The following is a 72,089-nucleotide window of genomic DNA, read 5'->3' on the forward strand; positions in this document are numbered from 1 at the left end:
AGTGCTTAAATTTTTTATTTTAATTTCCATTAATATGATTTATATTAATTTATATTAAATATGAATAAAAATAGGTTTGAAAATAAGGGTAATACAATAATATTATAATGTTGGGGTTATTGGTCATTATGAAAACAATAAATGATAAGTGTATATATTAATTTCAGTAGAAGAAAATTTGATAATCTTCCAAAAAAGATTAGCAAAAAGATCAGTTTAGCACTGAATTTAAATCCATAACTCTTATATATTATATTTATAGTTTGGTTTGGAATTTATCATTGGGAATCATCAGGACATGTGTATAACGTAACTCACGCACACCCGCACGCATGTACACACATGCGCACACACAGACACAGAGAGATATATATTTTGGTTTGGAATTTATCTTATGTATTTGAGAAATCTTAGAGGGGAAAATTTGGGGACTGATTTATTTATTTTTTAAAAAATCTAATTGAATGAATTCTTCATATTTAGCAACGAACTTCTTCCGTAGCCTAGCTTCACATCAATGTCAGGGCAAAGTAACTGAAAATCTCGTCTGTACCAATAGTTCTATTCAATGTGGCTACTTTCTAAAGATATAATGGGAAATCATAATAACACCAGACCAAAAAGAATACTACAGAACTTTCTAAAGATATATTGCATTTCAATGCATTTACAGTACCGCTTCGTATTTCATCTGTCATATATGCAATTCTTTTGTTATCTTAAAACGAGTAAATATAAAATTTTCATTGTTAATGCGTAAAAAATTACGTGTCAAAGAGATTTTTTTTTTTTTATTGTGGCATGATTTGAGTAGTAAAAAGAAAAAAACCATTTTCATTAACATGATATTTGACTGTCTTTCATTTGAAATTTAAATAAATCAAATAAATTTGACATTTTTATAATAATATAGTAATTTCATTGGTAAGGAAAAATAAGCTTTTACATGGCTGAAGACGAAAACTGATTCAATTTCAATCATTCCGCTGTTTTACACGGGTTTATTTTTTAATTTCTTATTGAAAATTTATCAAATGTGCCTTAATAAAATTAAGTTAAAAAATGTAACTTAAAACTAAATTCTAAATGCTTAACGAATTATTTAACTCTCAAAACTCTCCTTTGCCAGTTTATATAGTTCATAATATGTAAGAGCATAATTAAATATTCTTTCTTTTACACAATCAATTAATAATGATAAATGTTTTTCATCACCAGCCATAACTCGATATAGAGACAGTTCCAAACCAAGAAAAACAAAAATTGATATGTTTCCCTAAATTTATAAAATTGCTACTCCGTATATAAAGCACGTTGTTCCAGTTTTTAATTAGTCACTTCGTCTTTTCCGAAAAAGATCGGAAGTTGCTCAATTTCACCGCTTTAATTGAAGGACATATATTTGGTCTCCGTAAACGTGAGAATTTATTTGAAAATAGAAAAGTTCCATCATTAATGAGATTGACAACGGGCCGGTCCGACGTGGCACGACCCGTTAAGATTCGACTAGTCATGCTTGTGAGGCGGCACATTTAGTCCCTATATTTTAAGATTAGTGTCTATTTATTCTTTATATTTTTAAAAATACCTCGAAACATTCTTATTGTTAAAGTATTAATACCCTTACCGTTATTTTTATTTCTTTTAACTTACTTTTATAATATTACCCTTTTATAATAATTTTTTGTTTCGACGTTAATAAAAAGAAAATGGTTGATGTGGGCATCAAAACCATAGATCATCCTCGCATGAACAATGCCGCATGCTAGAGCAACACTCTTGGGGCATTCCAATAATTCTTTTTCCTAATGTATGCACACTTGGTAGTTTGCATACAATTTTTGACAATTAAAAATTAATATAATTTTTTTTTTATTTTTTAAGGTTAAATTGGTAATTTAATTATTTTATTTGTATTAATGTCCAAACAAAAAAAATTATCATAAAAGTGTAATGTTGTAAAAGTAAGTCAAAATAAATAAAAAGTAACGGTAGGAGTATCAATATTTTAACAGCAGGGATGTTTCGAGATATTTTTAAAAATATAGAGATTAAATGAATATTAATATTAAAATATATGGACTAAATGAGTTTTTCCCCTTACATAATGCAATACAACTTCATAATTGTAAATAAATAGTTCACTAGGTGCCAAAGTAGAGGTAATGTGATATAAACTATAATAATGACCGTAAGCTCGTGATACCTGCGCATCCGGTTGACCATCTCTATTCAACAAAAGATTTGAATTTAGGGGTTTTCTACTAACTTGAGAAATTTCATGAAGATGAGATTTGAATTAATGGGGTAACTAACCAATAACTCGAAGTTCATATCGCTTTCTTGAAAAATCCATAAAATCCATGAATAAAAACGTTCCACTTAGCCCAATAACGTAGTTTTTGTTAGTCCACTCTTTGTTAGGTGAAAGATGGACTAAAAGATTTATACGAATATTAATGGAATTTCATGTTGAAAATTTTGGTTAGGAACCAAAATCTCCGACGGGAATATATCAAACAATTATATAAATAATATAAAAGTTGAGAATTACACCAGTGTAGTTGTTGTGAAAAATTTTAATATACTCGCAATCGCACGAATCTAAAAATAGAATAGTGGTAACGATGTTGAATCCACAGGGATTGCTATAAATTGAAAAGTCTAATTTAAATATAAAATTAATAGTAATCCTAACCTAGTTGAGCAAATTGAGTTTTTAAGAAAATTAAACTAATTAAACTAAGAAAACAATTAAAGTAAAGGAGAATTCAGTAAGACAAAAATTACCAAGGTTTCAAAATCCACCACTATTCAACTAGTAATTATCTAATTATTAATTAATCCTTAATTTTAGAGTGACAACTCGAAATCAATTTATGTCATCTCATGGATATAACAATTAGGCCCAAATAAAATTAATCTTGTGTAGATTTTTTTTTTCTGCTTAATAGTATGATATTTAAGTATCTCATGTAAACATATTGAATAACAAAAAGTCAAAGTTTTCCTAAGCACTTTGTGTAAACAATTTAATGAAAACCACATAATCAAAGATAATTATATGTAAACTTTATAGATCCAAGCATAGATTTAGTCATATATTAATCTTAATAATTAATAATGCATGACATAATTGGTACAAAAATTTAATAACATCCAACTAATCATGTGAAACGAGAACCATATACATTAAAGCACACATGTAGAGAATTAATTAAATAAAAAGATAATTATTTCATTAGATAAGGTTTCATCCTTAACCTCAGTATAAGAAAATTAGTTAAACATGCTTGAATTGAGAGCAACAAAATAAATAAAAGCAGCCATGGAAATTGAACTGCTGCAGCCGGTTTTCTTTCTGCCGAATGCACTCTTTTTTCTCCTCTGGTGGCTATCCTTGCAAAAGCCAAAGTTTGGCTTTTACATTGCTTGGCCACCGAAGCCTATTTTGATTCTAATAACTAAACCAACTCTTACAAGCCAAAGCCTTAAGCCTGCCACATATTTGAAAATAATAAAAGCCAAAAGCTATTGATTTCTTTCCTTTATTCTATTTTGACTTTCCATTCAAAGGCGTAATTATAAGCTTTGTTTAATATACTGCCCACTTTAGCTTTAAACTTCTTCTTTGTTTGCACGAGCATGGATGATTTAATTTATTGGCTTCGGTTTCTTTGGATTGAATTTGATGCACATCTGCTTAATTGCTTCCACAAATTGATTTGATCTTCAATGCTGTCGAATTGTTATTCCTTATTACTTTTCATCCATAATCTCCAATTAATTCTCTATTCAATAAAACAATTCAATTAATTAAAAATAACAAATAAAAATAATTAGCAATTAAATAATTAAGGGTAAAATATGTATATATTATATGCTCATCAGCAGTTAAAATGAAAAATATTTTTAACAGAGAAAAAGTATAACCGTCATGATTAACTAAATAAAATTCAATATTATTACACTTTATTTTTTAATAGGGCCGGCTCAACCAAAATCGAGGCCTTAGGCGAGTTGTTAAAATTAAGCCTCCTACAAAAAAATGAAGAAAAAATATATATGAATGAATTATACGAAAATAAAACTATTTAAAATCAATTTTTCTATCTTTCTGAGATGCAAATTTATTAATCAAATTTTTGTATTCTAATTTTGCTAATATATTTTTCTCAATAGACAAAGTAGCTAATCCATTTAATCTTTCTTGTGACATGGTTGATCTAAAATAATTTTTTATCAGTTTTAATTTTGAAAAACTTCTTTCTGCAGAAGCAACAGTTACCGGTATTGTTAATAATATTCTATAGGCAATGAGTGCATTTGGAAAAGAATCAACTCTTTTTAAATAATTAAGCACCTCAATTGGAGAATTATTTTCACCTTGAAAAATTTCTTTAAAAACTTTTAACTTAGAAAACAAATCTAAACCATCTACATTAGAAAACATACCATGTTTTAAAGCATTTTCAAGATTAACACAACAAGTTTTTAAAGCATCATCACTTAAATATTTTAATTTTTTGAAATTAAACAAAAATCCAAACATATTCGCATACATTTGAAATTGTTCAAATCTACTCCTAATTGATGAAATAGCTTGATCTACTATGTATATAAAATAATTAATTCTAAAAGAATTTTCAGGAGACAAACTTTGATCTTCAACAATTTTTTCATCAAAATTTCTTTTCCTACGGATCACTCTTTTCTCATTAAATTTAGGTTCAATTTCCATTGCTAAAGCAATTTCTTTAGCTGAAATCATAGCAGACACCAATCCATTTTCTCTATAGTTTTCAAAAAAAGAAATAAGTCCTTTAAGTTGATCTATGGCAATATCAATATGCATATCTTCTTTTTGCAAGTTCTTACTCACCGAATTAACAGAAAATAATATATCATACCAAATAACCATACCTAGCAAGAATTCAAAATTTTCTAATTCATATGTTGCTAGACACTTAGCTTCACTCTTTATTTTAGAATCTTTACTTATTTCTGCTAATTCAAGTAATGCATTTCTTATTTGTGGTGCTTGAAATCTAATTGCTTTTACACTTTCAATTCGACTATCCCAACGTGTTTGTGACAATGATTTAACAGTCAAATTGGGTACATGTTCTTGCAAAATTTTCCATCGCTTTGTTGAAGAAGAAAATAATGAATAAATACGTTGTACAACTCCAAAAAATGAACTAGCTCTAGAACAAGAATTAGCCATATCACAAAGCACTAAATTAAGACTATGACAACCACATAATGTATAAAATGCTCTATGATTAATTTCTAGTAATCTTTTTTGTACACCTTGATTTTTTCCTTTCATATTAGAACCATTATCATATTCTTGTCCTCTTACATCATCAATGTCAAGTTCAAGAGTTTTTATGGCATCTATGAGTTCAGTAAAATGGCCTTTTCCACTAAAGTCATCAACTTTTAAAAATCCTAAAAAAATTTCTTCTTTTTTCACTAGATCCATTGAAATATCTACACATCTCAATACAATAGACATTTGTTCTTCGTGGCTTGTATTTGGAGTACAATAAAGTATAACTGAGAAATATTTTACTTCTTTAATCTTCTTAATTATTGATTTTTTTACTTCCACTCCTAACATTTGTATCAATTCATTTTGTATGTTATGCCCAAGGTAGTGGTTATGAATTTCACCATTTTTAATACGATGTATATCTTCTTGCATTGTTGGATCAAATTCTGCAATCATTTCAATTAAACTTAAAAAGTTTCCATTACTCTCTTGGTCTATCTTCTCGTTCTTTCCACGAAATGCTAAATTATTCTTTGCAAGATTCTTTACAACAACAATAATTCTTATTAGTACTTTTTCCCAATGATCTCTTTCCTTATTGATTTTTTCTTAAATATCTTTGTCAATTCACTATTAGAAAAATGGTCTTTACTGACACTTGGTTTGTGATACTTTATTACAAAATATCAATATTTGTATACATATGGGCCATTTTCCGTGTTTAACACATATGTATCACAAATTAATGATACTATGGTGTCTGTAATTGTGACATCAGAAATCGTTGACACTAAAGTATTAGTAATAAAAATAAAATAATTCTAATCATGTAACAGATGGAATTCGAACCTGGGACCTCGAACATCGGAACATTTAAGTTTAAGAAGACACTAGGGTATCAGTAAAAGAAAAGAAAATATAAATTTCGTTCCAAACTGATTTTCGAACCTAGGACTTTCCAAAGCCAAAGCATTTAAGTTTAAAATTGAAACCGTTCTGACTTTTTGTTAGTTATGCAACTGAATTAGTAGAATATTATAATTTTAATATGAAGCACTTGAAATGTATTGAGCACGGCTCACTGAAAATTTTAGTGGGTTTTGGCTGAAAATTTATTAGTAAATAATATATTTTCAGTTAAAAACGGTATCGTTTCACTTAGGAAAAATAAAGATAAGTAAAACTCATCGTTTTATACAACCCTAAGACCAAAATCGAAGCTAATTTTTTTCCAAGTCATTCATTCATCAGTCTTTCACCACTTGGTTCTCCTTCGCTGTCAAAGCTAAGTAAACCAAACCCTAAAATCATATCCCTCACTGTAATCAAACTTCACGTCGATCCCAACCAAGCTCGAAGTAGAGGAATTCATTTCTATCACGATTCGGTTCTCTCTGTCTCTCTCTCTTCATTGTGATAAATTCGTTTCTGAAGGTGCCATTTATTCATTTTTATTTATTTTTAATTATTATGTTTCCAATTTATAGTGCCTATTTTCCTCATGCATGTTGTTTTGTTGCGGTTTAACTGTAGAATGAGTTTTAAAATTCTTAGTTTTTTTTTTGTAATCTTGATTGTTTATAATTTGGGACCTAGGAAAACCTAACAGAGAGGTAAAGGTAACTGAAGTTGAATTATTGTACTAGAGTCTTTAACTAAGAGTAGTTTTATAAGTGTCTGATTCAAATTCGTTTTCTTTCGTCTCTTTCTTTAGTTGCCTTGTCACTGGACTTTGAATTTCATGTACACTTTAACTGGAATTGATGGATACAATGTCAATGTAGATTTGAGTTTTTCTCATTTTCCCGATTTCTCGAAATTGCATTTTAAATTTTGCATGATGCTTTTAATTTTGGGCCTAACTTGTTCCATTTAATTAGCGCTTGATAAAGATACATATTAACAAAGGGTCAATTCATCAATCCTTTCCCTGTAATGCACTTGCTAGACTTAGTATAAATGCAATATCTCACATGCAAACCCTTCAACAACAACAAGTATTGTCCTTAATCTTTTTTTATGTGATTTCCCTTGTACAGCTCTCTGACATAGTAATTAACAATCTGTCGCTTTTGAAGAATCACAAAAGTTTATGGTGTAACAGCTGTCTTCATTTGGTAATTCTTATAAATCACTCACTTACTTTCAATTTATATTATCGTTGTGTTCTGAGTTTTACTTGTACTGAGATGTTTTAAATATTGACATGCATAGTTTTACTTTCGTTTTTGTTGCATAGACTGTTCTGGAATAAAATTTTTTATTCTAATATATACTTTTGTTTGTTCTAATATGAAAAAGAAATTTTGAAAAATGTGGATGTGCCATGTTTTGTTGGCTTGCTGAATGTGTACATGTAAGTTAGATTTGCTGGCTTGGTGAATGTGTACATGTATGCTCTGTTGGCTTGTTGAATGTGTACATGTATGCTCTGTTGGGTTGCTGAATACTTAGATATATGCTCTGTTGGGTTGCTGAATGCTTACATATATACTCTGTTGGGTTGCTGAATGCGTACATATATTTAAGTGACTCTAAACAAATAGAATTTAGATTTATTTTGCAATTTGTATTTTTTAATTTAAACCTAAAGTTTGGAGTTATTTGTGCAATTTAAGTAAACTTATTAAACTAACAACATCTAACAAATGAACAGGTGTCCTTGTACCACTTTTTTTAATTTAAACCTAAAACTTGGATATTATGTGATAGATTGTCTGATGAGTATAGTGATGGGGTTGATGATTTCTTAGAGTTTGCCATTCTTAATTCTGAAAATAGAATGTCAATTAGATGTCCTTGTACCACTTGTTGTAATATGGAGTTTTTGAGTTCTCAACAAGTGAGGCTACATCTATTTAAAAAAGATTTTCTAGAAAATTATTTAGTTTGGAATTGGCATGGTGAGGTGGACCGGAAACCTACCTCTGTAAAATGCCAAGACCAGCCACAAAATCAACGTTTTAGATGTCCGGATTATAGTTATGTAGATGACATGGTTCATGATGCTTTTGAGCATTGTGATAAAGATCCTAGTTCTTTTAAGAATGTGCTTGAAGATGCTGAAAAGCTCCTATATCCGGGTTCAAAGCATTCAAAGTTATTAAGTCTAATGAAATTGTACAATATAAAAGGACTTTATGGCTGGTCTGATAGTGGGTTTTCAGTTTTATTGGAAGTGCTTAATGAGATATTGCCAAATGATAATAGTTTGCCTAAGTCCATGTATGAGGCCAGAAAAATAATGAAGCTATTAGGCTTAGATTATGAGAAAATACATGCATGTCAAAATGATTGCATTCTTTATAGGAATGAGTTCGAGAATCTTAGTGAATGCCCAAGGTGTGGAGCATCTAGGTGGCAAATAAGAAAAGATGGATAAAAAAAAATTAGAAAAGGGGCCCCTAAAAAGGTGTTATGGTATTTTCCTATAATTCCTAGGTTGAAAAGAATGTTTCAATCACCACAAACTGCTGAGAACTTAACATGGCATAAAAATAAAAGAATTAGAGATGGCAAGCTTCGCCACCCAGCAGATTCACCAATTTGGCAGTTAATTGACAAGAAATGGCCTGATTTTGCCTAAGAGCCGAGAAATCTTCGGTTCGCTTTATCATCTGATGGGATTAACCCACATAGCACACGTAGCACTACTTATAGTTGTTGGCCTGTTACATTGATAACATATAACCTTCCTCCGTGGCTGTGTATGAAAAGAAAATTTATGATGTTGTCTCTACTGATATCTGGTCCTAAACAACCTGGAAATGACATAGATGTATATCTAGCACCATTGATTGAGGACTTAAAAACCCTATGGGATGTAGGCGTCGATGTGTTTGATGGTTATAGGAAACAAACTTTTAATTTATGAGTTGTGTTGATGTTGACAATTAGTGATTTTCCAGCTTATGGAAACTTGTCTGGGTGTACTGTTAAGGGGTATTATGGTTGTCCAGTTTGTGGGATAAACACATGTGCATGTTGGCTACCGCATAGTCGGAAAATGTCATATATGGGTCATAGGCTGGTTATTGAAAATTTTCCTAAGCCTTTGTCTGGTACAAATATCTTAAACTTGGTGGCTGACATTGATACCAAGTTTGGGAAAAAGGTCTAAAAAAGCGTAAACGGGGTGAGGTTGAGGGTCACAATAAGGGTAAAGGTGAGGGCAACAGTAAGGGTAACAGTAAGGGTAAAGGTGAGGGTTGTTGTGCAAATTTTAATGTACTCGCAAGCGCACGAATCTATTGTAGTATAGATCTATGGTGACGAGTGTCGATCCCACGAGGAGGTGGATTTTAATTGTGTAGAATTAATTTTGTAAATGGGTTGTTGGATTTATGGTGGAAATGATTTGGTATATGCTAAAACTTAAATTAAAATGGCGAGAATAAATTGAAGATAATTCTATTGAAATGACGTACTTGGGTATCTGGATCCGTATCAACATGCATCATGGGCTAAATAATCCGTATTAATGCCAATTAAATCATGAGGGGGGAATCCACACCTCATGAACCACGCTCTAATCAATATGGTGCTAAGGGCTTATCGTGCCAAATAATAATAACCTTATACTAGAGAGCCGGTGTAACCAAGGCAGTACTAGACAAGATTAGTATTATTTGTCGACGAGAAGTCAAAACATCCACAAAAACTAGAGGGGAAGAGAAAGTAAATTTACCAAATTAAGCCCATGACACATGTTGAGACTTCACCTTCAACCCAAGCTTGAAAGAAAATTAGCCACTCATAATTGAACTAGGGGCAAAATGGGAATTTATTAAAATACGAAGAAAATACAAGATGGAGAGGGAATTACAGAAAATGGATCCCAAAAATGGATTCAGAGATATCAAATTAGGGGGGGGAGGCCCCCTTTTTATAGATACATGGAGTAAATCATGGCCATCGGATTAAAAACAGTTTGGACGCTCAGGATTGCGCCACGTCATCAGTCAACAGTCCACGGTTTGACCACGCGGATGAACAGTAACACGGTTTGACCCGACTTTGAACAGTAACGCGGTTTGACCCGGATGAACAGTAACGCGGTTTGGTTGAAACTAATCCTGTGTGATGCATGCACTGTACGCGAGATTTTTCGTCCACTGATATACTGCCACGTCACCATCAACAGTACATAAGAATTTTAGCCCAACAGGATCGTGACACCTCATCAGTCAATGCCACGTCATCAATCCGTCTATGTGAACAGTGCCGTGAACAGTAACGTATACAGTACTGTGTACGTGAATAGTACCGTACATGTGAATAGTGTCATTTTTCCTTTTATGGTCCTCCTAAGGTTTTCGACCGTCCTGAGTTCAAAAGTGATGTCCGTTTTGCCGTCTGATCTCTCCTTTATTGTGAAATGACTATAATGCCCCTAGAATACATAAATTACTTAATTAAAATAAAACACACGTAATTAAATCATAAGAATGTTAAATACATAAAAGTAAGGGTTGTTAGTAAGACTTGAAATGTAAAATGACGGTTTTCTCCTTTATAAATATGCATTTTCTAACACTCAACACACCCCCCAACCAGCTTATTGCTAGTCCCTAGCAAATAAAGCGAAAACAAAATTCAAATTCGAAATGATTTTTTTTTTTTTTTTTAGAAACACTCGTGTTTATTCAATCAGATTAATGATAGCAATCAAATAAAAGTATAAGCATTATCTCTAGTCTAAAGTAACATCACTCCCACATCAACCATCCACATGAATTAGCCCAGTAGACTTTGTTATAGCTACTTTCAAGAATGACATGTCAAACCCCAAAATCTCACTGGAAGTAGTGACACTCTCACAAAGAAATTAAAACCCAATAAACATAGTCACTCCAATCAATGGTAATTGAGAGAGAAAATAATAAAGAAATGATATCACATGCTCTCACCAAGATGAAATAAATATGCCCTCAGCTTAGAAATAATATGATCTCAAGTCAAATAAAATGTTAGTTAACCCACTTTATTTATGTCTTTTTTTTTTTTTAAGCATCACTACATCTTTTTAGCCCATATAACTAGCTTCTACTTCAAACTATAGTTCCCTAAAATCAAGAAGGACTTTTATTAGGACGTAACGTAGGCTAGGGATATGGCTAACAAAGAAAGGAAATAAGGAAAACAAAGTATATGTTTGAGAAAAATGCAGAGAATTTTTTTTTTTTTTTTGAAGTTGCAAGGTGTATTTCACCTATTGTTGTTATTTTTATTCTTTTGAAACAACAACTTTTTTTTTTTTTTAGCTTTTATTTGTCATAACTTCACTGAACAACATAATTATTTACATTTTCTCAAACATAAATGGGTGATGGAACTTATAAGACATCGGGTAATACTCCAAATCGGAGTGGGTTAAGATGATAAGTTGACAAAGAAAAGGTTTTTTTTTTTTTTTTTAAAGGTTCAAAAAGGGTAACTATGGATATTTAATAAAAGGGATGGCTAGAAAGGCTCAAACGGATCAAAGATGGCCTTTCCATCGTCTTTTAGGGCTCTAAATAATTATCCATATCTACTAGTTAGATGGGCCTCCCAATGTAGCAACACACATTTTTTTTCTTTTTTTTCTTTTTTTTTACCATTTTTTTTAAAGAGTTAACTCAAAAGAAATGTAGAGATCGTGTATAAAATAATAAACTGCTAAGCTGTATAGAGAATGGGCAAAAGGGTTACTCTCCAAGAAAATGATAGGCTCAACAACTCACTTGGCACTTATTTATGACATGTTCATTCCTTCAAGCAACTCATATTTGTCTCCGACATCAACATGTAAAGTAGCAAACATAGCGTAACATCACTTAAGACCAAAGATAATACAAATAATAAAATTTGAAATTAATCATGTCATCCAATGTTAAAACAAATAACACAAATTTTTTTTTAACAACATTCTACCCCCCAACCTATTCTAAACATGAAAGAAAAATATGCATGCAGGAATGTGAAAATGATGTAGAAAAATTTATTAGAAAAAGAATTTTTTTTTTTTTTAACTAAGAAGATGCGTTTCTAGAGGCACGACACTCCATATTCAGCCATCTTCGACTCAAAAATTGGAAAATATATATTTATAAAGGAGAAAGAGGAAGAAAACAATTTTTTTTTTTTTTTTAAAACGATGAAGATGCGTTTCTAGAGTAACTACACTCCATATTCAGCCATCTTCAACACAAAACGTTAGCAACAGTTAGTTTCTACAACAAAAAAAAAATAGTAAAAACTTAACCAAGATTCCACAATTGTCGACTATTCCCTCCCCCCAACCAGAACGAAACATTGTCCTCAATGTTTTAAAGGAAAGAAGTAGAGTTTAGAAGACATCACCTGGGTGGTGCAACACAGAAGAAAATATTTGCAGGCGGAGAGTTAAATCTAATTTGTACTTCTTACTGCGGCTACTGTTACCATCATTATTTGGTCGCTCCAACACAAAGGTCCAGGGGTCTGGCTCCGGTTTATAAGCTTGTAACATATCAAGTAGCTCATTAGCAGTGTGAGCACAAATAAAAAGTTTTTTCACATTAGAAGGAATGAAGTAGTTTTTTATTGCATGGTTAAGAAATGCGATAAAGCCATCATAAAAGTTATTGACATTTAACAAACCGATGGGTTTCTGGTGGATGTGCAGATGGGCCCAAGATGCTAGTGTCATAAGTGCCTCTAGTGTTGCAAGATCTCCTGGAAGGAAAACAAAAGCATCAGCATGATTAAGCATTTCAGTTATTCTTTCTTGCATACCTGAGACGACTAACTCTTCTCCAGTTGATGAGTCAGACGAACTGCCCAATGGTTTTAAGACTCTTGGGATGATGCCTAACACTTGACTTCCTCTGATAAAAGCTGCTTCGGAGACCATTTTTGATAACCCTCGGTTACCTCCTCCATACACCAAATGTAAATTTCTCGCTGCTATGCTTCGACCAAGATCTATGGCTGCCTCATCGAACTCTTTATGTTTGCCATAGGTAAATCCAGAAAGCACACAAATGTTCTTGAATTGTCTATTGGGAGTAGCTGCCATTGGAATATTTCTCAAAAACAATTTGTGAGTGTTTGACAAAAGAAATCACATTTAAGAGTCTTGGTGATAGTGGGTCACAGCTGTGAATGAGGTAACATGTTAGTGTCAAATAACGCATGAAGCACATGGCTCGCGAGTCAAAAAGAAAACAGTAAAAAGGAAAAAGCAAACAGTAATAAAATTATTAAAGACAATAATGCAAACAATAAAACAACAGTGAAATGAAATAAAATAACAGTAAAGTAAAAGGATATTTACACGTAGTTGCGACTGTGGCTCACATCTTCCTCTGGTTTTACGTCCAGAAACGGCTTGAACGCCCTCTATGGGTCGAGGATAGGCTTCCCATCCAGTTTTCTTATAAACAGGCAAACAGGGTCGTTTATAGTCAGATTCCCGAGACTATATCGTGCATGCTCTTTCTGGAATAATGGCCATAACTGGAGAATCGCTCCTTGCACATATCCACTGGGATGCGTTTCAAGAGACAAAAGGATATCATCCAATGACTCCTTATTCAAGCCATCCCTAATGAATTGAATCTTATCTTCCCTGTTATCAGACATCATTCCTAAAGAACATGGGTTTTTATTGCAACTCATTCTGGCACACTTATGACAAGCAACAGAAATTCTTCGAGCTCGTCGTTTTCTTGCATAATTTCCTTTACCACAACCAGGCATGTATGCAATAAATTTAGGAGGTAACTCACCTGCTAATCGTACTTTAGCCTCGATTAACCAACGGATGTCTGCAGGTATGTTATTCCTCATGAGCAATCGCATGCGTTCAGATCGGGCTTTATAGATCGTAAGGAGGGCATTCTGAGGGAGTGAAGGGAATCGCTTGTGAAGCTTCGCTAGAATCTCGTTTCTGTCCATACCTTCGCCTCAGAATATCAGTTATTATGGGAAACTGAAGTAACCGACTTGATTGTCACGGAGTACCGTTATCCGCCACTTCACCGGGGTAACAAACTAAAGCACACAAACAGAAAAACAAATTAAAACACACAAAGAAAATCAAAATCGTCCTCGTATTGAATTTACCTCAAGCTCCAACTGGATGTCGTAAACACTTCTCTCAATATCTCTGAGTTGGCTTTCTAAACCCTCAACATAGGCTACTAACTCTGGTGGTTGTAGAGCCCAAATGCGATGTGTTTTACAAAATTGAATCTGCCTTTTGAGATGAGTTTTGACACGTTGAAGTGGTTTAAGAATGTTCAGGAGGAACGGTCTAAGTATGGTACTCATGATTAACAATGATAAAAAACTTAATGGAAAAACAAACACACTTATGCAAAAATAATTTCAATTAACAAATAAAAAGAAAGAAAGAAAAATCGAATCAACGAAAAGAAAAAAAAATCAATTCAAATTTGGTGGGTCACTCAAATTTATTTCGGTGTCTTCTTCATGTGGTTGGTACTCTAGATATGGCTTTAATCTTTGACCATTAACTTTAAACGTGACACCATTCTTTGGGCCTTTAATTTCAATTGCCCCATGTGGAAAAACAGTATGAACAATAAATGGGCCAGACCAACGAGAGCGTAACTTACCTGGGAATAGGTGCAAGTGAGAATTGAATAAAAGCACTTTCTGACCTGGAGTGAACGATTTTCTCATAATTTGCTTATCATGGAAGACTTTCATTCGTTGCTTGTAAATCTTGGCATTTTCGTACGCGTCATTGCGAATTTCTTCAAGTTCTGCCAGCTGTAATCTTCTTTCTGAGCTGGCTTGCTGCATGTCAAAATTGAATTTCTTGATGGCCCAATATGCACGATGCTCGAGTTCCACAGGTAGGTGGCAAGCTTTTCCATACACTAGCCTGTAGGGTGACATCCCAATCGGGGTCTTGAAAGCCGTTCTATATGCCCATAATGCATCATCAAGTCTTAATGACCAATCTTTCCTGTCTGGCCTCACCGTCTTTTCTAATATGTGCTTTATTTCTCGATTGGAGATCTCAACTTGGCCATTGGTTTGCGGATGATACGGGGTCGCCACTTTGTGTGTGATTGAATACTTTGTCAAAAGTGCTTTGAATGCTTTGTTACAAAAGTGGGCACCACCATCACTGATTATTGCTCGAGGGAATCCAAAGCGTGAAACAATGTTGCTTTTCAAAAATGCTATCACCACCTTGTGATCATTGGTCCTACATGGAATTGCTTCTACCCATTTTGATACGTAGTCAACAGCAACCAATATGTATTGATGGCCAAAAGAAGGGGGAAAGGGTCCCATGAAGTCGATACCCCATACGTCAAAAATCTCAACCACTAAAATTGGATTTAGTGGCATCATGTTCCTTCGTGTAATGCTTCCCATTCGTTGACACCTATCACATGAAGAACAGAAAGTGTAAGCGTCTCGAAATATAGATGGCCAATAGAAACCACATTGTAAAACTTTAGTCGCTGTCTTCTTAGCACTGAAATGGCCTCCACAAGCTTGTTCATGGCAGAATGAAAGGATATTCTGAATTTCACTTTCTGGGACACATCGTCTAACAATTTGATCCGCACAATACTTGAACAAATACGGGTCATCCCAAAAGAAATTCTTTATCTCTGCAAAGAATTTAGCCTTGTCTTGCTTGGTCCAATGCTCTGGAAGTTTACCTGTAACAAGATAATTAACTATATCAGCATACCAAGGTAATACTTCCACACTCATTAATTGTTCATCTGGAAATGACTCATTTAATGGTAATTGTTCTATAATTGTGTCAAAATGGAGACGAGAGAGGTGGTCCGCCACAACATTTTCTGTCCCTTTTTTATCTTTGAATTCCAAGTCAAATTCCTGCAAAAGTAACACCCAACGAATTAGTCTGGCTTTTGCATCTTTCTTTGTGAGAAGATATTTAAGAGCAGCATGATCTGTGAATATAATTATTTTACAACCAATGAGATATGATCGAAATTTTTCCAATGCAAACACTACTGCTAGCATTTCTTTTTCAGTAGTTGAATAGTTCAACTGTGCATCATTCAATGTCATACTAGCATAGTAAATAACATGGGGAATTCGATCAACTCTTTGTCCTAATACTGCTCCTACTGCATAATCAGATGCATCACACATGAGCTCAAATGGTAATTTCCAGTTCGGGGGCTGAATGATGGGTGATGATGTCAACAAATGCTTTAATTTTTCAAACGCAACAAGACATGAATCATCAAAGACAAAAGGTACATCCTTAGCAAGCAAATTGCATAAGGGTCTAGAAACTTTACTAAAATCTTTAATGAAACGTCTATAGAAACCAGCATGCCCAAGGAAAGATCTTACTTCTCTGACTGTTTTGGGTGGAGGAAGATTAGAAATGAGATCCACCTTGGCTTTGTCAACCTCAATACCTTTGCTCGAAATGATGTGACCGAGAACAATACCTTGTTTTACCATAAAATGACATTTCTCCCAATTTAAGATCAAGTTCTTCTCGATACATCTCTGCAGAACTAGTGTTAGATGATGTAAACATTGATCAAACGAGTTGCCAAAGACAGAAAAGTCATCCATAAAGACTTCAAGGAATCGTTCAACCATATCAGAAAAAATGCTTAGCATGCATCGTTGAAATGTAGCAGGTGCATTACATAATCCAAATGGCATTCTCCTATATGCAAATGTGCCAAAAGGGCAAGTGAAAGTAGTTTTCTCTTGATCTTTTGGTGCTATGGGAATCTGATTATATCCTGAGTAGCCATCTAGAAAGCAATAAAATTCATGGCCTGCTAATCTATCAAGCATTTGATCAATAAATGGTAAAGGAAAATGGTCTTTACGTGTGACAGAATTCAACTTTCTATAATCAATGCATACACGCCATCCTGTAGTTACTCTAGTGGGTATCAATTCATTATCAGCATTCGTAACTACTGTGACTCCTGACTTTTTGGGGACAACTTGTACAGGACTGACCCATGAACTATCAGAAATTGGATAAATGATACCTGCATCTAATAGCTTAAGGACTTCAGTTCTAACAACTTCTTTCATGTTAGGATTTAACCGACGTTGCATCTCCCTAGTAGTTTTAGCATTTTCATCAAGGTGAATGTAATGCATGCAGTCTACTGGGTTTATACCTTTAATGTCTGCTATGGTCCATCCTAATGCCCCTTTGTGCTCTTTCAAAACATCCAACAACTTACCTTTTTGTTCGTCATTGAGGGATGCTGAGATGATTACCGGTAGAGTACTTTCTTCTCCCAAAAACGCATATTCCAAAGTGTTGGGCAATGGTTTGAGCTCGAGTTTCGGTGGTGATTCTGATGATGGAATGAGTTGCTTCTCTAATGGTGCTAGTTGCTCAACTCTTGACTTCCATTTATTAGTGTCCATAGATGGTGTTGAGTCAAGCAGGGCATTGACCTCATCGACCTATCTGTCAATATCAAAATCCAAACCAAAGTGAGTTAAACATGTTTGTAAAGGATCACTAAGGTTTGAAACAAAAGTATCATCAACTAATGCTTCAATTAAATCCACATCAACAATTCCATCATCTACACTGTAAGGTTGTTTGGCAATGTTGAAAATGTTTAGCTCCATAGTCATGTTGCCGAAGGACAACTGCATATTTCCAGTCCTGCATTGAATGTGAGCATCCGCAGTTGCCAAGAAAGGTCGGCCTAGAATAATGGGGATGTGCTTCCTTGAATCCTGTATTGGTTGAGTGTCAATTACAATGAAATCAACAGGAAAATAAAACTTGTCTACCTGGATAAGCACGTCCTCCACAATACCACGAGGTATTTTCGTGGACCGATCTGCAAGCTGTAACACCACTGGAGTTGGGTGTAATTCTCCCAGTCCAAGTTTCACGAATACAGAGTAAGGCAAAAGATTTACACTAGCTCCTAAATCCAACAAAGCATTCTCAATTGTGTGGTTCCCTATACTACATGAGATAGTGGGGGAGCCTGGGTCTTTGCGTTTTAAAGGAATTTTATGTTGGAGTATAGAACTAACGTTTTCTGTTAAAAATGCCTTCTTTTGAACATGCATATTTCTCTTTTTAGTACAAAGGTCTTTAAGAAACTTGGCATAAGATGGAACTTGTTTAATAGCATCAAGCAAAGGGATGTTAACACTTACCTGTTTGAAGATTTCAAGAATCTCACCTGTGGATTTTCCCTTTTTTCCTTTAGCTAACCTCTGAGGAAATGGAGCTTTCGGAACATATTCTCGTGGGTTAGTTTCTTCTTTCTCCTCCGGTGATGAGTCCTCAACATTCACAGGTACAATTTGATTTTCTTTTGTCACCGGCATCTCCACTTTGTTGTCGACTTCCTTTCCTTTTCGCAAGGTCATTACTGCTTTGACCTCTCCATGCTGCTGTGGTGAACTGGTACTTGCTTTATGTACTCCTTTAGGGTTAGGCACTGGTTGACTTGGAAACTTACCTTTCTCAACGGTCATTGCCAAGGTCTGAACTGAAGAAGCAAGTTGTCCCACCATCTTCTCGAGGCTTGAAACTGATTGGGCTTGTGAATTGAAGCCTGCTCTCAACTCATTTCGTAGTCCATCAATGGTGCGATTCTGTTGCTCAATCGTGGAGTGAGTAAGATGAAATGCAAGTTATGCAACCCAAGAGGGGGGGTGAATTGGGATTTTAAATTTTATGCAATACAATTCGCACAACAATTTAATCTACCGCCTTAATCAAATAAAAAACAATAAATTCAATCAAGTACAATATTAAAAGAGTAAGGGAAGAGAAAACGAACACAAGGATTTTTACGTGGTTCGGCTATCCCCGCCTACGTCCACGCCTCCAAGCTCACCCGGCTTGAGGATTTCACTATCCAAGCCTCCCAAGGCTTCAAATGTTTACAATTGACTTCCAAGGTGTCAATGAACCTTTACAACAAGAGATTATATCCCCAATCTTTTCACCCCAAGTGTTTCCCACACTTGTACACTCACAAATTGATGAGAAATGAAATTCACAACAATAAAACTCTCTTTAAGAGTGAATAACAAATTATAGCTCAATGATGATTCAACAAATGATGATTTACGAAATGGAAGCTCAATATATGTTATATGATCTTATATTTGCTTGTGTTAGTTCTTAAAATGAAGTTTGAGTTGAGTTTTTATAGTGAAAGCCCAAAAACTAGCCGTTATAGGCAAATTCCAGCGCTCAAGCGGTTAGCCGCTTGATTATCCGGCTAGCCGCTCAGGAACAGTAATATTACCGTTATTTTTGAATTTTGCTACAGTACTACTGTTCACTAAAATTACACTTTAGCCCAAAACTTTCTATAATTATACTATGGCCCAAAACGTCAGAAAACTTTGCAAATAGGTCCAATTTCAGAACTTCATAAAAATAGATGTCTTTCTCAAACTTTCTGAAATTATGATATGGCCCCAAAGATTTTCTTGTTTCACACAAAGGTCCTTTTCAACATAATACCTATATTTTTCAAAGTTCTCAAAATCTTTCACTTTAGTCCAAAATATTCATAAATTATAGTATGGCCCAAAACATTTCAAATGTTTGTAAAAACGTCCAACTCCGAAATTTAATACTTATTAAAATCAAAGATTTCAAATCTTAGCATTTAAGTCCAAATTACTTAAATTCACAAAATACTTTTCTTTATAAAAACAAAAACTTTTAGTTTATGAAAATTATTTAATTAAATTAATTTCTTGAGCTTCTCAAATGCTAAATCAAACATCAATTAAATCATACCGGCTTTACAAGAATTTATTGCACTAATTTGTTCGTTGAGCTCTAAACTATTCTTGATGTCGCCATTGTCCGTTGAGTGTCTTCAATCTTGATTTCACTTGATTTACTTGTATAAATATTATCCTTCAAAAACTAGTAAAAATGTGAGATACAATATTTATTAAATCACTCAATACATATGTTTGTTATCATCAAAATTACATTATGTATAGCCCTTTAGGCTAACAATCTCCCCCTTTTTGATGATGACAAACATCTCATGTATTTTGACATTTATACTCCCCCTTAATACATGGCATATATAATTAAACATATAAATCAAATTCAAAACAAAAACTCCCCCTTAATATTTCAAAACCATTCATAAATACTTCAATATCAAAATACATATTATATGTCTCTATATTCAAAATACATGACTTCTCCCCCTTCATCATCAAAATTATTAGAAATTCATGCTAAGATCAATAATATGTCAATGGTTAATAAAAAATATATATATAATAACCAAACATCCAATTAACCATTAAATGATCATGAACCATCATGCCATCAAAAGAATGCTCAAAATGCATATTATCCAAAATCATATTATATGCTCCCCCTAAATATATGGCCAATTAAAAAATTTATCCAAAATGCATATTATCCAAAAACATATCATTTTTATCTCCCCCTTTATCATAAAAAAATAGATAGATACAATTGAAACAAAAGCATCAAAAATAATTCGATAAAGATATTACCAATTTTGTGCGAGAAAAAATTTCGTCAGAGTCTCCCCTTAAAATGGACAAATCCTCAAATACACAACATAGTTAAAAACACTTCCATATAAGGTTTAATAAGTATAACAAACCAACAACTCCACCAAGTTATCAAGCAACACATAAGACTTAAGCATAAAACATCATCCAAATATAACATATCCAAATATTAAACAACCATCATCCACAATCCATAATTATGCATATGAAAATGTAGGTGCATATACCCAAAATGCACAAATTCGGTTTTGTAAAATAATGAGTGAAATGAATGATTTTAAACCGATTATATTGATCCAAGAGATGATTTAAGATAATGGATGGTGATGATTGGATCAAAAGTGGATTAAAAAGAGCTTAAATATGCAATTTCGGGTTTAACAAAAATTGAGTGAAATGGATTTGTTTGAGCCAAGAAAATTGATCCTAGAGATGAATGAAGCTAACATATGAGTTAGATTGGATCAAAAATGGGCTAAAGGAAGCTTGAAAATGTAGAGAGAGAAACGGGTAGAGTTAGGTTTTTGATTTTGGGTTTAATGTGGAGAGTTGATGAAATGAAGTTTTGAGAACGAAAATTGAAGGAGTAATGGATGAATAATGATTTGGATGATTGATTTTAACAAGAAAATGAGTGAAAGATGAAGAATTTTGAGAGAGAAATGGTGAGGTACTGTTCACTCGTGAGAGATGATGATGAAATGGTGAAAAATAAGTGAAGAAATCATGATGGAGAAGTGTTTAATGAAGATGAAATGCATGGGTATTAGTTTGAATGGTTGATTTGGGCATGAAAATGGATGAAAAAGGAAGAAAATGGAGGTGAAAATGGAGAGGATGTTCACGGTTTTGGTGAGAGAAGAGAAACATGTGCAGAAAAATCACGAAGGAAGAAGAACAAGCAAAAAAAAATTTCCCAACCAGTGACCAAGCGGCTAGCCGCTTGGGGGCAAGCGGCTAGCCGCTTGCTCTCGGGTTTGGGACAGTTTTCCAAGCGGCTAGCCGCCTGGTTGCTGTCCACTTGCACTCTACTTGCTTTTCGGCTTGTTTCTATCAATTCCGTGATCATTTTGTGATCCCGAAACATCTCAAGAGCCAATTTAATGCACAATTCATGATTTTAAACATCCAAAAGATAATTAATTCAAACAAATAATCCATCCATCAAGCATACAATCATGAAGCATATAAGCATTCAAAACTTAAGAAAATGCAGAAAGGTCAACTTCGAAATAAAAACTGTATTGATTGAGCCAGAATTAACATGCAAGCTATATACCGTTGGAAAGATAATTAAGTTAGCTTTCCAATAAATTTTACAGAGATGGATTTGAAGTTCTCTAGAAGGAGTTATGACCAATTCATTACAGCTTGTGCAAACTTGGGATTTACACAATAATTAAACATATAAGCATTCAAAAGTTAATAAATCAAACACACCACTTAACTATCATGCTTAAACACTTCATAAACATTAACATCAAACAAATCCATCATGATGAGTTGATAAACTATCATCATTTATATATAACCTTGCATCATGATAAAACACTCAATGTTAAACACAATGATAATTCAATCATGTAAACATACAAGCATATTTTCGCAAATTCATTTATCATAATTCATTCAACAAAATTAATATGGCAAGAATTATTACCAAAACAATTAAATCATCTTGCCTCATCTTTTTCTCCTAGATCATGCTCAAATGATTATCCTCACAAGCTTTCATCAAGGAACTTCTCCACCATTCCTTGATTGTGGTACCTACAAAAAATTGTTCAAGTTGTGTATTTTGGTACCCAAATATTCTTGGGTCCTTGAGTGTTAGCAATGGTTCCTTTTGGAACCCAAATACATTTTGCTCCATAATATGCATTTCTTTTCACTGAACATCTAAAACTCATATGACCATTTTGATTGCAATAATGACAAACAATTTTATGATCACTTGTGGAGGTAGCCTTAACAAAATAATTCTTATAATATTTTTGTTTCAAATAAGGCTTATACCCAAGTCCTCCTTTATCAAACACACATTTTTGAGTGCTTAGTAATTTTTCTAAGTTCTTTTGACCATTTGTGAATTTTAATACAATTTCATTGAGCTCATTACTCTTTTTCTTAAGCACTTCATTTTCTTTTATCAACTTATCAACATGTGATTTTTCATGCTCATATGAAATACTTTGTTTACCTTTAAATGATGCAATTCTATCATGCAACATTTTATTATCTAATTCTAGTCCTTTAATCTTTTCATTTAATGAATCATTGCATTTTTGTAAAGCATCCTTTTCATTTTTCAAGTCATCTACATATGATTCTAGATGCTCATGTGAAGTGCTAGGTTTCTCATTCGATAATGCAACTTTATCATGCAATGTTTTATTCTCTAATTCTAAGCATGTAATCTTTGCACTTAGAGATTCATTCTCATTTGTGAGCTTTACCATTTTCTTTTTAAGACATGCATTCTTTCTACCAATTTTTATCCAATTATCATGCAATTCTTTAAAAGCATCATATAATTCATCATAAGTAGAAAGATCATTTACCTTATCAAGTTCATCATCCAATTCATCTCCAATTGCCATGAGAGCTAGATTTGTCATTTCTTGATGTTCTTCACTATCACTTGTTTCCTCATCGCTATCATCCCATGTGGCTACCATTGCTCTCTTCTTGAGCTTATTGAGAAGAGGGCATTCCGTTCTTATATGACCGGGCTTCTTGCACTCATAACATTTGATTACTTCCTTCTTCTCCTTTCGGTTCTTGAGGTCTCTAGATTTTCTTCGCTCACCGGATTTCTTAAAAAGTTTTCTAAGCCTCCTAGCCAGCATATCCATCTCTTCCTCATCCAGCTCGCTTTCCTCATCACTTTCATGTTTCATGGCTTTGAGAGCAATGCTTTTCTTTTTCTCCTCATTGCCTCTTTCGGCTGCCAAATCTTCCTCATAAGAAATAAGAGAACCAATTAAATCGTCAATAGATAAAATATTTAAATCTTTGGCTTCCTCAATGGCAGTCCTTTTTGGTCTCCATTCCTTAGGTAACGACCTAATGATTTTCTTAACTTTCTCACTATTTGAAAAGGTCTTTCCTAGGGCTCCTAGAGTGTTCACTATGTCCGTAAATCTAGTATACATAGAATACACACTCTCATTTTGTTCCATTTGAAACAATTCATATTGTCGAGTGTACCTACTAATTTTAGACTCTTTCACTTGATTCGTGCCTTCATAAACAACTTCAAGTTTGTGCCAAATTTCATTAGCACTTTCACAACTAGATACTCTATGAAACTCTTTCTTATCTAGTGCACAAAACAAGGCATTCATAGCTTTGGAGTTTAGAGAAGCTTTTCTCTTTTCCAATTCATTCCATTCCCTTGAAAGTTTTGGAATATCTTCCCCAACTTCGTTTTTAATCAAAGGCATAAATGGACCATCACAAACAATTTCCCAAATTTCATAATCTAAAGCTTGTAAATAAATTCTCATCCTAGTTTTCCAATATGGGTAGTCATTACCGTCAAAGAACGGTGGTCTAATTGTGGATTGTCCTTCCCTAAAGGTTGAGTCACTATGGGTTGCCATGGATCTTTAACTCTAGACGATTAAGTCTACACAAGAGCACCTTGCTCTGATACCAAATGAAATGTAAGTTATGCAACCCAAGAGGGGGGGTGAATTGGGATTTTAAATTTTATGCAATACAATTCGCACAACAATTTAATCTACCGCCTTAATCAAATAAAAAACAATAAATTCAATCAAGTACAATATTAAAAGAGTAAGGGAAGAGAAAACGAACACAAGGATTTTTACGTGGTTCGGCTATCCCCGCCTACGTCCACGCCTCCAAGCTCACCCGGCTTGAGGATTTCACTATCCAAGCCTCCCAAGGCTTCAAATGTTTACAATTGACTTCCAAGGTGTCAATGAACCTTTACAACAAGAGATTATATCCCCAATCTTTTCACCCCAAGTGTTTCCCACACTTGTACACTCACAAATTGATGAGAAATGAAATTCACAACAATAAAACTCTCTTTAAGAGTGAATAACAAATTATAGCTCAATGATGATTCAACAAATGATGATTTACGAAATGGAAGCTCAATATATGTTATATGATCTTATATTTGCTTGTGTTAGTTCTTAAAATGAAGTTTGAGTTGAGTTTTTATAGTGAAAGCCCAAAAACTAGCCGTTATAGGCAAATTCCAGCGCTCAAGCGGTTAGCCGCTTGATTATCCGGCTAGCCGCTCAGGAACAGTAATATTACCGTTATTTTTGAATTTTGCTACAGTACTACTGTTCACTAAAATTACACTTTAGCCCAAAACTTTCTATAATTATACTATGGCCCAAAACGTCAGAAAACTTTGCAAATAGGTCCAATTTCAGAACTTCATAAAAATAGATGTCTTTCTCAAACTTTCTGAAATTATGATATGGCCCCAAAGATTTTCTTGTTTCACACAAAGGTCCTTTTCAACATAATACCTATATTTTTCAAAGTTCTCAAAATCTTTCACTTTAGTCCAAAATATTCATAAATTATAGTATGGCCCAAAACATTTCAAATGTTTGTAAAAACGTCCAACTCCGAAATTTAATACTTATTAAAATCAAAGATTTCAAATCTTAGCATTTAAGTCCAAATTACTTAAATTCACAAAATACTTTTCTTTATAAAAACAAAAACTTTTAGTTTATGAAAATTATTTAATTAAATTAATTTCTTGAGCTTCTCAAATGCTAAATCAAACATCAATTAAATCATACCGGCTTTACAAGAATTTATTGCACTAATTTGTTCGTTGAGCTCTAAACTATTCTTGATGTCGCCATTGTCCGTTGAGTGTCTTCAATCTTGATTTCACTTGATTTACTTGTATAAATATTATCCTTCAAAAACTAGTAAAAATGTGAGATACAATATTTATTAAATCACTCAATACATATGTTTGTTATCATCAAAATTACATTATGTATAGCCCTTTAGGCTAACAATCTCCCCCTTTTTGATGATGACAAACATCTCATGTATTTTGACATTTATACTCCCCCTTAATACATGGCATATATAATTAAACATATAAATCAAATTCAAAACAAAAACTCCCCCTTAATATTTCAAAACCATTCATAAATACTTCAATATCAAAATACATATTATATGTCTCTATATTCAAAATACATGACTTCTCCCCCTTCATCATCAAAATTATTAGAAATTCATGCTAAGATCAATAATATGTCAATGGTTAATAAAAAATATATATATAATAACCAAACATCCAATTAACCATTAAATGATCATGAACCATCATGCCATCAAAAGAATGCTCAAAATGCATATTATCCAAAATCATATTATATGCTCCCCCTAAATATATGGCCAATTAAAAAATTTATCCAAAATGCATATTATCCAAAAACATATCATTTTTATCTCCCCCTTTATCATAAAAAAATAGATAGATACAATTGAAACAAAAGCATCAAAAATAATTCGATAAAGATATTACCAATTTTGTGCGAGAAAAAATTTCGTCAGAGTCTCCCCTTAAAATGGACAAATCCTCAAATACACAACATAGTTAAAAACACTTCCATATAAGGTTTAATAAGTATAACAAACCAACAACTCCACCAAGTTATCAAGCAACACATAAGACTTAAGCATAAAACATCATCCAAATATAACATATCCAAATATTAAACAACCATCATCCACAATCCATAATTATGCATATGAAAATGTAGGTGCATATACCCAAAATGCACAAATTCGGTTTTGTAAAATAATGAGTGAAATGAATGATTTTAAACCGATTATATTGATCCAAGAGATGATTTAAGATAATGGATGGTGATGATTGGATCAAAAGTGGATTAAAAAGAGCTTAAATATGCAATTTCGGGTTTAACAAAAATTGAGTGAAATGGATTTGTTTGAGCCAAGAAAATTGATCCTAGAGATGAATGAAGCTAACATATGAGTTAGATTGGATCAAAAATGGGCTAAAGGAAGCTTGAAAATGTAGAGAGAGAAACGGGTAGAGTTAGGTTTTTGATTTTGGGTTTAATGTGGAGAGTTGATGAAATGAAGTTTTGAGAACGAAAATTGAAGGAGTAATGGATGAATAATGATTTGGATGATTGATTTTAACAAGAAAATGAGTGAAAGATGAAGAATTTTGAGAGAGAAATGGTGAGGTACTGTTCACTCGTGAGAGATGATGATGAAATGGTGAAAAATAAGTGAAGAAATCATGATGGAGAAGTGTTTAATGAAGATGAAATGCATGGGTATTAGTTTGAATGGTTGATTTGGGCATGAAAATGGATGAAAAAGGAAGAAAATGGAGGTGAAAATGGAGAGGATGTTCACGGTTTTGGTGAGAGAAGAGAAACATGTGCAGAAAAATCACGAAGGAAGAAGAACAAGCAAAAAAAAATTTCCCAACCAGTGACCAAGCGGCTAGCCGCTTGGGGGCAAGCGGCTAGCCGCTTGGGGGCAAGCGGCTAGCCGCTTGCTCTCGGGTTTGGGACAGTTTTCCAAGCGGCTAGCCGCCTGGTTGCTGTCCACTTGCACTCTACTTGCTTTTCGGCTTGTTTCTATCAATTCCGTGATCATTTTGTGATCCCGAAACATCTCAAGAGCCAATTTAATGCACAATTCATGATTTTAAACATCCAAAAGATAATTAATTCAAACAAATAATCCATCCATCAAGCATACAATCATGAAGCATATAAGCATTCAAAACTTAAGAAAATGCAGAAAGGTCAACTTCGAAATAAAAACTGTATTGATTGAGCCAGAATTAACATGCAAGCTATATACCGTTGGAAAGATAATTAAGTTAGCTTTCCAATAAATTTTACAGAGATGGATTTGAAGTTCTCTAGAAGGAGTTATGACCAATTCATTACAGCTTGTGCAAACTTGGGATTTACACAATAATTAAACATATAAGCATTCAAAAGTTAATAAATCAAACACACCACTTAACTATCATGCTTAAACACTTCATAAACATTAACATCAAACAAATCCATCATGATGAGTTGATAAACTATCATCATTTATATATAACCTTGCATCATGATAAAACACTCAATGTTAAACACAATGATAATTCAATCATGTAAACATACAAGCATATTTTCGCAAATTCATTTATCATAATTCATTCAACAAAATTAATATGGCAAGAATTATTACCAAAACAATTAAATCATCTTGCCTCATCTTTTTCTCCTAGATCATGCTCAAATGATTATCCTCACAAGCTTTCATCAAGGAACTTCTCCATCATTCCTTGATTGTGGTACCTACAAAAAATTGTTCAAGTTGTGTATTTTGGTACCCAAATATTCTTGGGTCCTTGAGTGTTAGCAATGGTTCCTTTTGGAACCCAAATACATTTTGCTCCATAATATGCATTTCTTTTCACTGAACATCTAAAACTCATATGACCATTTTGATTGCAATAATGACAAACAATTTTATGATCACTTGTGGAGGTAGCCTTAACAAAATAATTCTTATAATATTTTTGTTTCAAATAAGGCTTATACCCAAGTCCTCCTTTATCAAACACACATTTTTGAGTGCTTAGTAATTTTTCTAAGTTCTTTTGACCATTTGTGAATTTTAATACAATTTCATTGAGCTCATTACTCTTTTTCTTAAGCACTTCATTTTCTTTTATCAACTTATCAACATGTGATTTTTCATGCTCATATGAAATACTTTGTTTACCTTTAAATGATGCAATTCTATCATGCAACATTTTATTATCTAATTCTAGTCCTTTAATCTTTTCATTTAATGAATCATTGCATTTTTGTAAAGCATCCTTTTCATTTTTCAAGTCATCTACATATGATTCTAGATGCTCATGTGAAGTGCTAGGTTTCTCATTCGATAATGCAACTTTATCATGCAATGTTTTATTCTCTAATTCTAAGCATGTAATCTTTGCACTTAGAGATTCATTCTCATTTGTGAGCTTTACCATTTTCTTTTTAAGACATGCATTCTTTCTACCAATTTTTATCCAATTATCATGCAATTCTTTAAAAGCATCATATAATTCATCATAAGTAGAAAGATCATTTACCTTATCAAGTTCATCATCCAATTCATCTCCAATTGCCATGAGAGCTAGATTTGTCATTTCTTGATGTTCTTCACTATCACTTGTTTCCTCATCGCTATCATCCCATGTGGCTACCATTGCTCTCTTCTTGAGCTTATTGAGAAGAGGGCATTCCGTTCTTATATGACCGGGCTTCTTGCACTCATAACATTTGATTACTTCCTTCTTCTCCTTTCGGTTCTTGAGGTCTCTAGATTTTCTTCGCTCACCGGATTTCTTAAAAAGTTTTCTAAGCCTCCTAGCCAGCATATCCATCTCTTCCTCATCCAGCTCGCTTTCCTCATCACTTTCATGTTTCATGGCTTTGAGAGCAATGCTTTTCTTTTTCTCCTCATTGCCTCTTTCGGCTGCCAAATCTTCCTCATAAGAAATAAGAGAACCAATTAAATCGTCAATAGATAAAATATTTAAATCTTTGGCTTCCTCAATGGCAGTCCTTTTTGGTCTCCATTCCTTAGGTAACGACCTAATGATTTTCTTAACTTTCTCACTATTTGAAAAGGTCTTTCCTAGGGCTCCTAGAGTGTTCACTATGTCCGTAAATCTAGTATACATAGAATACACACTCTCATTTTGTTCCATTTGAAACAATTCATATTGTCGAGTGTACCTACTAATTTTAGACTCTTTCACTTGATTCGTGCCTTCATAAACAACTTCAAGTTTGTGCCAAATTTCATTAGCACTTTCACAACTAGATACTCTATGAAACTCTTTCTTATCTAGTGCACAAAACAAGGCATTCATAGCTTTGGAGTTTAGAGAAGCTTTTCTCTTTTCCAATTCATTCCATTCCCTTGAAAGTTTTGGAATATCTTCCCCAACTTCGTTTTTAATCAAAGGCATAAATGGACCATCACAAACAATTTCCCAAATTTCATAATCTAAAGCTTGTAAATAAATTCTCATCCTAGTTTTCCAATATGGGTAGTCATTACCGTCAAAGAACGGTGGTCTAATTGTGGATTGTCCTTCCCTAAAGGTTGAGTCACTATGGGTTGCCATGGATCTTTAACTCTAGACGATTAAGTCTACACAAGAGCACCTTGCTCTGATACCAAATGAAATGTAAGTTATGCAACCCAAGAGGGGGGGTGAATTGGGATTTTAAATTTTATGCAATACAATTCGCACAACAATTTAATCTACCGCCTTAATCAAATAAAAAACAATAAATTCAATCAAGTACAATATTAAAAGAGTAAGGGAAGAGAAAACGAACACAAGGATTTTTACGTGGTTCGGCTATCCCCGCCTACGTCCACGCCTCCAAGCTCACCCGGCTTGAGGATTTCACTATCCAAGCCTCCCAAGGCTTCAAATGTTTACAATTGACTTCCAAGGTGTCAATGAACCTTTACAACAAGAGATTATATCCCCAATCTTTTCACCCCAAGTGTTTCCCACACTTGTACACTCACAAATTGATGAGAAATGAAATTCACAACAATAAAACTCTCTTTAAGAGTGAATAACAAATTATAGCTCAATGATGATTCAACAAATGATGATTTACGAAATGGAAGCTCAATATATGTTATATGATCTTATATTTGCTTGTGTTAGTTCTTAAAATGAAGTTTGAGTTGAGTTTTTATAGTGAAAGCCCAAAAACTAGCCGTTATAGGCAAATTCCAGCGCTCAAGCGGTTAGCCGCTTGATTATCCGGCTAGCCGCTCAGGAACAGTAATATTACCGTTATTTTTGAATTTTGCTACAGTACTACTGTTCACTAAAATTACACTTTAGCCCAAAACTTTCTATAATTATACTATGGCCCAAAACGTCAGAAAACTTTGCAAATAGGTCCAATTTCAGAACTTCATAAAAATAGATGTCTTTCTCAAACTTTCTGAAATTATGATATGGCCCCAAAGATTTTCTTGTTTCACACAAAGGTCCTTTTCAACATAATACCTATATTTTTCAAAGTTCTCAAAATCTTTCACTTTAGTCCAAAATATTCATAAATTATAGTATGGCCCAAAACATTTCAAATGTTTGTAAAAACGTCCAACTCCGAAATTTAATACTTATTAAAATCAAAGATTTCAAATCTTAGCATTTAAGTCCAAATTACTTAAATTCACAAAATACTTTTCTTTATAAAAACAAAAACTTTTAGTTTATGAAAATTATTTAATTAAATTAATTTCTTGAGCTTCTCAAATGCTAAATCAAACATCAATTAAATCATACCGGCTTTACAAGAATTTATTGCACTAATTTGTTCGTTGAGCTCTAAACTATTCTTGATGTCGCCATTGTCCGTTGAGTGTCTTCAATCTTGATTTCACTTGATTTACTTGTATAAATATTATCCTTAAAAAACTAGTAAAAATGTGAGATACAATATTTATTAAATCACTCAATACATATGTTTGTTATCATCAAAATTACATTATGTATAGCCCTTTAGGCTAACATAAGATTCTTAAGATTCTGGAATGAATCCTCCCATGGTCTGGGCTGAGAGTAATTCTGGTTCTGATTGTATGGTCTAAATGGTGGCTGAGAGGCTTGAGGAGTTTGAGAAATTTGTTGCATTGGTGGAGCTGGAGCTGCTGGTCCATTCTGTTGGAATCCTTGAGACCATGAAAAATTAGGGTGATCTCTCCATCCAGGGTTATATGTGTTGGAGTATGGGTTGTAATTTGATGGCTTTCTCATTACACCTATGGCATTGGCTTGATCTGAGTATGAGTCATGGTCATGTGGTTCTGTTGATTTAGCAGTCGATAATGATGCTATTTGTCGAGCAAGACCTTCAACCATCTCCTTGACTTCTTTGATTCCCGAAGTTGACTCGCCAATGTGAACCTCATTCACTCCTTTAGTCCTTCTAGTATTCCTGAGTGATCGACTCCGTTGTTGGGAATTGTCCGCTTGTCGCTGGAAGAATTCCCAAATTTCTGACGCACTTTTTGACATTAGCTCTCCTCCACTTGTTGCCATTAGCCATTCTTGCACATTTGGTAGTAATCCCTCCAAAAAGTATTGGCATTGGTGCCATTTCTCGTACCCATGATGTGGACACTTCAAGAGTAGCCCATTGAATCGCTCCCTTGTTTCGAAAAATTGCTCGTCATCTTTCTGGGTAAACTCTGAGATTTCCCTGCGAATAGCATTGGTTTTATGCACTGGGAAATATTTATTTAAAAATTTTGTAACCATTTGTTCCCATGATATAATGCTATTAGTAGGCAATGTATTAAGCCATGAACGAGCTCTATCCTTTAAAGAAAATAGGAATAGTCTAAGTTTAACATCATCGTCTGAAAAATTTTCATATTTAAAAGTTTGACAAATGGCATGAAAATCGTTCAGATGATTATATGGATCCTCATTTTCTAGGCCATAAAATGTGGGGAGACAATTTAGCACACTAGGTTTTAGTTCAAAGCTCCTAGCAGTTACATTAGGGTATCTTATGCATGATGTGCTCAAATTAGCTAAAGGACTGAAGTAGTCCTTAAATGGCCTCTCTTGTGGTTGCAAATCCATTTCAAATTTATTTTTAATGTGCTTTTGTGTGCGAAGTGTTTTTTCTAATTCAAGGTCTATAGGTTCAAGATTAGGTAATAATGACCTACGACCATGCATGCAAAATAAATAAAATAAAAATAAAGATGCAAACAAAACAAAAAACAAAGATGGGAACAAAACAAATAAAAATAAAGAAGAGTGAGAAATTACGATACTAACCTTATTGCGCTATTACAACCTTTCTATAAAAATACACAAAAATAAATACGTGAAAGAAATTAACTAAAAATTAAATTAATAAGATAAACAAAAAAAATTACAAAGAAAAATAAATGGAAAATTAAATTACAGAATTTTAAAGAAGAGAAAAAGAAAAGAAATACTAACCTTTAAATGTAGATTCACTTTTTTTTTCTTTTTTTTTAATAATAAAAAAATACAAGAAAACAAATAAAAGAAATTATTCACAAAAATTAATTCTATGAATTAAAATTACTTACCTCCCTGGCAACGGCGCCAAAAACTTGTTGTGCAAATTTTAATGTACTCGCAAGCGCACGAATCTATTGTAGTATAGATCTATGGTGACGAGTGTCGATCCCACGAGGAGGTGGATTTTAATTGTGTAGAATTAATTTTGTAAATGGGTTGTTGGATTTATGGTGGAAATGATTTGGTATATGCTAAAACTTAAATTAAAATGGCGAGAATAAATTGAAGATAATTCTATTGAAATGACGTACTTGGGTATCTGGATCCGTATCAACATGCATCATGGGCTAAATAATCCGTATTAATGCCAATTAAATCATGAGGGGGGAATCCACACCTCATGAACCACGCTCTAATCAATATGGTGCTAAGGGCTTATCGTGCCAAATAATAATAACCTTATACTAGAGAGCCGGTGTAACCAAGGCGGTACTAGACAAGATTAGTATTATTTGTCGACGAGAAGTCAAAACATCCACAAAAACTAGAGGGGAAGAGAAAGTAAATTTACCAAATTAAGCCCATGACACATGTTGAGACTTCACCTTCAACCCAAGCTTGAAAGAAAATTAGCCACTCATAATTGAACTAGGGGCAAAATGGGAATTTATTAAAATACGAAGAAAATACAAGATGGAGAGGGAATTACAGAAAATGGATCCCAAAAATGGATTCAGAGATATCAAATTAGGGGGGGGAGGCCCCCTTTTTATAGATACATGGAGTAAATCATGGCCATCGGATTAAAAACAGTTTGGACGCTCAGGATTGCGCCACGTCATCAGTCAACAGTCCACGGTTTGACCACGCGGATGAACAGTAACACGGTTTGACCCGACTTTGAACAGTAACGCGGTTTGACCCGGATGAACAGTAACGCGGTTTGGTTGAAACTAATCCTGTGTGATGCATGCACCGTACGCGAGATTTTTCGTCCACTGATATACTGCCACGTCACCATCAACAGTACATAAGAATTTTAGCCCAACAGGATCGTGACACCTCATCAGTCAATGCCACGTCATCAATCTGTCTATGTGAACAGTGCCGTGAACAGTAACGTATACAGTACTGTGTACGTGAATAGTACCGTACATGTGAATAGTGTCATTTTTCCTTTTATGGTCCTCCTAAGGTTTTCGACCGTCCTGAGTTCAAAAGTGATGTCCGTTTTGCCGTCTGATCTCTCCTTTATTGTGAAATGACTATAATGCCCCTAGAATACATAAATTACTTAATTAAAATAAAACACACGTAATTAAATCATAAGAATGTTAAATACATAAAAGTAAGGGTTGTTAGTAAGACTTGAAATGTAAAATGACGGTTTTCTCCTTTATAAATATGCATTTTCTAACACTCAACAAGGGTGAGGGTGATGTTGAGGGTGAGGGTGAGGGTGAGGGTGAGGTTGAGGGTGAGTGTGAGGGAGATAGTGAGATTGAATGTGAGGGTGATGGTAAAGGGAATGTAGCTCAGTTGCTGTACAAAAAGATATCAATCTTCTTTGATTTAGAATATTGGGAACATTTGTTAGTTCGCCATCAACTAGATGTGATGCATATTGAGAAAAATGTATGCGAGAGCATCTATGGCACATTACTCCATCAACCGCGGAAAACAAAAGATGAAATTAATGCTAGAAAAGATCTTATACATCCAGACCTTAGAGAAAAAATTAACAAAGCATTGATTGTATTAGCTCCTGATGAACAAAACAAAGTCTTGCCCCCTGCCCCGTACACTTTAAGTAAGAAGGAAAAAAAAATGATCTGTGAAACCTTGCAAAGTGTTAAAGTTCCTGATGGCTATTGTTCTAATTTTAGAAATATTGTTTCAATGGATGATTGTCGTCTTCACGGGCTTAAGTCTCATGATTGTCATACCTTGATGCAACAACTACTACCATTAGCAATTCGAAATTGTTTACCTCAAAATGTCAGATCTGTCATAATCAGGTTGTGCCTCTTCTTTAATTCTTTGTGTTCTAAGGTAGTAGAGCCCAATTCTCTAGACCAATTGCAAAAAGAACTTACAATCACCTTATACAATTTAGAACAATCTTTCCTACCTGCCTTCTTCGATATAATGGTCCATTTAACAGTCCATCTAGTTGAAGAAGTTAGATTATGTGGCCCGGTTTACCTTCGATGGATGTATCCATTTGAGAGAGAAATGAAACCTATAAAGGGCTATGTACGCAGCCGATACCATCCTGAAGGTTGCATTGCAGAGTGCTATATTGCTGAGGAAGCACTTGAATTTTGTGCTGAATACCTTTCCAATTGTAATTCAATCGGACTACTTACTAGTTGTCTAATTGATTTTACAGTCGAAAGGCCACTCGGAGGTGCAAATATTAAGATGGTTGATGGCCCTACATTGGCGCAAGTGCACCGATGTGTTTTAGATAACACCCCCGAGATTCAACCATACATAGAGTATATGACTGAAAATTTGAACCTCTTTTTCGTTAATTTTTTTTCAATTTTAATAATTCTGTTGGTATAATTTTAGGGAGCATTTAGCTTTATTGCAATCAACACACCCTCGTCAATTAAAAAAGCCTTTATGGTTGCCAACTGAGCACTCCCGTACGTTTGCTGAGCTGAAACAAAAGGTTAGATTAACTTCATTAGATCTAATAAAAGTATCCAAGTAAAAGCACACAAACTTTTCTCTTTCAACTAATTATTGTGATTTTATTAATTGAACAATAGGTAACAACTGATAAAGCAAATAATGTAGTGGTTGACGAAAACGTATGGTGGCTGGCAAACAAACCCTGCTCAAGCGTGGTTACATATGATGGCTACTGTATTAATGGTTTTAATTTTGCTACAAGAGATCGGGATAGCAACCGTATAACACAAAACAATGGCGTTTATGTAGTTGCTAAAACTTTACAGATTTCAAGTTCGCAAGACAAAAATCCTCATTCTAGGGATATGCCTTTTTATGGGGTTGTTAGTGAAATTTGGCAGCTTGATTATCTAGGGGTTAAGAACGTACTTTTCAAGTGCGATTGGGTAGATGATAGAGGGGTTAATGTTGATGAGTTAGGGTTCACTGTAGTCAATTTAGATTGAATAGGCTACAAATCTGACTGTTTCATTCTAGCTCGTCATGCAAAGCAAGTGTTTTATGTGAAAGATCAGTTAGATAATAGTAAATCAGTTGTTTGTTCAGTGAGCTCAAAATGTAATTATTCAAATGAGGACTTGTGTGATGGCATCGATGAGTATGTACCATTATCCAACAATTTTCTAGAATGTAAGTTAGGTTTGGGTGATGAGGAGTTTGTGTCAGAGTAGTTGTTGATGTTTTTCTTGTAAATATTGGTACGGAAAATGAATAATCCAACTACTATGCCTTATTACCACTATTTCCCGTAAGTCACCAACAAATTTGTTTTTTATTATTTTATTATTATATTAGGATATTAGATTGGTATGTGGTGCACTCATCCACTTTGATGTATTTGCAGGTTTGTTGGAGACATGGCAGAAAAAGAGGAGCCAACATTTGATCCAGATCTAGAAGGCAGACCAAGACGAAACCTTACAAAGAAGAAAGACCTGCAGAGAGGAGCTAGTGACGACACTGAGGTTATGTACAATTCTTTCGGAGTTCCAGTTGGCAAAAAGAGAAATGATATGAGGAACTACATTGGGGTGATTGTACGGGAAAGAGTTCCAATTATCTATGATGATTGGAGGAAAGTGCCACTAGACATCAAGGAGACATTATTGACTCATTTTTAGGAAAAGTTTAAGTTGAGTCTTAAGGCGAAAACCCAAGTGTTCAAGTGGATGGGAATTGCATTAAGGGGCTTTAGATGTAAGTTGGCCAATGAATATATTCTGCCCAATGCAAACAACTTGAGTTCACTGAAAAAGCCTCCTCTTGAGTATGAAAGCATTAGAAAAGAGGACTGGAAGAGCTTTGTTGATAAGATTTTATCTGAAGCCTTTCAGGTATGTTTAAAATTATGTTAGTTAAATAATATTATTGAGTTCATGTAACCATTTTAATCAATATCCGCTTTGTGCAGGAAAAAAGTAAGGCAGCAAAGGAAAAATTAGCAAAGAATATGTACAATCATCACTTGGGCAGCACAGGATATGCTGGGTTGTTGCATAAAAGAGTAAGTATAATAACCACTCTATACAAACTTATGACATTTTCAATACAAATAATAGGATGATTCATACCAGTTTTCAATTTAATTTTTGTTGAATTATTACAGCAGTTGGACCTCGGAGTTACTGAGTACGAGATTGACTGCAGTGAAGCCTGGTTATTGGCTCATAGGAGAAAAGATGGAACTTATACACTTGAAGTGCAGCAAGTGGCTGAGAGAATTGTAAGTTTCCACCACCACTGCCATTATTTAACTTATTTGTTTTTTTATTCCTAATTTTGATCAAATTATTTTTGTATTTATTTTGTAGAGTGAGCTAAGAAGTTAAGTTGAGCAGGGAACGTTCCAATCCCAAGGACCGAATGATATCCTAGGTGAAGCACTTCAAAAGAAGCCTAATGGAAGTCGGGTACAAGGATTGGGTCAATTCATCACCCCATCCATGTATTTCAATGTCCCTAACCCCACGGAGTTGGCACGAGAACGGAAAATGTATCAGGAGAGTTTTCAGTTTATGCAAGCTCAATTAGATCAAATGAATGCAAGGATCAACGCCTGCAACAACACTGAAGTTGGCAGTTCCAACTTTCCTAACTCCAAAGGTGGTTGCAGTGTTAAGATGGAGATAGATCGTCGATCACCCAACAAAGTTACTCCAAAGTCAGTGACTAACAACCCTAAAGCAACTCCAAAGTCAGTGACCAACAACCCCAAAGCTACCCCAAAATCAGTGACCAACAACAACCCCAAAGCTACCCCCAAGTCGGTGACCAAAGTTAGTCCAAAGTCAGTGACCAATGACCCCACTGTTTGTCCAAAACCTGACAAAAACATCAACACACCTCCCCTGCCATCCCCTCCCAGTAGTTTGTGAAGCCACTTCAAAAATCACCCCAAGAATATCTCCAAGATTAACTCCTTCAAAGAGAAAAGTGGATGGCCGAAGGTCTCCTACAAATGCCGTGGTATATCTGTATGAACAAAAACGAACAACAAAGGAACCCGTTGTTGTAAAACCAGTGACAGCAAGGAAACTGGTTCTGAGAAAGAATACCCGTGGAGCTGTAAAAGCAAGAAAAGAGAACAAAAGTTCACAAATAAACATCTTTTCTTTGATGATTGAGATCTCCCTGCCACGGACGATTATGATTGCCCATGATTTGAGGACTTTTGGTGTCTATTGGGAGAGCAGATTAGACGAGCAGATTTGCAATGAAGTCATTGAGTTTACAAAGCTCTCAAATTCTATTTTGGAGATATGGATCAAGTAAGAAATAAAAAACTTGATTTATGTTTTTACTATGTTTTCTGATTTTGCAAACTGTCATTTATTTATTTCTTATATTCATGCCATGAAAGTTTCTTTTTTTAATAGACACTTATATGAAGAGATGGATAATGGCAGTGGTGTTATTCCAATTCAATTTGGATGCATAGTTAAGTTACACCCAAGTCAAGCAAGCTACCCAAATAGGTGTTCCTATATTTCAGACCTTTTGGACAAGATTCAAATAGCCCAAATAATTGTCTTCCCATATAACCCAGGGTATAGTTTATTTATTTTTTGTCTATTTTATTTTTTAACATAAATTATTTAAATTTATCTTGTAATCTGTTTTTTTTTTTTTTACTTGTTTGTTTAGTGGCCACTGGGTGCTAGTAGCAATTGATATGGTGAGGCGAAAAATTTATTATCTTGATCCATTAGGTGATAATCCTGATGATGAGTTGAAACAAATGGTGAATGAGTAAGTTTAATTAGTTTACTTAATTCTTTATTAATTTTTTATGTTGTACATTAATTTGTTGCATCTGTTATTTATTATTTATAGTGGGATAACAATGCATCAAGTGAAGAGTAATAAAAAGAAGGCTGTGCAGTGGGTCTCTGTGAAGGTATTAATGAAACAAAGTTATGATTTCCATTGTTACTTCATCAGTATATTTGAAACTAAGTTTATTTATTTATTTTTTAGTGTCCGAAACAAGCTGGAACCTTTGAATGTGGTTACTATGTGATGAAGTATATCCAGGATATTGTTCGCGATTTGTGCATTCTTGAAAACAATGTGAGTTTCTCCAGAACTTGTTTAATATTTGTTCGAAGAATGCATTGTGAAATGGATTTTCTTAAGTGAATTGTGAAGATGGTTAATGGGTGAACAGTTTGCTGCTTTATGCTTGAAACTAGCAATATAATCATATCTTGTGCTAGGGATTAGAGGAAATCTTGTGTATGTTTAGGATAATCACATACACTTCATTTGCCATATTTATTATAGGTAAAAGCTATAACGCTATATACATTTTACTAAATGCATTCAACATGTTTGGAAAAATTAATGCCAATTTTTACTGTGTTCTATTATGTATTTAAGGCACTTTAGTGTAAACTAAAATGACTGGAGCTGTTGCATGTACAAATAGAATGCATATAAATCTCAGTGTTCAGTGTTAAAGTATTATTGAGCAATGATTGGAGCTACTGCATGTACAGATATAAAGCATATAAATCCCAGTGTTGAGTGTTAGAAGTAATATTGAGTAAAGCAAATAATATATTATAAATTATCAGCTTCTTAGACAGCTTTGGTAACCGTTGTTTGCTATGGTAATACAATTTATTTGCATGTTCTTCAGTTTTGATGTTAATCCTGGCAAACTTAAAAATATAAGTTTTTATTGTGCTATTCTATTTTAGGACAAATTCTATAATATATGAATATATTTTGTTACTTTATTTTTGAAGTTCAAGGGCTATAATGAGTACACTATGGACGATCTTTCGCAACTTCGCGATCAGTGGGCGATGTATGTTGCAAAGTTACTTGTAGCATACAATAATGAGGTAAATTATATTTTTGCTTGTAAATATCAAAGAATTGATTTTTGTAGCATAGTAGCTAATTGATTCTATATACTGCAATTATATGTGGCAAAGGTGAAGGGAAAGGCAAAGATCAAAGAGTAGATGTACTGATTGTTTCCTGCAAACTGTCATTATGTGTTCATATAAATATTTGACATGTTTTCAAACAATATTTTGGATATTTGTATTACTATTTTATTTGATACCTATTTAAATGTTGGTAGGAATATTATATACTTATATTTAATTATTCAAATTTGTACTTTAGTTTAATTTGAATAGATTTTCTTTGAATACCATTATTTGATTGGCAAAACTAAAAGAATAATGAAAATAATCGAGTAACAACAATAATTTCAGCACCATTTAATCGAAGCCATTAACGCTAAAAAATGATTCAGCATCATAATATTAGTGATGCTATAGTATTATAAATTGCTGACACTAAAGTATTAATATCCGTTTATTCTATCATGTCATATCCCAGTGTAAAACAAACTATTGACATGTAATAATTATTAGTAAATACTATTACTATAGTGTCATAATATTTTGTGATACTATGGTGAAAGTAACTTTTAACAAGTGATCATTATCAGTAATTACTAATACCATAGTGTCATAAATCTGGTAATACTATAGTAATAGTAATCACTAACACTAATTACAAGTGTCACTATTTTTCTGACTCCTAGATTACTGACACAATTAACAAGTGTCAGTAAAAGTAATTTCTGACACTATTCTAAAGTCAGTAAAGACTATTTTTCTAGTAGTGATTGTTCTTTTCTTCAATAATCTTTCTTCTAATTCAACCCACATATTCATATTACTGATATGTTCAGTGCTAGTTTCATGACTTTTAAGTTTAACACTAAGGTTTTTCCAATCATTAGTTCCTTCATTACTTAGTTGACTTTTATTAGAGTTTGCATTGAATAATTTGCAACAAAAACAATAAACTTTATCAAAATCTTTTGAATATACTAGCCATCTTCGATTATATTTTTCTCCATTGGGTAATTTTTTAATGTAATAAGTAGTAGAAAAATGCCTAGAAAATTCATCCTTTGGAAAAATTAAATTATTCTCTCTAATTGGACCTTTCTCTATAAGGAAATCTCTTAATTTTGTATCTATATTTTCCCATCTACCAGGATCATAAATATTATTTGAAAAATGGAACTCTCCTAGACCTTCAGTTTCATCTCTAATTTCACTTTCATTATGATTATTATTATTATCTTCGGTGTCATTTTTATCATTAGACACTTCATCATCTACTAATTCTTCACTCAAATTCACATTTTTTTTTTATCACTCCTAACAAACTTATCAAGGGCTCCTTTTTGTGATTGAACTAATTTTTCTATTCTTCTCTTTTTTTGTAGTTTTTGATATCCCGATTCATATTTTCTTGTAGACTATTTATTATTGAAATGGAATAATAATAAAGCATGCACACAATTATGCTAGACAAATTAAATCAAAACAAGTGAATACAAGAATATGTATAAGAAAAAATAGCACAAATAAATAATAGGGATTCAAGAGAATAGAAAGATAAAAGCTGGAACTTTGAACTTAAATCACAAATTAACTTTTATTTTGAGATTGTGGCAATGTGGCTTTCAACGGTAGTTGGGAGCAATGATCAATGACTAGAGAAAAAAGTTGCAGTAGAGAAAAAATATATTTTTTTTTCTTGTAGACACGTTTCTTTTGCTTTTAGAGTAATTCACTTTTTTTTAATGGGGAGTAATTCACTCAAGTATGAAAATTTAGGTGAATTCCAAATGCAATATATAACTATCAAATTTGAATGTTATTTCTTAAAAATATAATAATATTTATTAACTAGATTCTAAGTGCACTCAACTACCTAAGATGAACGTTTATTCTTTGAAAATGTAATAACATTTATTAGCCTAAATCTAAATGCAATCAAAAGCTTCCAATTTGAATTTTTTTAAGTCTTATCTATTATTTTTAGCTGGAATCTTTTAATTAATATTTAATATGGTTTACCTTATTTAAAGCAAATTAATTATTATCAATTAAATTTTAAAAAAAATTAAAAAATTAATATCCTAAATTTGGGACCTTCATCATGGCGGGGCCCTAGACAACCGCCTAAGTTGCCTAGGGCACAAGCCTCCTCTGAGTACTTTTGACTATTAAATACACCAGACAGTAAAGAGTGTCGTTTGGTTTAGTTGGTGGGTTAAATTGGATTGGAGTTGAGTTACCGTCGTTTCTGTTATCAGCGCACAAACTTTTAGCCACCAAATTTGTATGGTGTCTAAAAATCGTGCTGAAAACACAATTTATTATGTAGACTTGTATTAAACATTTAATGCCATCTGCAAACTTGCACATGAAACTAGATAAACTCCTTATAAAATGCATGCAAATTGTCTGCTCATTTCTCAACTTCACTGAAAATGAATTTCTCAACTTATGACACTATTATTGCCCAGTTAAAATATGAAATAAATCGTTGTAGACTTGCACTATTGTCCATAAAGGATATCTATATGTATATAGAAATGTTTCAAGATCCTAGATTTGTTAAAGTCAAAGAAAGTTATTAAACTTGGTAGTTTAATAGTGTAATGACCATGAAAGTTGTTAGACCATATTTTTCAATAGTATAATGATATTATACAATTAAATCGCGTGGTTTAATAGTTTTTTTATCTTTAATTAAATCCAGAATTCTAAGTCTGATCATTACTATATATGTAGAGAGAGAGAGAGAAAGTGCGGAAAAGCTATAAATTGTATGGTTTAATAATATAATGTCATTACTTTTGACTATTAAACCATATGGTTTAATAGCTTTCTCAAACTTTAACAAATCCAAAATCTTGGCTTTAAAATAGGCATATGGTACGGGACTAAATGGCAACATAGACAACAAGATTTTGACAATACTATTATCTACAGAGTGAAACAATTCCTTTGTCTTCTATTTATTTTCATTGGCTACTTTTGGCACATTGGTTCTTTTCAAGATTTCGCAAAGCAGTTCATATTCAATTGTTTTTTAGAACTTTTAGTCTATAGCATTAAATTGTTGGGATGTATATTTATTTATTTTTTCTTTACTTGACAAATATATATATATATATGAGATGAAAAATAGATTTTTTAGTTATGCAAACAAAGATATGAAGTCTTTAGTTGTCCATTTGAAATATTCTTGTTGACTTGTGTCTCACATTGACTAGTAAAGAGGAGTTACTTGTGATTATAAGTAGGATATGTAGATCTATCCAATAGGCTAATCTTTTAGATTGGATACCTAGAAATTCTAGGCCAACCCCCCCCCCCCCCCAACAAGTGGTATCGGAGCCAGATCCTCATAGCCAGAATATGGTAGTGGAACAATTCAAGTGTGTCAGATGAAATGACTGGGGTCCGATGGTAGTTTCGTCTAGAGGGGAGATTCTTGAGTTACGTTGCATATTGGCTAATAAAGGGGCGTTACTCGACTTTATAAGTAGAATATGTCAATTCACCAAATAGACTAGTCTTTTGGGTTAAATACTTAGAAATCCTAGGCCAAGGTACCACACCACCCTCCTTCCCTGCCCAACAATTCCAAGTTATGTATCATGAGTCCATTGTTCTTTGAATAATGTATTTTTCAAAATTTTTAAGGTAAATTAGATACTATGAAAACTTATAAGAGAATGGTTTGGAAATTAATGACTTATTTGCCGAAACTATAATCAATTAGTGATCACTTTTGTGAAATAATTGATGTCTTGCAACTTTTAGGTATTCTGTAATCAGGCTACTATTAGTCTTAAATTTGTCTTGCTGCTACATTATTAAGTTTTTATTTAGTGGTACATAAGGAGGAATGATTGATATATAAATGCTTCATTCACTATCCAGAGCATTATGAAATGATGGTATAAAGTCAAAAGAAAAGGCATGCAAGTTAATTTATTTCTATAACATTTTGAGATTACCAATTGGAATAAGTGGACTTATATTATGAAAAATTTGTTTGTTCTTGGTTATATTATCTAGGCATGCTTTCATATTTTAGGGTGGCCATAGGCCAGGAGCTGAGTGGCCTTACTTAGCTCGGCTTATAGGAAACATGGTTAGGTTTCTTTTACAAATAGAGTAAAAACAATTAATAGATCATAAACCATTTTTTGGCTAATACTAGAAATAATAAAGTGAAACTTAAATGTCATATTTTATAGTAAGAACTAGTAGTGGATGAGCCCGGTGTTAGAAAATAATTAATCTTTAGTGAAAACCATCACCTAAAATCTAAGATCCTCTTGTTGTATCAACAAGAATCAATTATTAAGTATGCGGAAGCGCACTTGAATCTATAATGCTTAATTACTCTTAAGATCTGTGCAATTAGCCTTCAAGATTAGCACGTTATCCCAGGGAATCTTTTAACTTTCTTTGTTCACTTCTTCTAATGGTCGGATACTAGAAAAGGATAAAATGTTACATGTGACCTAGGAACCATAACTATTTATATAGACAACTTTTTCTATTATTATTATTAGTTATTGGTACTTCAGCCCATCATAGAAATAGATATTATCCTTTGGTCTCTACATGATAAAGGCCTACACCATATTGATACATTAAAGCCCAAATTACCAAAAACCTTAATAGATCATTTTTAATTAAGTTTAACCTTATATAACAGTTAGCTACACATAGTTATTCACATATAACCCCAATGCTGGATAAAGGATCCAACAATCTGGCACTTAGGCTATATGTGTAACCTTATAATCATGCTTTGTAAAATTAACTGCATGAGCTCAACCTTATTGTCATTATTGAAATGTGTCTATAATCAATCCGGACCATCAATCATATTAGAAAAAGATCAAAGCAGTTTTTATTATAACTATCATAACTCGACCCACTGATGGACACTATGCCAACATAACTAAATGACATGGATCATGGTGTGGATGTATACTATGGAAATTTCATACAATGTGATCTTAATATGTCTACATTCAATTGGTCTATCTCAGCCTTAGTGAGTTCAAACTATACCAAGATTAGAGTGTGAATAAAACGAAACTTTATTTCTATAGAAAATAACCTCAAATATCTATAAATTGAAATAACATAAAAATGTCTATAATAAAATACAATCTAAAATCACAAAGCCCTACTAAAACTGAATATCCTTTAATGATATGAAACTCATACGAGTAGTATGCTCATGAAACATTTCGGTTGTTAATCCCTTAGTAAGTGGATCCGCAATCATGGAATTTATATTGATGTGCTCTATAGATAATTGTCAACTCTAAACTCTTTCTTTAAAGACTTGGAACTTGATGCCTATATGCTTTGACTTTGTCGAACTCCTGTTGTTATATAGCACTGCTGACTTATTGTAACAAAATAATTTGAGTGGTCTATCAATACTATCCATTATGCACAGCCCCATGGCAAAATTCCGCAACCATATTCTGTGATTGGATCCTCATAACATGCTGTGAACTCCGCTACCATTTAAAAAGAGGCTATAAGGGACTATTTAGCACTCTTCCATGAAACAATACACCCAGCTAGTAGATAGATATAACTTGAAGTGAATTTCATATTATCATGACATCTAGCAGAATCAAAATTAGTATCAAGCTGATCTGATCTCCGATACATAGGCATGCAACCTTTTACTCTCTATAAGTACTACAAGACTTTTTGTTAACTTTCTAATGATTTACTCCTAGATTACTTAAAGATTTGCCCAACATCTCAGTATTGTATAGAATATTTGATCACGTGCAAACCTGAGCATACATCAGACTTCATACTATTGACATATAAGGAATCTTCCGTATTTTCTTTTCTTTAAATCATTCTTAAAGCATTGATTGAAACTAAACATCTCTCTTAACCACAGAGGTATCATCTAGTTTGCAATCTTACATATCATATCTCTTTAGAACTTTTTGGATATAACTCTTTTGTCATAGTCTTAGAATACCCTGGGAGTGACTTGGTATATCTGTATGGTTAATAGATAAGAGAGGTCACTAAGATCTTTCATCTCAAAATTCTTATCTAAAATCTCTTAGTGTCTTGAAATAAGCCAATATTGTTGCTGGTAAGCAAAATGTTATCAACATATAAAAGTAAAAAAATGTACTTGTTCCGACAGAACTTATGGCATATGCAATCATTGATTAAATTCCTCTCAAAACTGAATAAAATGATCATTTGATAAAACTTAAAATACCATTGTCAAAATGCTTACTTGAGCCTATAGATGGATTTCTTTAGTTTGCAAGCCATATTTTTTGGGTCTCTTAACACAAATTTTTCTAGTTGCTCTTTATAGATTATTTGATTAATGTCACAATTAAAAAATGATGTCTTCATATCCATATAATGTAACTCAAGATTAAAATGTGCCACCGATGCTATTATGATTCAGAAAGAGTCTTTAAGAGAAACTGAAGAGAAACTGAAGAGAAAGTATCTCTAGAGTCTATGCCTTTTTTTTGTGTAAAGCCTTTTATGATAAGACGAGTTTTGTATCGTTCTATATTGCTTTTGAATCCTTTTGATCTTAAATATCCATTTGCAATCAATAAGTTTCGTAGATTCTGGAAATAGGACAAGATCAATACATCATTGTCCTTTATAGACTTCATTTCCTTATTCATGGCATCAATCTACTTCTGAGAGTTAGAACTTTGCATGGCTTGATAGAAATTGATTGGATCATCATTCATCACTCTAATGTCTACCACATATTCTTAGAGAAATGCAATATAATCATCTAGCACGACACTTCTCATTTTTTTAGTGGATCTCCTTAATGGCATTGGTTTTTAAGGTGTAGAGTTTGCTCATCTCGGATAATTTCTTGTATTAGGGTTCTCCAACATTGCCTACATCTATTGTGTCTTGAAAGCACGATACTTTGATCAATACAAATAACACCTGAGGGAATATCAAAATATTCCTCTTCAAAGACAAGGTCTCTAGCTATATCTCGCCTCGCAAACTCGACATCCTCAAAGAGCCGAGCATTTCCTAACTTGGAAATTGATCAGTCGTGGGGTCACAAAACTTATACCCCCTAGAATTTTTAAAGTATCCAATAAAAAAACAACTCAGTATTTTTTAGTCTAATTTATTTTCATTAGGGTAATAAGGCCTTACCTCAACTAAACATCCCCACATATGCAGGTATTTTAAATTAAGGTTTTTGCTTGTCCAAAGTTCTTAAGGGGTTTTGACAATTACTTTAGTTGGAACCCTTTGCAGTGTTAAGTGCTTCTCTTTAGAGTGATTTTGGTAAGGTACATGATAAATCATGCTCGTCACCATGTCCTTAAGTGTCCTATTTCATCTTTCAACAAATGGTACTACATTACTCTAGGAATTTAGTAAACGGTCTTAGAGGTTGTTTACTTGAATTGTCATAACTACCATAATACTCACCACCACAATCAAATCTGACGCTTTTAGTTCTTTTGCTGAGTTGGTTCTCAACTTCAACCTTATAATTTTTGAGCACATTGAATGACATTGACTTTTCATGGAGGAGATATATATAGCTATATGAAGAAAATTTATATATGAACATCATAAAATATTATTGACCATTCCAAACAAATATAGGGAATATCCCATAAATATATGTATGTATGAGTTCTATGACGTCCAAAGTCCAGTTAGCTTCAAATCGCATTTTATTGGCTTGTTTCCCTTTTATACAATTATTATAAATATCAAAATGTATAAAATCTAAGAGGTTGAGAATTTTGTATGACACAAGTTTCTCTATTCTTCGTGACTTAATCTCTTGTGACATAACACAGTCGAATTCTTATTGGTTAATTTCTCTTTAAACCTCGTGTACTTAATTGTAGGGGTTCATTAAATAAAGCAATTGTATCAAGCAAATAAAGATTATCATAGCCTGACAAAGAACTAGAAACAACAGTTTTGAATCATGGAACAAACTAAGTTGTCCATTTCCAAATGAACAAGAAAAACCAAATTTATTCAAAGTAGAAATGGAAATAAAATTCTATCTGAAAGACGATACACTAAATATTTCATCAAGATCCAAATAAAATTCGACTTTTAATAATAATTTAAATTTTCAATCGCTTTAACTTCAACTATCTTGCCATCGCCAGCATAGATGTATCTTTCACCATCACTAGGCTTTCGACTATTCAGGCAAACCTTTCCTAACTCACTATGTACGATAGTTGATGCAATGCTTTTTTTTTTATACCCTTCAACTCCATAAAAGAAATAGCCAGTACCTTCTGGATCACCCAGCTTTTATTTTTATTTTTTTTCTTTTGAGTGCTGTATCTAGAGTTTCCTTATCCTTCTATCTTTTCTTGTGTTTGTCCTTGCCCTTAAAGGTAGAGGCTGGGCGAGCACTTTCTGACTTTTCTTTCTTCAACCTTTCCTATTTTTGAACACAACGTGATATGAGCTAATTCAGAAACCAAGTCTCTTGCTCGCTTTAAACTAGTTAAACTATATTGGTAAGGATATTAAAACCAGATGCACTAGAAAGTCCTTAGAGAGTTCAAGCTGAAGAGCTCTCTACTTAGAAGCAAGATGAGACATCTCCATGATGTACTCCTTAATATTGCCTTTACCCTCATTGAAATTAGGCTTGTCAATAGTGTACTTATTTTAGCCTTTTCATTATTGACAAATCTCTTTTCAATGTCCGCAAAGAACTCCTTAGCCATAGTTATCTTGTCAGGCATATAGCTCCTAAACTCTTCTAGAATGGCTTTTTTCATGATCATCATACCCATGCGATTTGATTTCTCCCATCATTCTATATCCTTTTTGCCATCAAGGGTACTTTTATCTATAAGAGGTAGGAGACAATCAACCCCGCAAGGTCGAGATCCATGATTGCGAGAACTGTTAAAAGATTCTCTTTCCATGACTTAAAATTAGAGCCATTTAGTACATGAATAGAATTGATGTTCATAGTAATATTAGCAGGAGTCACATTGAATAGAGAACAACAAACAAACAAAACAAGTTTATATAAGTTTCAAAACAAAACAAAATTCAAATAAAGGTAAACCTTATCTCAAGATACCAGACAGTCCATTAATATTTCATCTTTGGAAAAAATATTAACTTGTGAGTTATATCTTGGTGTAGTAACAAACACTGATAATTAATAAGAACATGTCAAATAACAAATCTTCCTTTGGGTCGATTTATTGTTCACATGTAAATTTGAATAATAACACGTGTTTATTATCATAGGAGCACATGTAACTTTGTCAAATATAGACCTTCTTTTGGGCTGATTGATATTCACAGAAATTACATACATACAGTCGTTTATATTTCAAAACAAATCAATTTTCAAAAGAGAGGTTATTTTAGCAACATGTTGCTTCAACTAATTCATTTCTTACATATATATATGTATGTATGTTTTTATTTCTTAGATAAACATACTAATATATGAATTTAAAATTAAATAAAAAATTATCCTTAAAAAAGGGTCAAAGTCAAAGTCAATGATCAACTTTTTTATTGATCAACCATTGACCGGATTGGGGTTGAACCGGGTCGAGAGATTTTTATTTTTTTTGCATGCGGCAGCCAGTATCTAAAATTATGCATAGTGTTTTAGATACATGATATTTTTTATCATGCGGTAACCGCTTAGCTGCATCGGTTTGTCGGACTTGTTATACATAGTTTTTTTAGATAATCAACAAAAAGGCTAACCCAGTATCTAAAATTATATTTTAAGTTGTGCTCTTTGCAAGCCGATGCAATTCGTGCCAGGCTCATCCACTACTAGTTCTTACTGTAAAATATGACATTTGAGTTTCACTTTGTTACTACAGGTATTGGCCAGAAAATTATTTATGAACCATTAATTTTTTAAGCTGGTATTAGCTTGTTCATAAGAAAATCTAGGCAAGTAGTTCAAAAAATATGTTTGACCTCTTTTCTAAAAGACTTGGATGTCCTTCTGAAAAGATTTGGGTATTTTGGAGGACTTTATGCAATGCTCCTGGTGCCTCTCTTTTGTATGAAGGAGAATCTTTGAGAGAGAAAAGTCTGTCGGGGATAATGTTAGAAATTTTAGTTCTCACCTAAAATTTTTCAAATAATATGTCATATGAGTATATAGATTAAATAAATTATAGGTGGAGGATAACACTGGCTAGTCACACAACTCAACTTTTATGCAAAAGGTCCTCTATTAGAGAAATAAATACAATTGTCAATAGTGACTAAATAATATTTATTATATGAAAAATGATTACTATTTCTGTATACATATGCTATAAATATTTCACACATCAAATAATATTACACAATCTCACAAATAATTTCTTTCAAGTATTTAAATAAATTGAACAACTCCATGCTTTCTGCACAACTTGATTTACCAATTTCATAGAAAAAATCTAACATTTTGACAATTACATTTCCGTCTTTCGTCTGCGAAGTTTGCTTCCATTGCCAAAAATTCAAAATCATGCAACTACCATATTAGTTGATGACGTAGACCGATTATGTCCACAAAACAATTACATTCATGACGCGTGCAAATAAGTCAAGAAGTCCTTTTCTTGCATTTACAAACTTATGCAGAACATTGACTGCGAAGGCAACTTTACGAAATCATTTTGTGGCTAGAATCAACATAGTTGACCATGTTTTTCTATGGCCAAAAACAAGCATCTAATAAAGAAAAACACATTTAGTCATGAAATTTTTTCGTTGTCTATAACTTTATTTAGGTCAAACGTTGTGAAGGTAAACAACGTTATTGATACGAAAATTTCAGTTTTTCTACTGATGCAAAAGTTTTGGCGACAAACTTTGTATTATGGCTAAAATAATGGTGACAAAATGCACCATTTCCTTTGTTATCCAATGTTTTACATATTATTTGCTTACAATGTTGATCCACTCATAAATGTGAATTAAGGTGATCATTTAGATAATTGCCAATAAATAATAAGAGTAATAGACAAACAAAAATGATGAATACATACCAACGATAAAGAGCTTTATTGGTTTACAACCGACTGATACCAGTTATGGTGAAGTACGTGGCGTTGTTATACCAGAACTACAACAGTTAAGACTGTTCTTAGGACCAGTAGTCCGCAAGCTCGGGTTTCCAGCCGATATACCTCTGTAATCAAAAACCTTTAAAACATTTTTCTCAGGTTATACAACCCAAAACAGACTTTCCTTTAGTCTAAAACAGGGTACCAAACCAGATAAGAAATGATCAAAAGTTTTCTGATGCACAGGATCCTTAGAAAAGGCAAGTGCAGAGCATACTTCCTTAGGTTTTCAAAATGAACAAATTTAATTCTTTATTCTTTTTCTTTCTTAGAGCTTCATTTGCAGAGAGAGAGAAGAGTTTTAGGGATTCATGTTGTAAGAAAAACACGAGTTTTATTTCTTTCAAACTTCTATATCTTACAAGCAAGGGGAGAATCCTTTATATAGAGGAGGATTCGTGAGAAGATAGGACAGGACCCCTATCTTTTACATAATTGCACAACTTTAATTATTACAAAAGACAAAAGTGCTTTAATAATTAAAGCATGACTTGGACAAAAGTATTAAAGTAAAAACAAACTTTAATAATTATGCAAACATAAAGCGAAACATCATTATGACAACAAGACAAACTACTTTATTGAAAGCAACAAGACAAACAACTTTATGGAGAGCGGAGATTCATGTACTCGTCTTCGGATGAGCTTTCGGTCTCATCTGGGTTTAGGTTTAGGGTCATAGTGGTGACATGGGACAGGAGGGTTTTTCTTTTTGGGTTTCTTTTTCCTTGTGGGTGCATAATCATCGTCTTCTTCCCAATCATCCCAGCAGGGACAATTTGGGTCACACATGCCGGAACCAGGGGCATCCCATAGGAAATGGCCATTGTGTTTGGCTGGATAAACAGGGTAGCCTTGAGAATTAAACCCTGTAATGGGCAGATCTTCCTGCGCTGTCTGAACAGCTGTGATCATTGAAGAATAGGTAAAGGAGAGCCTAGGAGGCTCTTGTGGAGCACTGGGAGGTGGTTTAAAAGTCATTCTGACTGTTCCATCATGTCGTCTTTCAAACATGCCTTCAGAGGTCTGAATTGGAAATTTCATGTTTTCTAAATTCACGATTTCTTGCCCAAAATGGTATAATTTAAGGCTTTTTCTATTTTGATCTCTAGAACTTCAGGCGCAGAGAGAACTTCTCCTTCATGGCATCCACTTCCTCTTCACCTCCTGTTACTCTTTCTTCCACTCTTTCTTTACCGAAATCTTGCACTTCTCATACTACTAATAAAATTGAAAATCTTGTAGAATACTCCTACATCCCTGAATCCGCCCAAATCAGTGAATCTTCTTACCCTCTCCTCAGCCCTTATCAGTTGTATAAACGACCTAGCTCCTTTACCCGCAGTATCCGCACCCTTATCTCTACCAGACGCCCTCACCCTAAAGAATACATCCAGTCTTCCCGCCTGGATCAGTGTGCTCTTCAAGCCACCTCTGCTGAGCAATATGTCACTCTGGAGATTCCCTCCGAGTTGCTCTCCAACTGGAAACGAGAAGGTTATACTCATCTCCATCTTGGCGGCATCAGATTAATCCTTACCCTTCATGGGAGAAAAGGATTACCGGTTACCGCTCGACTTGCTATGCTTGATACCCGGTTTAAACAGTACCAAGATGCTGTTATCGGTACTGTCCTCACAACCCTTCATGCAGGAAGTGGAGTCAGAAATCCCACATCGCCCAAGGCTGGGTTCCTGTGTTCACTTATAAGTGCTGAGGCAGTCCTCACCTTACGAGAGCTCTTTTGAGGCTGAGTTAGGCCCGTGGCCCAAGTTGGTATCAGAGCCTTGTTCGGGGGCCCAAAGGGAGAGTATGAAGGAGTCAGAAATCCCACATCGCCCAAGGCTGGGTTCCTGTGTTCACTTATAAGTGCTGAGGCAGTCCTCACCTTACGAGAGCTCTTTTGAGGCTGAGTTAGGCCCGTGGCCCAAGTTGGTATCAGAGCCTTGTTCGGGGGCCCAAAGGGAGAGTATGAAGGAGTCAGAAATCCCACATCGCCCAAGACTGGGTTCCTGTGTTCACTTATAAGTGCTGAGGCAGTCCTCACCTTACGAGAGCTCTTTTGAGGCTGAGTTAGGCCCGTGGCCCAAGTTGGTATCAGAGCCTTGTTCGGGGGCCCAAAGGGAGAGTATGAAGGAGTCAGAAATCCCACATCGCCCAAGGCTGGGTTCCTGTGTTCACTTATAAGTGCTGAGGCAGTCCTCACCTTACGAGAGCTCTTTTGAGGCTGAGTTAGGCCCGTGGCCCAAGTTGGTATCAGAGCCTTGTTCGGGGGCCCAAAGGGAGAGTATGAAGGAGTCAGAAATCCCACATCGCCCAAGGCTGGGTTCCTGTGTTCACTTATAAGTGCTGAGGCAGTCCTCACCTTACGAGAGCTCTTTTGAGGCTGAGTTAGGCCCGTGGCCCAAGTTGGTATCAGAGCCTTGTTCGGGGGCCCAAAGGGAGAGTATGAAGGAGTCAGAAATCCCACATCGCCCAAGGCTGGGTTCCTGTGTTCACTTATAAGTGCTGAGGCAGTCCTCACCTTACGAGAGCTCTTTTGAGGCTGAGTTAGGCCCGTGGCCCAAGTTGGTATCAGAGCCTTGTTCGGGGGCCCAAAGGGAGAGTATGAAGGAGTCAGAAATCCCACATCGCCCAAGGCTGGGTTCCTGTGTTCACTTATAAGTGCTGAGGCAGTCCTCACCTTACGAGAGCTCTTTTGAGGCTGAGTTAGGCCCGTGGCCCAAGTTGGTATCAGAGCCTTGTTCGGGGGCCCAAAGGGAGAGTATGAAGGAGTCAGAAATCCCACATCGCCCAAGGCTGGGTTCCTGTGTTCACTTATAAGTGCTGAGGCAGTCCTCACCTTACGAGAGCTCTTTTGAGGCTGAGTTAGGCCCGTGGCCCAAGTTGGTATCAGTTATGGTGAAGTACGTGGCGTTGTTATACCAGAACTACAACAGTTAAAACTGTTCTTTGGACCAGTAGTCCGCAAGCTCGGGTTTCCAGCCGATATACCTCTGTAATCAAAAACCTTTAAAACATTTTTCTCAGGTTATACAACCCAAAACAGACTTTCCTTTAGTCTAAAACAGGGTACCAAACCAGATAAGAAATGATCAAAAGTTTTCTGATGCACAGGATCCTTAGAAAAGGCAAGTGCAGAGCATACTTCCTTAGGTTTTCAAAATGAACAAATTTAATTCTTTATTCTTTTTCTTTCTTAGGACTTCATTTGCAGAGAGAGAAGAGTTTTAGGGATTCATGTTGTAAGAAAAACACGAGTTTTATTTCTTTCAAACTTCTATATCTTACAAGCAAGGGGAGAATCCTTTATATAGAGGAGGATTCGTGAGAAGATAGGACAGGACCCCTATCTTTTACATAATTGCACAACTTTAATTATTACAAAAGACAAAAGTGCTTTAATAATTAAAGCATGACTTGGACAAAAGTATTAAAGTAAAAACAAACTTTAATAATTATGCAAACATAAAGCGAAACATCATTATGACAACAAGACAAACTACTTTATTGAAAGCAACAAGACAAACAACTTTATGGAGAGCGGAGATTCATGTACTCGTCTTCGGATGAGCTTTCGGTCTCATCGGGGTCCGTATCACCAGAGTGAGGATGCTTTTGGAAGAAAGTTTTGGAGAGCTTTGGATGCTTACAGGAGGGACCACGGCATGGTGGATAAGGGCAATTATAGTCTCTGGGAGTACACTGCGGAGTATACTTAGGGGAAGTTTGGGTGGCTTTGTCAACTTTGGATGGTTGAGCTGGTCGTTTGGAAGATTGGGTTGAGGGTCCTGGTACGGAGGGGCCAGGTTCATCCATTGTTGGTTGGGGAAACTGGTGGAGGTGTTGGCTCAGAGGAAGAAAATCTTCCCATGGATCTTGTGAGTCTTGATAAAGGAAGTCAGTGTAGTCTGGTCGTTCTTCTTTGATGATGATGCCAGTGGACTTAGGTTTAGATATGGCAGATGGAGTGGGTATCATGAGAAGGTCATGTTGTGGACCTAAGGAGGTGTGAGAGATATCTTTAAGTGGCGGAGGTTGGTGGTTTAATTGGCAAAGGTAATTGTGCAGGACGTCTTGTATGTCATTTTCAATCACAGCTATATGTGGTGCAGTGAACCATTCATATACCTGATCTTGAGTCCAAAAGAGATGGGTGTCTGGATGTTGGAAGTATGGCCTGTGAATAATAAAAACTGATGTGAACATTTGTGCTTCAGGGGCAGGCATACGGTCAAGGTTGTAAATTTCGGACAGTTGTTGCAGTTTCTTTCTCCACCATGGGATGGGGGAGAACCATTCAAGTAGGGTCCAGGTAAGGGAGGTGGCGTTATCTGGATTAAGGAGGTGGTCCAGAGTGGGAGAAATGGGGAGGACTAACTTGGTTGCGTAAAGGACTGTTAGGCACCAGATGTACCATAACACGTCTTCAGTGGTGTCCCTGGCTGGATCAAGGGTTAAACCGGTAAGGAACAGATTTTCGGGGTGGAAAGTGGAAAAAGGAAAAGGGTCGGTGACAAGGTAGGCTTTCATGAAAAAGCGAAAGAGAGCTTTTCTTGCAAATTCTTGGATATCAAAAACAGAAGAGAAGGTTTTGTTGAAGGGAAAAGTTTTCTTGGTGAGAGCTTCTGGGGGTAGTGAGGTAGCCATGGAGATAATCGGAAAATGGTAGGTGGTGGAAAACAGGGTGAGAGGGTCTTGTGGTTTAGAGAGTCTGGAGAGCATATCAGGGATGAGGTTCTGGGATCCCTTTATATGCTTGACTAAAAAGTCATATTTGGAAAACCAATCTTTTAATCTGAGTAACATTTTTTCGGGAACAGTTTTACCTTTGAAATGAAAGATATTGGGGAAGGCTGAGCTGTCCATTCGGATGAGAAAATGGTGTCCAATCAGATGATACTCAAACTTTTTGATGACATCCTTCACCAAATCAAACACCTCCAAATCATTCCCACTGGAATCCGAGTCAAGTCCATGTTCAAACCATTCACAAACATTCTGAAACTCTACAATTTGTCTGAAACTCCCCAGTCTTACCAGGATATTTCAACCAAACTTTTGAGTTTCTGTCCAGAGTCCCATTCTGAGTTCACCCATCCAAATCCATTGTGGAAAAATAAGTCTTTCTTCATTAAGTTACCCTTCAAACTCAATGAAGACATTAACCCAACTAAAGCTACCCATCCAGGAATGAGTCCTTCTGACTTACTCCTAGCCCAACAAGAATGTTCACAATTGTTAGCCCAAGGTTTAATTGAGCCCACAAGTTCCCAATGGGCTTGCCAAGCCTTTTATGTTGAAAAACATTCTGAAATTGTCCGAGGAAAGAAACGCCTAGTCATTGATTATCAGCCCCTAAACATGTTTTTACAAGATGACAAGTTTCCATTACCCCGCAGACAAAGCATGTTTACTTTTCTTAAAAATGCCCAGATCTTTTCCAAATTTGATTTAAAATCTGGTTTTTGGCAACTCGGCATTGAACCCTCCGAACGTTACAAAACCGCTTTTTGTATTCCCAATGCCCATTTCCAATGGACCGTCCTACCCTTTGGCCTCAAAACTGCCCCCTCCATTTTCCAAAAATCCATGGTCCAAATCTTCCAGCCCATTTTGCATCATGCATTGATTTACATTGACGATATTTTGCTTTTTTCAGGATCGCATGAAGAACATCGCAACCTATTGTCCCAATTCTATGATATTATCCAAAGTCATGGAATCATGTTATCGGCCAAGAAAAGCACCATTGCTACAGATAATATTGAATTCCTTGGTATGATCATTAAAGATGGACACTACCAGCCAGGAAAGCACATTGCCCAAGAATTGCTTCACTTTCCAGATCAGCAACTTTCCAAAAGGCAAATCCAACAGTTTCTCGGCATTATCAATTACATCCGTGATTTCCTCCCACATGTGGACCATCACACTCATCATCTCTCGGCTTTATTGAAAAAGAAGCCCCCAGAATGGAATGCTGACCACACACGTGCTGTCACTACTCTCAAGCAGATTGCGCAAAATCCGCCTCCTTTAAAGTTGATTACTGATGGCAAGCGCATATTACAGACAGACGCAAGTGATGAATCATGGGGTGCCATCCTCCTCGAAGAACTCAATAACAAGGAACACTTTATCGCTTACGCTAGTGGACATTTTTCTGAAACACAGAAGCACTACCATAGCGTGTTTAAAGCCAAGTATGAAGGAGTCAGAAATCCCACATCGCCCAAGGCTGGGTTCCTGTGTTCACTTATAAGTGCTGAGGCAGTCCTCACCTTACGAGAGCTCTTTTGAGGCTGAGTTAGGCCCGTGGCCCAAGTTGGTATCAGAGCCTTGTTCGGGGGCCCAAAGGGAGAGTATGAAGGAGTCAGAAATCCCACATCGCCCAAGGCTGGGTTCCTGTGTTCACTTATAAGTGCTGAGGCAGTCCTCACCTTACGAGAGCTCTTTTGAGGCTGAGTTAGGCCCGTGGCCCAAGTTGAAGGAGTCAGAAATCCCACATCGCCCAAGGCTGGGTTCCTGTGTTCACTTATAAGTGCTGAGGCAGTCCTCACCTTACGAGAGCTCTTTTGAGGCTGAGTTAGGCCCGTGGCCCAAGTTGGTATCAGAGCCTTGTTCGGGGGCCCAAAGGGAGAGTATGAAGGAGTCAGAAATCCCACATCGCCCAAGGCTGGGTTCCTGTGTTCACTTATAAGTGCTGAGGCAGTCCTCACCTTACGAGAGCTCTTTTGAGGCTGAGTTAGGCCCGTGGCCCAAGTTGGTATCAGAGCCTTGTTCGGGGGCCCAAAGGGAGAGTATGAAGGAGTCAGAAATCCCACATCGCCCAAGGCTGGGTTCCTGTGTTCACTTATAAGTGCTGAGGCAGTCCTCACCTTACGAGAGCTCTTTTGAGGCTGAGTTAGGCCCGTGGCCCAAGTAACTCAGCCCGTGGCCCAAGTTGGTATCAGAGCCTTGTTCGGGGGCCCAAAGGGAGAGTATGAAGGAGTCAGAAATCCCACATCGCCCAAGGCTGGGTTCCTGTGTTCACTTATAAGTGCTGAGGCAGTCCTCACCTTACGAGAGCTCTTTTGAGGCTGAGTTAGGCCCGTGGCCCAAGTTGGTATCAGAGCCTTGTTCGGGGGCCCAAAGGGAGAGTATGAAGGAGTCAGAAATCCCACATCGCCCAAGGCTGGGTTCCTGTGTTCACTTATAAGTGCTGAGGCAGTCCTCACCTTACGAGAGCTCTTTTGCGTCCTGCACAATTACCTTTGCCAATTAAACCACCAACCTCCGCCACTTAAAGATATCTCTCACACCTCCTTAGGTCCACAACATGACCTTCTCATGATACCCACTCCATCTGCCATATCTAAACCTAAGTCCACTGGCATCATCATCAAAGAAGAAGAAGGAGTCAGAAATCCCACATCGCCCAAGGCTGGGTTCCTGTGTTCACTTATAAGTGCTGAGGCAGTCCTCACCTTACGAGAGCTCTTTTGAGGCTGAGTTAGGCCCGTGGCCCAAGTTGGTATCAGAGCCTTGTTCGGGGGCCCAAAGGGAGAGTATGAAGGAGTCAGAAATCCCACATCGCCCAAGGCTGGGTTCCTGTGTTCACTTATAAGTGCTGCGGCAGTCCTCACCTTACGAGAGCTCTTTTGAGGCTGAGTTAGGCCCGTGGCCCAAGTTGGTATCAGAGACTTGTTCGGGGGCCCAAAGGGAGAGTATGAAGGAGTCAGAAATCCCACATCGCCCAAGGCTGGGTTCCTGTGTTCACTTATAAGTGCTGAGGCAGTCCTCACCTTACGAGAGCTCTTTTGAGGCTGAGTTAGGCCCGTGGCCCAAGTTGGTATCAGAGACTTGTTCGGGGGCCCAAAGGGAGAGTATGAAGGAGTCAGAAATCCCACATCGCCCAAGGCTGGCTTCCTGTGTTCACTTATAAGTGCTGAGGCAGTCCTCACCTTACGAGAGCTCTTTTGAGGCTGAGTTAGGCCCGTGGCCCAAGTTGGTATCAGAGCCTTGTTCGGGGGCCCAAAGGGAGAGTATGAAGGAGTCAGAAATCCCACATCGCCCAAGGCTGGGTTCCTGTGTTCACTTATAAGTGCTGAGGCAGTCCTCACCTTACGAGAGCTCTTTTGAGGCTGAGTTAGGCCCGTGGCCCAAGTTGGTATCAGAGCCTTGTTCGGGGGCCCAAAGGGAGAGTATGAAGGAGTCAGAAATCCCACATCGCCCAAGGCTGGGTTCCTGTGTTCACTTATAAGTGCTGAGGCAGTCCTCACCTTACGAGAGCTCTTTTGAGGCTGAGTTAGGCCCGTGGCCCAAGTTGGTATCAGAGCCTTGTTCGGGGGCCCAAAGGGAGAGTATGAAGAACATCGCAACCTATTGTCCCAATTCTATGATATTATCCAAAGTCATGGAATCATGTTATCGGCCAAGAAAAGCACCATTGCTACAGATAATATTGAATTCCTTGGTATGATCATTAAAGATGGACACTACCAGCCAGGAAAGCACATTGCCCAAGAATTGCTTCACTTTCCAGATCAGCAACTTTCCAAAAGGCAAATCCAACAGTTTCTCGGCATTATCAATTACATCCGTGATTTCCTCCCACATGTGGACCATCACACTCATCATCTCTCGGCTTTATTGAAAAAGCAGCCCCCAGAGTGGAATGCTGACCACACACGTGCTGTCACTACTCTCAAGCAGATTGCGCAAAATCCGCCTCCTTTAAAGTTGATTACTGATGGCAAGCGCATATTACAGACAGACGCAAGTGATGAATCATGGGGTGCCATCCTCCTCGAAGAACTCAATAACAAGGAACACTTTATCGCTTACGCTAGTGGACATTTTTCTGAAACACAGAAGCACTACCATAGCGTGTTTAAAGAAATCTTAGCGGTAAAGAATGGCATCAAAAAGTTTGAGTATCATCTGATTGGACACCATTTTCTCATCCGAATGGACAGCTCAGCCTTCCCCAATATCTTTCATTTCAAAGGTAAAACTGTTCCCGAAAAAATGTTACTCAGATTAAAAGATTGGTTTTCCAAATATGACTTTTCAGTCAAGCATATAAAGGGATCCCAGAACCTCATCCCTGATATGCTCTCCAGACTCTCTAAACCACAAGACCCTCTCACCCTGTTTTCCACCACCTACCATTTTCCGATTATCTCCATGGCTACCTCACTACCCCCAGAAGCTCTCACCAAGAAAACTTTTCCCTTCAACAAAACCTTCTCTTCTGTTTTTGATATCCAAGAATTTGCAAGAAAAGCTCTCTTTCGCTTTTTCATGAAAGCCTACCTTGTCACCGACCCTTTTCCTTTTTCCACTTTCCACCCCGAAAATCTGTTCCTTACCGGTTTAACCCTTGATCCAGCCAGGGACACCACTGAAGACGTGTTATGGTACATCTGGTGCCTAACAGTCCTTTACGCAACCAAGTTAGTCCTCCCCATTTCTCCCACTCTGGACCACCTCCTTAATCCAGATAACGCCACCTCCCTTACCTGGACCCTACTTGAATGGTTCTCCCCCATCCCATGGTGGAGAAAGAAACTGCAACAACTGTCCGAAATTTACAACCTTGACCGTATGCCTGCCCCTGAAGCACAAATGTTCACATCAGTTTTTATTATTCACAGGCCATACTTCCAACATCCAGACACCCATCTCTTTTGGACTCAAGATCAGGTATATGAATGGTTCACTGCACCACATATAGCTGTGATTGAAAATGACATACAAGACGTCCTGCACAATTACCTTTGCCAATTAAACCACCAACCTCCGCCACTTAAAGATATCTCTCACACCTCCTTAGGTCCACAACATGACCTTCTCATGATACCCACTCCATCTGCCATATCTAAACCTAAGTCCACTGGCATCATCATCAAAGAAGAACGACCAGACTACACTGACTTCCTTTATCAAGACTCACAAGATCCATGGGAAGATTTTCTTCCTCTGAGCCAACACCTCCACCAGTTTCCCCAACCAACAATGGATGAACCTGGCCCCTCCGTACCAGGACCCTCAACCCAATCTTCCAAACGACCAGCTCAACCATCCAAAGTTGACAAAGCCACCCAAACTTCCCCTAAGTATACTCCGCAGTGTACTCCCAGAGACTATAATTGCCCTTATCCACCATGCCGTGGTCCCTCATGTAAGCATCCAAAGCTCTCCAAAACTTTCTTCCAAAAGCATCCTCACTCTGGTGATACGGACCCCGATGAGACCGAAAGCTCATCCGAAGACGAGTACATGCATCTCCGCTCTCCATAAAGTTGTTTGTCTTGTTGCTTTCAATAAAGTAGTTTGTCTTGTTGTCATAATGATGTTTCGCTTTATGTTTGCATAATTATTAAAGTTTGTTTTTACTTTAATACTTTTGTCCAAGTCATGCTTTAATTATTAAAGCACTTTTGTCTTTTGTAATAATTAAAGTTGTGCAATTATGTAAAAGATAGGGGTCCTGTCCTATCTTCTCAAGAATCCTCCCCTATATAAAGGATTCCCCCCTTGCTTGTAAGATATAGAAGTTTGAAAGAAATAAAACTCGTGTTTTTCTTACAACATGAATCCCTAAAACTCTTCTCTCTCTCTGCAAATGAAGCTCTAAGAAAGAAAAAGAATAAAGAATTAAATTTGTTCATTTTGAAAACCTAAGGAAGTATGCTCTGCACTTGCCTTTTCTAAGGATCCTGTGCATCAGAAAACTTTTGATCATTTCTTATCTGGTTTGGTACCCTGTTTTAGACTAAAGGAAAGTCTGTTTTGGGTTGTATAACCTGAGAAAAATGTTTTAAAGGTTTTTTATTACAGAGGTATATCGGCTGGAAACCCGAGCTTGCGGACTACTGGTCCAAAGAACAGTTTTAACTGTTGTAGTTCTGGTATAACAACGCCACGTACTTCACCATAACTGGTATCAGAGCCATACCCATCCTTGAAAATTTCATGTTTTCTAAATTCACGATTTCTTGCCCAAAATGGTATAATTTAAGGCTTTTTCTCTTTTGATCTCTAGAACTTCAGGCGCAGAGAGAACTTCTCCTTCATGGCATCCACTTCCTCTTCCCCTCCTGTTACTCTTTCTTCCACTCTTTCTTTACCGAAATCTTGCACTTCTCATACTACTAATAAAATTGAAAATCTTGTAGAATACTCCTACATCCCTGAATCCGCCCAAATCAGTGAATCTTCTTACCCTCTCCTCAGCACTTATAAGTGAACACAGGAACCCAGCCTTGGGCGATGTGGGATTTCTGACTCCTTCATACTCTCCCTTTTAGTCAGAAATCCCACATCGCCCAAGGCTGGGTTCCTGTGTTCACTTATAAGTGCTGAGGCAGTCCTCACCTTACGAGAGCTCTTTTGAGGCTGAGTTAGGCCCGTGGCCCAAGTTGGTATCAGAGCCTTGTTCGGGGGCCCAAAGGGAGAGTATGAAGGAGTCAGAAATCCCACATCGCCCAAGGCTGGGTTCCTGTGTTCACTTATAAGTGCTGAGGCAGTCCTCACCTTACGAGAGCTCTTTTGAGGCTGAGTTAGGCCCGTGGCCCAAGTTGGTATCAGAGCCTTGTTCGGGGGCCCAAAGGGAGAGTATGAAGGAGTCAGAAATCCCACATCGCCCAAGGCTGGGTTCCTGTGTTCACTTATAAGTGCTGAGGCAGTCCTCACCTTACGAGAGCTCTTTTGAGGCTGAGTTAGGCCCGTGGCCCAAGTTGCTCTGATACCAGTTATGGTGAAGTACGTGGCGTTGTTATACCAGAACTACAACAGTTAAAACTGTTCTTTGGACCAGTAGTCCGCAAGCTCGGGTTTCCAGCCGATATACCTCTGTAATCAAAAACCTTTAAAACATTTTTCTCAGGTTATACAACCCAAAACAGACTTTCCTTTAGTCTAAAACAGGGTACCAAACCAGATAAGAAATGATCAAAAGTTTTCTGATGCACAGGATCCTTAGAAAAGGCAAGTGCAGAGCATACTTCCTTAGGTTTTCAAAATGAACAAATTTAATTCTTTATTCTTTTTCTTTCTTAGGACTTCATTTGCAGAGAGAGAAGAGTTTTAGGGATTCATGTTGTAAGAAAAACACGAGTTTTATTTCTTTCAAACTTCTATATCTTACAAGCAAGGGGAGAATCCTTTATATAGAGGAGGATTCGTGAGAAGATAGGACAGGACCCCTATCTTTTACATAATTGCACAACTTTAATTATTACAAAAGACAAAAGTGCTTTAATAATTAAAGCATGACTTGGACAAAAGTATTAAAGTAAAAACAAACTTTAATAATTATGCAAACATAAAGCGAAACATCATTATGACAACAAGACAAACTACTTTATTGAAAGCAACAAGACAAACAACTTTATGGAGAGCGGAGATTCATGTACTCGTCTTCGGATGAGCTTTCGGTCTCATCGGGGTCCGTATCACCAGAGTGAGGATGCTTTTGGAAGAAAGTTTTGGAGAGCTTTGGATGCTTACAGGAGGGACCACGGCATGGTGGATAAGGGCAATTATAGTCTCTGGGAGTACACTGCGGAGTATACTTAGGGGAAGTTTGGGTGGCTTTGTCAACTTTGGATGGTTGAGCTGGTCGTTTGGAAGATTGGGTTGAGGGTCCTGGTACGGAGGGGCCAGGTTCATCCATTGTTGGTTGGGGAAACTGGTGGAGGTGTTGGCTCAGAGGAAGAAAATCTTCCCATGGATCTTGTGAGTCTTGATAAAGGAAGTCAGTGTAGTCTGGTCGTTCTTCTTTGATGATGATGCCAGTGGACTTAGGTTTAGATATGGCAGATGGAGTGGGTATCATGAGAAGGTCATGTTGTGGACCTAAGGAGGTGTGAGAGATATCTTTAAGTGGCGGAGGTTGGTGGTTTAATTGGCAAAGGTAATTGTGCAGGACGTCTTGTATGTCATTTTCAATCACAGCTATATGTGGTGCAGTGAACCATTCATATACCTGATCTTGAGTCCAAAAGAGATGGGTGTCTGGATGTTGGAAGTATGGCCTGTGAATAATAAAAACTGATGTGAACATTTGTGCTTCAGGGGCAGGCATACGGTCAAGGTTGTAAATTTCGGACAGTTGTTGCAGTTTCTTTCTCCACCATGGGATGGGGGAGAACCATTCAAGTAGGGTCCAGGTAAGGGAGGTGGCGTTATCTGGATTAAGGAGGTGGTCCAGAGTGGGAGAAATGGGGAGGACTAACTTGGTTGCGTAAAGGACTGTTAGGCACCAGATGTACCATAACACGTCTTCAGTGGTGTCCCTGGCTGGATCAAGGGTTAAACCGGTAAGGAACAGATTTTCGGGGTGGAAAGTGGAAAAAGGAAAAGGGTCGGTGACAAGGTAGGCTTTCATGAAAAAGCGAAAGAGAGCTTTTCTTGCAAATTCTTGGATATCAAAAACAGAAGAGAAGGTTTTGTTGAAGGGAAAAGTTTTCTTGGTGAGAGCTTCTGGGGGTAGTGAGGTAGCCATGGAGATAATCGGAAAATGGTAGGTGGTGGAAAACAGGGTGAGAGGGTCTTGTGGTTTAGAGAGTCTGGAGAGCATATCAGGGATGAGGTTCTGGGATCCCTTTATATGCTTGACTGAAAAGTCATATTTGGAAAACCAATCTTTTAATCTGAGTAACATTTTTTCGGGAACAGTTTTACCTTTGAAATGAAAGATATTGGGGAAGGCTGAGCTGTCCATTCGGATGAGAAAATGGTGTCCAATCAGATGATACTCAAACTTTTTGATGCCATTCTTTACCGCTAAGATTTCTTTAAACACGCTATGGTAGTGCTTCTGTGTTTCAGAAAAATGTCCACTAGCGTAAGCGATAAAGTGTTCCTTGTTATTGAGTTCTTCGAGGAGGATGGCACCCCATGATTCATCACTTGCGTCTGTCTGTAATATGCGCTTGCCATCAGTAATCAACTTTAAAGGAGGCGGATTTTGCGCAATCTGCTTGAGAGTAGTGACAGCACGTGTGTGGTCAGCATTCCATTCTGGGGGCTTCTTTTTCAATAAAGCCGAGAGATGATGAGTGTGATGGTCCACATGTGGGAGGAAATCACGGATGTAATTGATAATGCCGAGAAACTGTTGGATTTGCCTTTTGGAAAGTTGCTGATCTGGAAAGTGAAGCAATTCTTGGGCAATGTGCTTTCCTGGCTGGTAGTGTCCATCTTTAATGATCATACCAAGGAATTCAATATTATCTGTAGCAATGGTGCTTTTCTTGGCCGATAACATGATTCCATGACTTTGGATAATATCATAGAATTGGGACAATAGGTTGCGATGTTCTTCATGCGATCCTGAAAAAAGCAAAATATCGTCAATGTAAATCAATGCATGATGCAAAATGGGCTGGAAGATTTGGACCATGGATTTTTGGAAAATGGAGGGGGCAGTTTTGAGGCCAAAGGGTAGGACGGTCCATTGGAAATGGGCATTGGGAATACAAAAAGCGGTTTTGTAACGTTCGGAGGGTTCAATGCCGAGTTGCCAAAAACCAGATTTTAAATCAAATTTGGAAAAGATCTGGGCATTTTTAAGAAAAGTAAACATGCTTTGTCTGCGGGGTAATGGAAACTTGTCATCTTGTAAAAACATGTTTAGGGGCTGATAATCAATGACTAGGCGTTTCTTTCCTCGGACAATTTCAGAATGTTTTTCAACATAAAAGGCTTGGCAAGCCCATTGGGAACTTGTGGGCTCAATTAAACCTTGGGCTAACAATTGTGAACATTCTTGTTGGGCTAGGAGTAAGTCAGAAGGACTCATTCCTGGATGGGTAGCTTTAGTTGGGTTAATGTCTTCATTGAGTTTGAAGGGTAACTTAATGAAGAAAGACTTATTTTTCCACAATGGATTTGGATGGGTGAACTCAGAATGGGACTCTGGACAGAAACTCAAAAGTTTGGTTGAAATATCCTGGTAAGACTGGGGAGTTTCAGACAAATTGTAGAGTTTCAGAATGTTTGTGAATGGTTTGAACATGGACTTGACTCGGATTCCAGTGGGAATGATTTGGAGGTGTTTGATTTGGTGAAGGATGTCAAATCCTAACAAGATATCCTTATTAGGAAGAGTGGAACCAATAACCTTGGTCCAAATGACACAGTTTGGGAAAATTTGAATACCAATGGATTTTTTGGTAATCAAAGAGGTGGTGAAGAGTTTGCCATTGACAGCTTTGAAATGTTCTTCAGACTGGGTCCAATATTCTGGTGGAAGAATATGGGGGTTCAACATGCTTCGTTGGGCACCAGTATCTATAAGACCAATTGCTGGAATGGGCCTTTGGAATTTTGAGGGCAAGATCTGGAGTTTGATGGATGGGATAGGAACTGTAGTATCAAGGGAGAGTAACTGTTGGTGGAAAATCACTTGAGACTGGTCACTATCGGAGTCAGAGGAATTTTGTAGTGCGAACACTGTTTCATCGTTGGGTTCATCTTGTTCAGAGAAATAGAATTCCAATTCATCTTTGGCAGGAGAGTAGTCTGTGGTTGCTTGAAGATGTTCAACCAACCGGATGGCCTTTTCTCTTTTGTTGGGACAATCTTTGGCATAGTGGCCTTTTCTCTTGCAGATGAAACATCTGCTTGATTGCTTTCGTTTGAATTCTCTGGAGGAGGAAGATTTCTTTCTGAAGAACCGGTAGGGCTTTCGGGATCTGCGAGGTTTGGATGAAAATTCTGGAGTTTTGAATTTTCGAAAATGCCGTTTTTTCTTTGAACTGCAATCGCAATCCTTTTTCTTGTGGCATTTGATCTGTAAATAAGGCTTTTTGCAAGCACTGCGGAAAGGTTCTTTGTCTTTCAACAGTTCTTTGAAAAACTGTTTTTGCTCGCAAAGTTTGTCAAGGCAGGTTTTGGCAAGCTGGAAGATTTTGCCAAGGGAGATGTTGTCTAGGGAAAGATTGGATGCTGTAAGTTGTCTCTGGATGTCAGGTTGGAGTTCTTCGGGGAGGGAAGCCAGAAAGACATGCTTTAATGTCGGCTCATTGAATCCATTAAGCTTATAGAACAACAGGGACATTCGCTTATAATGGAAGTCAAGATCCTTAGCATTGAGGGAGCAGCATTTCATGTTGAGGTAGTCTCGTCTGGCAGCTTCAAAGACTGCAGAAGGGTCGCCAAGGAATTGATCATGAAGTACAGCAAGAGCACTTGAAACTTCTGGAAGGTCAACAAACTGTAACTGGCGATATTGTCCTAACGAATCAAACCAATCTCTTAGAGCACCCGTAAAACGAGTAGCAAATTCTCTAAGGACTGATTGAGTTGTTGCTCCTGTTCTTAGCATCTGCAGGTCAATCCAGGCAGACATTTCATTGAGTCGGTCACGCCATTTATGAGATGGAAGATCATCAAATGTGAACCATGGACCATTTGACGATTTTTGACTGGGTGGATTGGGCTGGGCTGGAGAAGGTTGGTTTGTGGCAGAAGATTCAGGCATTTCGTCTTCAACTTCGGAGGGAATATCAACATATGGTTCTGTATGAGAGGTTTGGCCTTGATCAGGTTGAGCCATCAGGATTTTGGTAATATCAGCATAGGACTTTTCAGAGTCACTGGTGGATGCTGAAGATTCTGAGTCGGTTTCGGTATGGCTATCTGAAACAGCTAGATTTGAATCAGAAGTTTGATCTTCAGTAGATGAATGGATGACTGCGTGAGCAGTAAATTGGTTCATGGGTTCTTTATCTTTTGATTGGGCAGGGACTGATAAAGGAGCTGGTGGTGATGTCGGTGTAAAAGTAGGAGATGGTTGGCCAGGGATGGTCAGAGAGGAAGGATGAAGAGGGGGAGGTCGAGGCTGCGGTCTAGGTTTAGGTGGCGGTGGCAAAGGATTGTCTCTGAAAAGAGTATGAGTCATGCCAAATAACTTGGAAGGGTCATATTGTTTAATAGGAGAGAGCATAGAGGCAAAAGGATGGTAAGTTGGACCGATAGAAGGAATAGGAGGTGAACTGGTGAAAAGGGTAGGTCTCTGTTTTTCAGATTCAATTTGAGCAAGTTCAGCTTTTAATCGCCTGATTTCCCTTTCTTTTTGGTCAAATTCGGGACCATTGTATCTGTGGGCTAGCATGGCTCGTAACTCTGAATCGAGTTGGCCAATTCTGGACTGGAGATTTTGGTGGATCTGCTGCATCTGTGCAGAGATGGAGTCAACCTTTGTCTCAAGCTGTTCAGTTCGTAAACTGATTTTCTCAACTTTGGAATTGATATTGACCAAAGTATCATTCTGTGCTCTAGCGTTTTGGGTTTGCCAGTTGAGGACTGATTCAAAAGGTTTGGGAGGTTCTAGGTGGCCAGATGAGGTAATTGGTGAAGGGACAAAGGGTTTGGACACAACATTTCGTTGAGAATCTGTGTGGGTGTCTAAAGAAGGAAAAGAGGAAGAATAGTCAGATGAAGTAGATGAGAACATCATACAAGCCAGTGGTGGTGTGGGATTTGAGATTGGTGATGGAATCTCAGATTTGCAATGCTTTGCAATCCATGTGAGTTCTTTTCGGTAGATGGGTAATGGAGCCGGTGGAGGTGGAGGATCTGATGGTGGTTTAGGGTCATAGTGGTGACATGGGACAGGAGGGTTTTTCTTTTTGGGTTTCTTTTTCCTTGTGGGTGCATAATCATCGTCTTCTTCCCAATCATCCCAGCAGGGACAATTTGGGTCACACATGCCGGAACCAGGGGCATCCCATAGGAAATGGCCATTGTGTTTGGCTGGATAAACAGGGTAGCCTTGAGAATTAAACCCTGTAATGGGCAGATCTTCCTGCGCTGTCTGAACAGCTGTGATCATTGAAGAATAGGTAAAGGAGAGCCTAGGAGGCTCTTGTGGAGCACTGGGAGGTGGTTTAAAAGTCATTCTGACTGTTCCATCATGTCGTCTTTCAAACATGCCTTCAGAGGTCTGAATTGGAGCTGTATTGTTGTGGAACTGTTCATAGTTGGAGATCCATTCAAGAGGCATAAGCTTGATGAGCTCATGACGGGGAATTTGTCGGGGAATCTGGATGATTGTCGGGATCTGGTCAGATTCTGCTAACACCATGAGGGTGTCAGAGTGGTGTTCTGGAGCGGGTAGATCTAAGGCATGATTTTGAAGCCTGTAGACCAGTTGGTGATGTAAAGTGGCAATTTTTGCAGAAGAAATTTGTTCAGCACCTTGAATCTGAACTTGGACTTTCAAGGTTGTGGGCAAATTTGGATCTTGGAGAGAAAGATTGAAATTGGGATAGAAAGTGAGTAAAACACTTCCTGCATGAAGGGTTGTGAGGACAGTACCGATAACAGCATCTTGGTACTGTTTAAACCGGGTATCAAGCATAGCAAGTCGAGCGGTAACCGGTAATCCTTTTCTCCCATGAAGGGTAAGGATTAATCTGATGCCGCCAAGATGGAGATGAGTATAACCTTCTCGTTTCCAGTTGGAGAGCAACTCGGAGGGAATCTCCAGAGTGACATATTGCTCAGCAGAGGTGGCTTGAAGAGCACACTGATCCAGGCGGGAAGACTGGATGTATTCTTTAGGGTGAGGGCGTCTGGTAGAGATAAGGGTGCGGATACTGCGGGTAAAGGAGCTGGGTCGTTTATACAACTGATAAGGGCTGAGGAGAGGGTAAGAAGATTCACTGATTTGGGCGGATTCAGGGATGTAGGAGTATTCTACAAGATTTTCAATTTTATTAGTAGTATGAGAAGTGCAAGATTTCGGTAAAGAAAGAGTGGAAGAAAGAGTAACAGGAGGGGAAGAGGAAGTGGATGCCATGAAGGAGAAGTTCTCTCTGCGCCTGAAGTTCTAGAGATCAAAAGAGAAAAAGCCTTAAATTATACCATTTTGGGCAAGAAATCATTCCCACTGGAATCCGAGTCAAGTCCATGTTCAAACCATTCACAAACATTCTGAAACTCTACAATTTGTCTGAAACTCCCCAGTCTTACCAGGATATTTCAACCAAACTTTTGAGTTTCTGTCCAGAGTCCCATTCTGAGTTCACCCATCCAAATCCATTGTGGAAAAATAAGTCTTTCTTCATTAAGTTACCCTTCAAACTCAAGGGTTCCTGTGTTCACTTATAAGTGCTGAGGCAGTCCTCACCTTACGAGAGCTCTTTTGAGGCTGAGTTAGGCCCGTGGCCCAAGTTGGTATCAGAGCCTTGTTCGGGGGCCCAAAGGGAGAGTATGAAGGAGTCAGAAATCCCACATCGCCCAAGGCTGGGTTCCTGTGTTCACTTATAAGTGCTGAGGCAGTCCTCACCTTACGAGAGCTCTTTTGAGGCTGAGTTAGGCCCGTGGCCCAAGTTGGTATCAGAGCCTTGTTCGGGGGCCCAAAGGGAGAGTATGAAGGAGTCAGAAATCCCACATCGCCCAAGGCTGGGTTCCTGTGTTCACTTATAAGTGCTGAGGCAGTCCTCACCTTACGAGAGCTCTTTTGAGGCTGAGTTAGGCCCGTGGCCCAAGTTGGTATCAGAGCCAGGTTCTGGAGCGGGTAGATCTAAGGCATGATTTTGAAGCCTGTAGACCAGTTGGTGATGTAAAGTGGCAATTTTTGCAGAAGAAATTTGTTCAGCACCTTGAATCTGAACTTGGACTTTCAAGGTTGTGGGCAAATTGGGGTCTTGGAGAGAAAGATTGAAATTGGGATAGAAAGTGAGTAAAACACTTCCTGCATGAAGGGTTGTGAGGACAGTACCGATAACAGCATCTTGGTACTGTTTAAACCGGGTATCAAGCATAGCAAGTCGAGCGGTAACCGGTAATCCTTTTCTCCCATGAAGGGTAAGGATTAATCTGATGCCGCCAAGATGGAGATGAGTATAACCTTCTCGTTTCCAGTTGGAGAGCAACTCGGAGGGAATCTCCAGAGTGACATATTGCTCAGCAGAGGTGGCTTGAAGAGCACACTGATCCAGGCGGGAAGACTGGATGTATTCTTTAGGGTGAGGGCGTCTGGTAGAGATAAGGGTGCGGATACTGCGGGTAAAGGAGCTAGGTCGTTTATACAACTGATAAGGGCTGAGGAGAGGGTAAGAAGATTCACTGATTTGGGCGGATTCAGGGATGTAGGAGTATTCTACAAGATTTTCAATTTTATTAGTAGTATGAGAAGTGCAAGATTTCGGTAAAGAAAGAGTGGAAGAAAGAGTAACAGGAGGTGAAGAGGAAGTGGATGCCATGAAGGAGAAGTTCTCTCTGCGCCTGAAGTTCTAGAGATCAAAATAGAAAAAGCCTTAAATTATACCATTTTGGGCAAGAAATCGTGAATTTAGAAAACATGAAATTTTCAAGGATGGGTATGGCTCTGTTTTTCAGATTCAATTTGAGCAAGTTCAGCTTTTAATCGCCTGATTTCCCTTTCTTTTTGGTCAAATTCGGGACCATTGTATCTGTGGGCTAGCATGGCTCGTAACTCTGAATCGAGTTGGCCAATTCTGGACTGGAGATTTTGGTGGATCTGCTGCATCTGTGCAGAGATGGAGTCAACCTTTGTCTCAAGCTGTTCAGTTCGTAAACTGATTTTCTCAACTTTGGAATTGATATTGACCAAAGTATCATTCTGTGCTCTAGCGTTTTGGGTTTGCCAGTTGAGGACTGATTCAAAAGGTTTGGGAGGTTCTAGGTGGCCAGATGAGGTAATTGGTGAAGGGACAAAGGGTTTGGACACAACATTTCGTTGAGAATCTGTGTGGGTGTCTAAAGAAGGAAAAGAGGAAGAATAGTCGGATGAAGTAGATGAGAACATCATACAAGCCAGTGGTGGTGTGGGATTTGAGATTGGTGATGGAATCTCAGATTTGCAATGCTTTGCAATCCATGTGAGTTCTTTTCGGTAGATGGGTAATGGAGCCGGTGGAGGTGGAGGATCTGATGGTGGTTTAGGGTCATAGTGGTGACATGGGACAGGAGGGTTTTTCTTTTTGGGTTTCTTTTTCCTTGTGGGTGCA

General features: G+C 36.5%; 2 protein-coding genes and 1 non-coding gene across 3 annotated transcripts in view; 2 read left to right on the forward strand and 1 right to left on the reverse strand.

The window, feature by feature from the left end:
• Window positions 1-32,019: 32,019 nt before the first annotated feature.
• Window positions 32,020-32,123, forward strand: LOC127899495 (small nucleolar RNA R71). The gene has a single exon (XR_008051372.1). It is a non-coding gene; the product is annotated as a small nucleolar RNA R71 (small nucleolar RNA).
• Window positions 32,124-38,267: 6,144 nt separating this feature from the next.
• LOC127899291 (uncharacterized) lies at window positions 38,268-40,093 on the forward strand. Its single transcript, XM_052432639.1, has 7 exons — window positions 38,268-38,389; window positions 38,498-38,668; window positions 38,766-38,870; window positions 38,955-39,018; window positions 39,099-39,191; window positions 39,872-39,970; window positions 40,064-40,093. The coding sequence occupies exons 1-7, from the start codon at window positions 38,268-38,270 to the stop codon at window positions 40,091-40,093; spliced, it is 684 nt and encodes a 227-aa protein (XP_052288599.1).
• A 31,335-nt stretch (window positions 40,094-71,428) lies between these two features.
• Window positions 71,429-72,089, reverse strand: part of LOC127899292 (vegetative cell wall protein gp1-like) — a 4,171-nt gene continuing 3,510 nt past the window's right edge. Inside the window, exon 4 of the mRNA XM_052432640.1 lies at window positions 71,429-72,089. This exon is cut by the window's right edge and continues 13 nt beyond it. Coding sequence (XP_052288600.1) covers window positions 71,429-72,089 — 661 coding nt within the window.

Source organism: Citrus sinensis, chromosome 8 (genome assembly GCF_022201045.2).
Source record: "Citrus sinensis cultivar Valencia sweet orange chromosome 8, DVS_A1.0, whole genome shotgun sequence".
In the NCBI taxonomy this organism is placed as follows: domain Eukaryota; kingdom Viridiplantae; phylum Streptophyta; class Magnoliopsida; order Sapindales; family Rutaceae; genus Citrus; species Citrus sinensis.

What these genes read in the sequence shown, in the direction of transcription:
- LOC127899291 (XM_052432639.1), top strand. Translation starts at nt 38,268, where the DNA reads ATGATTGCCCATGATTTGAGGACTTTTGGTGTCTATTGGGAGAGCAGA. An exon ending in ATTTTGGAGATATGGATCAA is followed by an intron (nt 38,390 to 38,497) that starts GTAAGAAATAAA and finishes TTTTTTTAATAG; the next exon opens with ACACTTATATGAAGAGATGG. An exon ending in GTCTTCCCATATAACCCAGG is followed by an intron (nt 38,669 to 38,765) that starts GTATAGTTTATT and finishes TTGTTTGTTTAG; the next exon opens with TGGCCACTGGGTGCTAGTAG.